Source organism: Salmo salar, chromosome ssa12, assembly GCF_905237065.1.
Source record: "Salmo salar chromosome ssa12, Ssal_v3.1, whole genome shotgun sequence".
Classification (NCBI taxonomy): domain Eukaryota; kingdom Metazoa; phylum Chordata; class Actinopteri; order Salmoniformes; family Salmonidae; genus Salmo; species Salmo salar.
In genome coordinates this window covers 72,150,606-72,222,694 of record NC_059453.1, presented here as the reverse complement: position 1 = coordinate 72,222,694, position 72,089 = coordinate 72,150,606, and the positions used below count along the sequence as shown (strand labels likewise).

General features: G+C 43.3%; 1 protein-coding gene across 1 annotated transcript; it reads right to left on the bottom strand.

The window, feature by feature from the left end:
* Window positions 1–34,437: 34,437 nt before the first annotated feature.
* Window positions 34,438–38,889, bottom strand: LOC123723819 (putative beta-lactamase-like 1). Its single transcript, XM_045691731.1, has 3 exons — window positions 38,477–38,889; window positions 37,679–37,784; window positions 34,438–35,853 (listed from the first exon to the last, which is right to left on the bottom strand). Exons 1-3 carry the CDS (start codon window positions 38,733–38,735, stop codon window positions 34,875–34,877), a joined length of 1,344 nt encoding a protein of 447 aa, XP_045547687.1. The 5' UTR covers window positions 38,736–38,889; the 3' UTR covers window positions 34,438–34,874.
* Window positions 38,890–72,089: the final 33,200 nt, after the last annotated feature.

The following is a 72,089-nucleotide window of genomic DNA, read 5'->3' as shown; positions in this document are numbered from 1 at the left end:
ACCTGTTGGGGCTAGGGGGCAGTATTTGCACGGCCGGATAAAAAAACGTATCCGATTTAAACTGGTTACTACTCTTGCCCAGAAACTAGAATATGCATATAATTAGTAGATTTGAATAGAAACCACTCTAAAGTTTCTAAAACTGTTTGAATGGTGTCTGTGAGTATAACAGAACTCATATGGCAGGCCAAAACCTGAGAAGATTCAATACAGGAAGTGCCCTGTCTGACAATTTGTTCTCCTTCTGTGGCATCTCTATCAAAAATACAGCATCTCTGCTGTAACATGACATTTTCTAAGGCTTTCATTGGTTCTCAGAAGGCGACAGAAAGTGGAATGACGTCTCTCCAGTCTCTGGGCGAAAAACAGCAGGAGATTTTGTGAGTGGTCAGGCTGAGAACAGTGACACTGGAGATGCGCGTTCATGTGAATTCTCCATTTTTTTTCTTTCAGCCTTTGAATGAATACAACGTCGCCCGGTTGGAATATTATCGCTATTTTTTACGAGAAAAATAGCATAAAAATTGATTTTAAACAGCGTTTGACATGCTTCGAAGTATGGGAATGGATATTTTGAAATTTGTTGTCACGAAATGCGCTGGCACGTCACCCTTCGGATACTGACCTGAACGCACAAACAAAACGGAGCTATTTCAATATAACTATGGATTATTTGGAACCAAAACAACATTTGTTGTTGAAGTAGAAGTCCTGGGAGTGCATTCTGACGAAGAACAGCAAAGGTAATCCAATTTTTCTTATAGTAAATCTGAGTTTGGTGAGGCCAAACTTGGTGGGTGTCAAATTAGCTAACCGTGATGGCCGGGCTATGTACTCAGAATATTGCAAAATGTGCTTTGCCGAAAAGCTATTTTAAAATCTGATACCGCGATTGCATAAAGGAGTTCTGTATCTATAATTCCTAAAATAATTGTTATGTATTTTGTGAACGTTTATCGTGAGTAATTTAGTAAATTCACCGGAAGTTTGCGGTGGGTATGCAAGTTCTGAACATCACATGCTAATGTAAAAAGCTGGTTTTTGATATAAATATGAACTTGATTGAACAAAACATGCATGTATTGTATAACATAATGTCCTAGGACTGTCATCTGATGAAGATCATCAAATGTTAATGCTGCATTTAGCTGTGGTTTTGGTTTTTGTGACATATATGCTTGCTTTGAAAATGGCTGTGTGATTATTTTTGGCAGGGTACTCTCCTGACATAATCTAATGTTTTGCTTTCGCTGTAAAGCCTTTTTGAAATCGGACAATGTGGTTAGATTAACGAGAGTCTTGTCTTTTAAAATGGTGTAAAATAGTCATATGTTTGAGAAATTGAAGTTATAGCATTTTTGAGGTATTTGTATTTCGCGCCACGCGATTCCACTGGCTGTTGACTAGATGGGATGCAAACGTCCCACCTTGCCCAGGGAGGTTAATTTCTACCTGTCCATTAAAAGACAAGCTGATCAGTAGGTACGAGTTTGCTGGTGGGCCGTACGGAGAATGTCCAATCTTCCAGTACTAGTATCCCTCTCAATGCCATCATGCTGTGTGGTGACCAGTCAAAATCTCTCCGGTTACTCATTGACTCTGGGGCAGACAAGAATCTTATGAATACTACCCTGGTGTCAGAGCTGGGAATCCCCACTCAACCCCTCTCCATTCCCATGGATGTCAGAGTGCTGGATGGACGCTCTATTGGCAGAGTCACCCACAATAAGGTTCCTATCAACCTGCAAGTGTCAGGTAACCACAGTGAGTATATGCAATTTCTGCTCATCGAATCTCTTTAGGAACACGTGGTTTTGATGACTCCAGAGACACAATCCCCTTATCGACTGAACTGTTGGTTCTATCAAGGGTTGGAACCTGTTCTGCCACGCTCATTGCCTGAAGTCGGCTCAGCCTGCCCCGTGATGACTTCCTGTGGGCTTGGAAAAAGCCTCAAACGTCCCGTCAGTTCGTGGTGGATCCCGTCAGTTTGTGGTGGAGGTTGATACCTCGGACATCGGAGTGGGGGCTGTCCTGCTATTCACTCAGTTCAACTTTACCATCTCCTACCGCCCAGGGTCCAAGAATGTGAAGCCTGATGTGCTCTCACGCCTCTATAGCCCCGCTGCTACACCGTCGAACCCCGAGACCATCCTCCCTGCCTCTTGTCTAGCGGCTACACTCATCTGGGGTATAGAGAACCAGGTCCATGAGGCCCCACCCCGGAGGGGGCCCGGCTACCCGGATGTTTGTTCCGGATTCTGCCCGTTCCCCGGTCCTGGAATGGGCTCATTCCCCCAGGCTTGCCTGCCATCTTGGCTCCTATCGGACCCTGGCCTTTGTACATCAATGCTTTTGGTGGCCCACCATGGTTCCTGACATCGCCGGCTGCACTGTGTGTGCTCAGAACCCCGCGGCAAGCTCCGGCTGGCCTCCTTCAACCACTCCCTGTTCGTCACCACCTCTGTTTCCATATATCCCTGAACTCCGTCACTGGTCTTCCTCCATCAGATGGAAACACCACTATCCTTACGGTGGTGGATAGGTTTTCCAAATCCGCCCATTTCATTCCCCTTCCCAAGTAACCATCAAGCAAAGGAAACGGCACAGCTCATGGTGCAGCATGTCTTCGGATCCATGGACTTCCAGTGGACATGGTCTCTGATCGCGGTCCTCAGTTCTTGTCATGGTTCTGTAAGGCGTTCTGCACCATCATTGGGTCGTTGGCCAGCCTGTCCTCCTGTTTTCACCCCCAGTCCAACGGCCAGTCGGAGCGAGCCAATCAGGACCTGGAGATGGCTCTTTGTTGCCTCATCTCTGCCAACCCCACCACTTGGAGCCAGAAACTTCTGTGGGTGGAATACACCTGCAACACCCTTCCCAGCTTGGCCACTGGTCTCTTGCCTTTCGAGTGTTCCATGGGATATTAGCCCCCGCTCTTCCCTGAGCAAGAGCAAGAAGTCAGCATACCCTCGGCCCTCAACTAAATCGTGTAATAAATAATAATGTGGAGATTGATCAGTTTGAGGTGACTAAACTACTTGGATTAACCCTGGATTGTAAACTGTCATGGTCAAAACATTTTGATACAACAGTAACTAAGATGGGGAGAAGTCTGTCCATAATAAAGCACTGCTCTGCCTTTTTAACAACACTATCGACAAGGCAGGTCCTACAGGCTCTAGTTTTGTCGCACCTGCACCACTGTTCAGTCGTATTCAGTCGGGCTCAAAACAGGGAAGCACAGCTTGCCCTTAAATGTACACGGAGAACAAACATGAATAATATGCATGTAAATCTCTCATGGCTCAAAGTGGAGGAGAGATTGACTTCATCGCTACTTGTTTTTGTAAGAAGTATTGACATGCGAAATGCACCGTGGTGTCTGTTTAAATGGAACACTAGTCACTTTAATAATGTTTACAGATTTGGATGTATTGTGTGTATTGTTGTGAAATTGTTAGATATTACTTGTTAGATATTACTACACTGTTGGAGCTAGAAACACAGGCATTTTGCTACACCTTCAATCTGCTAAACATGTGTATGTGACCAATACATTTTGATTTGATTTGAAACTATTAACACACAGCTCGAACACCCGTGCTTACCCCACAATACATGTCACCAAAGGTCTCTTCACAATCCCAAAGTCAAGAACAGACTGTGGGAGGCGCACAGTATTTCATAAAGCCATGACTACATGGAACTCTATTCCACATCAGGTAACCGATGCAAGCAGTAGAATCAGATGTAAAACAACAGATAAAAATACACCCTATGGAACAGCAGGGACTGTGAAGAGACACACACAGGCACAGACACTCATACATATGATAAGACACACACTCTACACACTCGTACACATAGATGTTGTATTGTAGATATGTGATAGTGGAGTAGTGGCCTGAGGTAACACACCAAATGTATTGGGTAAAGTGTTAAGAAATGTAATGTCATGTAATCTTTTAAATTGTATATATAATTGCCTTAATGTTTCTGGACCCCAAGAAGAGTATGTGCTGCCTTAGCAGCAGCTAATGGGGATCCTTAATAAATATAAATACAAAATCCGAGAGGAAAACTTGGTTCAGTCTGCTTTCCACCAGACACTGGGAAATGAATTCATCTTTCAGCAGGACAATAACCTAAAAAGGCTAAATCTACACTGGAGTTGCTTACCAAGAAGACAATAAATGTTCGTTTTGACTTGGCCAGACCTGAAAATGGTTGTCTAGCAATGATTAACAACCAATATGAATGAGCTTGAAGAATATTGTAAAGAATAATGGGCAAATGTTGGACATTCCAGGTGTAAGTTAGAGACTAACCCAGAAAGACTCACAGCTGTAATCACTGACAAAGGTGCTCCTACAAAGTATAGACTCAGGTGTGTGAATACTTAAGTAAATTAGATATTTATGTATTTCATTTTCAATACATTTGCAAACATTTCTAAAAACATGTTTTCGCTTTGTTGTTATGGGCATTGTGTGTAGATGGTTGGAATTTATATATTTTTTTTATACATTTTGAATTCAGTCTGTAACACAACAAAATGTCAAGGGGTATGAATACTTTCTGAAGGCACTGTAGGTTTATACAACCCCCAACTGTTTCAAAACAAATAGTAGCACGGGAAAAGAATGTGAAGATACTTTTTTCCCGAGGGAGATTAAGTTGATGAATTTCCTGCATGCGTTACGGGACAGCGGAATTACGACATTAACACATCATCGTATTTTATATCAATCAATCAGCAGCCCGGATCTAAACAACCCATTTTGTACATCTCATTATTCCACTGCCAGCTCTGTACTTCTTTTTTTGTAATATTTGTAATTTATTTATATTTTTTTATGTTTTAATTGAATATCCGAAACATACAAAATACTTGCAGTGAAGCCGCTCAACAACTACATCATACCAGCCATCCAACCGACTCCCATTCATAGTGACACACAGAAGCATCCAGGGTCATTGTCCTGCTCAAGGGTACGTTGACAGGCCAAAAAACGTGAACCCGAACCCTCCAAGATCCCCCCCACAGTTCCCCAATAGCTGTCCCTCAACCATTCAAGACCACTCCCACAGTCCCCCCTCCAAGAAGAAAAAAATATAATAATAATAATAATAATAATAATAGTATATTTTTATTGTTAGATATTACTGGACTGCTGATAGCTAGAAACATTTCGCTGCACCTGCGATAACATCTGCAAATCTGTGTATCGTGACCAATTCACTTTGATTTAATTTAATTTTGATTAAGATGTGAAGGGAAAGTTGACACAGATTCACTGTGTACATCTGCCAGTGGATTTAGTGACTGTGTCCATACCATACAGTCAATGCAAATTCTTATCTAGTCTCTAGGAAAATAAAATTAGTTGTGCCGGTGTCTGCCTTGTACCAAATAATCATACCACTCTTTATCTATCCTGGTGGAGTAACTCATTATCCAACTGTATTGTGTTCTCCAACTCGCTCCTGTTGGCAGAGCTCACTGGCACCGCACGTTCAGACATGGTGAAATAGTGCTAAGGTACAGAGGAAGTGTGTGTGTGTGTGTGTGTGTGTGTGTGTGCGTGTGTGCGTGTGTGTGTGTGTGTGTGTGTGTGTGTGTGTGTGTGTGTGTGTGTGTGTGTGTGTGTGTTTGCGTGTGTGTGTGTGTGTGCGTGCGTGCCTGTGTGTATGTGTGTAAGGTAGCCTTTGCGAATTTGTGAGCTCTTGTTACGCAGGAGAAGGATGATTTAAGACTTTATATACACACATAAATGGGTAAAGAGGAACCTTATCCCAACAAACAGTAAATGATGCAGAGTTTTCCATAAAGACACTTCCACAGACCACTACATACTAGTGACCGTGCAGTTGCTTAAGATATGGGTCTCATATGAACAAGCATTCTCTTGGAAAACAGGATACCTAGTCAGTTGTACAACTGAATGCCTTCAACTGAATCAGAGAGATGCGTGGGGCTACCTTAATCAACATCCATAGCACCCAGAGAACAATGGGTTAACTGCCTTGCTCAGGGGCAGGACGAGAGATTTTTTCCTTGTCAGCTCAGGGATTCCATCCAGCAACCTTTTGGTCACTGGCCTACCACTCTAACCACTAGGTTACCTAATTATATCATGTTTATGTGTTATTTTGTTGTCAGCAAACTCTATGGTTTAGAAATTGTGACTCATTTCAGGAAACAAGGTGTATGTCGCGCGTTACTACATTACAGGAGAGGCATTTGAACTTAAAAATGAATTTTTTATCAAAATGCATTTTTTGGCAGAAATGCCTTCTGGAACTTGAACTTTCATGTGCCTTGATAACAAACTTGTATGCCGTCTGTAAATACAAATAAAATTGTTAAATTACGAGCCTAGTTGGTTAAGCCATGGAAAAACCTTCACGCTTGCGATGATTGGCTGAGATAATGGATGGGCTGGACATGTCGAGAGATGAGTTTGTATTGGTCTGCCACGTAGCCTGCTTCTGTCTATAACATGAGCTGCTCATTATGTGTAGGGAATATTACTAACGTGGTTATTATGATAGATATCACAAAGAACTGCATAAGTGTTGCTAATGCTCTCCACTTTCTGGAGGACTGAGTTTTGAAATTAGTGAAATGCCCGGTGGAAATAGAGTATGATAGCTAAGGAGATCACACAGAAAAAGGCTGTTGTATAAAAGACCTGTTTCAGGATTACATCTTCAAACTAAGGGCAACCATGACATCCATGACAGAGAGAGAGAAAACCGTTCATCCATGTAAGAGAGTCTAGCTAGCTACATTTTCAAATATTATGATGTCAAATTTTGTCAGCTAGCTAACGTTAGCTGGCTGGCTGGCTTGCTAGCTAACATTACGTGTATGATCTGTGTAGTAATATTACACTGCTCAAAAAAATAAAGGGAACACTTAAACAACACAATGTAACTCCAAGTCAATCACACTTCTGTGAAATCAAACTGTCCACTTAGGAAGCAACACTGATTGACAATAAATTTCACATGCTGTTGTGCAAATGGAATAGACAACAGGTGGAAATTATAGGCAATTAGCAAGACACCCCCAATAAAGGAGTGGTTCTGTAGGTGGGGACCACAGACCACTTCTCAGTTCCTATGCTTCCTGGCTGATGTTTTGGTCACTTTTGAATGCTGGCGGTGCTTTCACTCTAGTGGTAGCATGAGACGGAGTCTACAACCCACACAAGTGGCTCAGGTAGTGCAGCTCATCCAGGATGGCACATCAATGCGAGCTGTGGCAAGAAGGTTTGCTGTGTCTGTCAGCGTAGTGTCCAGAGCATGGAGGCGCTACCAGGAGACAGGCCAGTACATCAGGAGACATGGAGGAGGCCGTAGGAGGGCCTCAACCCAGCAGCAGGACCGCTACCTCCGCCTTTGTGCAAGGAGGAGCAAGAGGAGCACTGCCAGAGCCCTGCAAAATGACCTCCAGCAGGCCACAAATGTGCATGTGTCTGCTCAAATGGTCAGAAACAGACTCCATGAGGGTGGTATGAGGGCCCGACGTCCACAGGTGGGGGTTGTGCTTACAGCCCAACACCGTGCAAGACGTTTGGCATTTGCCAGAGAACACCAAGATTGGCAAATTCGCCACTGGCGCCCTGTGCTCTTCACAGATGAAAGCAGGTTCACATTGAGCACGTGACAGACGTGACAGAGTCTGGAGACGCCGTGGAAAACGTTCTGCTGCCTGCAACATCCTCCAGCATGACCGGTTTGGCGGTGGGTCAGTCATGGTGTGGGGTGGCATTTCTTTGGGGTGCCGCACAGCCCTCCATGTGCTCGCCAGAGGTAGCCTGACTGCCATTAGGTACCGAGATGAGATCCTCAGACCCCTTGTGAGACCATATGCTGGTGCGGTTGTCCCTGGATTCCTCCTAATGCAAGACAATGCTAGACCTCATGTGGCTGGAGTGTGTCAGCAGTTCCTGCAAGAGGAAGGCATTGATGCTATGGACTGGCCCGCCCGTTCGCCAGACCTGAATCCAATTGAGCACATCTGGGTCATCATGTCTCGCTCCATCCACCAACGCCACGTTGCACCACAGACTGTCCAGGAGTTGGCGGATGCTTTAGTCCAGGTCTGGGAGGAGATCCTTCAGGAGACCATCCGCCACCTCATCAGGAGCATGCCCAGGCGTTGTAGGGAGGTCATACAGGCACGTGGAGGCCACACACACTACTGAGCCTCATTTTGACTTGTTTTAAGGACATAACATCAAAGTTGGATCAGCCTGTAGTGTGGTTTTCCACTTTAATTTTGAGTGTGACTACAAATCCAGACCTCCATGGGTTGATAAATTGGATTTCCATTGATTATTTTTGTGTGATTTTGTTGTCAGCACATTCAACTATGTAAAGAAAAAAAGTATTTAATAAGATTATTTCTTTCATTCAGATGTAGGATGTGTTGTTTAAGTGTTCCCTTTATTTTTTTGAGCAGTATATTCATATCTCAGAGCCATTTGCATTTCTAGTTATAGCCTAATGTTAGCTACATTTAACCTAGCTAGCTAGCTAGTTGGTTAGCTTAAGCTACCAGCAGATTTGTGTAGGGTAGCAATGTTATCAGTTTGGATTATGGTTCATTGTTTAGCTATCTAGCTACAGTTGTTCCTCCTTTAAAAGTTGTGTCATACTGCGGCACACCTTTCGTGCTGCCGCAGCATTCTGTGGCACGTCATTTAATTCTCAGCTATTTTTTCTGTTACTGCAAGTTATTGCTAGTTTGACCACCAGAGGGCATTTTTGAGAAGCATTTGATAGTCTTTCATGTTGCAGACTCGCGGGAGACCGGGGTTCAATCCCCCAATGGTGAGGAAGGAGTAGGCTGTCCTTGTAAATAAGAATTTGTTTTTAACTGATTCCATATGTGTTATTTCATAGTTTTGATGTCTTTACTATTATTCTACAATGTAGAAAATATTAAAAATATAGAAACATCCTGGAATGAGTAGGTGTGTCCAAACTTTTGACTGGTGCTTGCTTAATTAATTAGATTAATATTATTTTGTTTCTATACCATGAAAAATGCAAAACCCTCTGGATAAATTCAGACCGTTTCGCTCTCGGAGTGTACACTGGATGTTCAGGCCGAGGCAGTCAAGCACCCAAGCTAATGTTGGCTAGCTTGCTAGCTACTTCCAGACAAAAATGAGACCACTCTGACCATTTTACTCGCCCTAGCAGAGCTGGTTAGGCAGATTTTGTGTTAACCAGAGCGTTGGTGACTGTAACTGTGCTGCTGGAAACAATTTAATTACGCTTTTTTGCCAATGTTTACTGACACCAGCCATATTCAACAGGTGTTGAGCGCTCGTAAATTCATTATTCTGTGCTCTGGTACACTCAGACAAGAATACTCTGAAATCGGAGTAGATAGCCAGAGCGAATTTCCGAAGCACCCAAATGTCCATTGAGAACGCACTCTGACTATACCATTTAGCTAAGCTAAGAATGATGGGAATAATCAAGTCAATAAACGTTGGGTAGTTAGATAGCCTATAGTTAATATACTGTCAAGTTTGATGTATAACTACTAATGTAAGATAGATAGCTAACATACCGATACATACTACTGTAATGATATGCTATGTGGTTTGTAAGGACAGCGTAGGTAAGAAATTGTCAGCCAACATAACATGTAAGGTAACTTATTTGAAAAGTCATTATTTTATTACATTGAGTAGCAAGCTACCGCGAGGACGCGCTCTATCGACTCTGCGGCATGAGCATGCTTTTGGTCCAGGATTTTCTCCCAGGTCCAGGACTCCAGATACCTCTCCTGTTGCTCCCTTCCACGCTGCTTGATCCTTCGTTGGTGGGTGGTTCTGTCACACCTGTCGGAAGGATTGGACCAAAGCGCAGCGTGTTGAGTGCTCATCTTCTTTTTATTAAAGTAAAGTGAACACTTAAACAAAATTTAACAAAATGACACACGACAGTTCCGTAAGGTAACATTTACTATACGAAAACATCCACCCACAAACCCAAAGGAAAAAACAGGCTGCCTAAGTATGGCTTCCAATCAGAGACAACGAAAGACACCTGCCTCTGATTGGAAACCATACTCGGGCACACATAGAAAATGAACAAAGAAAATGAAAACTAGAACAAATCCCCATGAAACAAACCAACCCCAAAACACACCAAAACAACACCCCCTGCCACGCCCTGACCATACTACAACGACAATGACCCCTTTTACTGGTCAGGACGTGACATTTTGTCCCATTCCTCCTGACAGAGTTGGTGTAACTAGAGTCAGGTTTCTAGGCCTCCTTGCTCGCACACGCTTTTTCAGTTCTAACCACACATTTTCAATAGGATTGAGGTTAGGGCTTTGTGATGGCCACTCCAAAACCTTTACTTTGTTGTCCTTAAGCCATTTTGCCACAACTTTGGAAGTATGCTTGGGATCATTTTCCATTTGGAAGACCCATTTGCGACCAAGCTTTAACTTCTGACTGACGTCTTGAGATGTTGCTTCAATATATCCACATATTTTTCCTCCCTCATGATGCCATCTATTTTGTGAAGTGCACCAGTTCCTCCTGCAGCAAAGCACCCCCACAACATGATGCTGCCACCCCCGTGCTTCACGGTTGGGATAGTGTTATTCGGCTTACAAGCCTCCCCATTTTTCCCCCAAACATAACGATGGTCATTATGGCCAAACAGTTATATTTTTGTTTCATCAGACCAGAGGACATTTCTCCAAAAAGTACAATCTTTGTCCCCATGTGCAGTTGTAAATCATAGTCTGGCTTTTTTACTGGCGGTTTTGGAGCAGTGGCTTCTTCCTTGCTGAGCGGCCTTTCACGTTATGTTGATATAGGACTCGTTTTACTGTGGATATAGATACTTTTGTACCTGTATCCTCCAGCATCTTCACAAGGTCCTTTGCTGTTGTTCTGAGATTGATTTGCACTTTTCGCACCAAAGTACGTTAATCTCTAAGAGACAGAACGCGTCTCCTTCCTGAGTGGTATGACGGTTGCTGATCCCATGGTGTTTATACTTGCATACTATTGTTTGTACAGATGAACGTGGTACCTTCAGGCGTTTGGAAATTGCTCCCAAGGATGAACCAGACTTGTGGAGGTCTACAATTTGTTTTCTGAGGTCTTGGCTAATTTCTTTTGATTTTCCCATGATGTCAAGCAAAGAGGCACTGAGTTTGAAGGTAGGCCTTAAAATACATCCACAGGTACACCTCCAATTGACTCAAATGATGTTGATTAGCCTATCAGAAGCTTCTAAAGCCATGACATCATTTTCTGGAATTTTCCAAGATGTTTAAAGGCACAGTCAACTTAGTTTATGTAAACTTCTGACCCACTGGAATTGTGATACAGTGAATTATAAGTGAAATCTGTCTATAAACAATTGTTGGAAAAATTACTTGTGTCCTGCACAAAGTAGATGGCCTAACCGACTTGCCAAAACTATAGTTTGTTAACAAGAAATTTGTGGAGTGGTTTAAAAACGAGTTTTAATGACCTAAGTGTATGTAAACTTCCGACTTCAACTGTATATTATTTTGTATACATATTGCATATTTCCCATCACCTAATGAACAACCACAATACCAGTCTGGTGTTAAGCTTTCTGTCCTCAGGAGATTGTGGATAGAAACAAGGGTCTGGGGGATGAGGAACATGAAGCATAAACATGCCTGGCATAGCCTTACGAAGTACACATTTGACAGCTGCATAGAATGCACACATGCAAATCAGCAGAACACGCACGGAGGCCAATAATGGAACTACAATGGAAAACATCTTACATTTCCTAATTTATGTTTCAACCACCCAAAAGGGAACCAGGAGTCATCTCCTGTAGGGGTGTAGGTGTCAGCCAACTGAGTCAAATCCGTGAGAATCTCTGTCATATTGTCAGAGGAAAGAAGAGCAAAACCAGCAATAGTCAAATTCATATGGGCCTGCATGGAGTAGGCGCCGGACATTTTCCCTGGTTTCAGGGGGGTACCCTTACCAATGTTGTATTGCATGCCTGTAGTACATTTTTACACGTGTGTTTTGCACATTTCAATCAGATTTGGACAAAACGAGGTGTCAGATATTAGTCTTACCATCTCCCCCCTTGGCACGTGGCCCACCCCGTGGGCCAGGTGACACACAGAGGAGACAAGAGGCAGAAGCAAAACTGGTTTGCCAGAAAGGGATTGCCTCCACAGGCCATCAGGACCTCTGGAGCAGCCTCTAGACTCCCACACAGGGTGATTAAGTGCATCCTCAGCCTGGTGTTGGTCCAGATCAGTGATTTCAGACGTACAAGCAGAACAGCATGAGTATGGCAGCGGGAAGCAGCATTCTTAGCAGCAGCATCAGCAGCTGCATTACCTAAACTAACGCTGTCAGTGTTGCCTGTGTGGGCACGGACCCTAAGAATAGCAAACTTGGCAGGAAGCAGCATAGCTTCAAGCAGGGCTTCTATCTGTAAACAGTGTTTAATAGGGGTACCAGAAGTGTTAACAAACATCTGGAAATATGTACTGGTGACACTGGAGAAAGGGGTCAGGGCATCCCTATTGTTGATTATTCTGCGGTGGAAACCACGCCTGGTTTGTCACAGGAGGCTGTTGGGGCCATCCATATTGTCGACCATTCATTGGTTGAGTCTGAGAAAAGCCAGGTTGAGGCTGTCCTGTAAAGGCCGATCTCCCGCCTCGTCCTCCTTGGAAGTTCCCTCTGCCAGCGTTCCCTCGCCATTTACCTCTTCCCCTCTGCTGCCAAGGTTGCTGCTGTGGTTGTTGTGGGCACATGTTTCTCATATGACCTGCCACACTGCAGTACCAGCACACCAGAGGTTGTCTTAGTGTAGGTAGGTATGGTTGTGGGTTCCCATATGGTTGAGGAGGGAACTGAGTAGCAGGTGCTTGGGTAAACTGTGGAGTAGGAGGTGGAGGAGGCTGCTGCTGCAGAGCAGCTGGGGTTACAGCCACCATTAGATTGCTGGTCTTCCCTTTGTCCAGCTGGGCCTGCTGGGCCTTCTTGAGCTGTGTCTCAAGTCCAGTCTTTTTCTTCAGTATTCATATTTTTCCAGGCTCTGGAGTGGTGTCTAATGTGATCCTCTTTAATAAGGCCTTCAAATCTGTCCCATCCCACAACATTCATCAGTTTATCAGGACCCAGTCAGGCAGATTCCTGCAGAGTCTATCATAGAACAGCTTCTATCATAGAACAGCATTCTGCCTTCATTTTATCCATCCAGTCGAGGATATCATCATCTTCAGTGAAAATAAGTTCACCCAGCCTAGCAACGTCTCTGGTGGTGGGCTTTATCCATTTCTCTCTGCACCTTGTTTTCTTGAGCTGCCATGAGGTACTTTGCCATGGTAACTCTAGGGTATAGAGGTGCTGATTGTGTCTTGGCATCATTCCATATTTCTCCAAGTTATTGATACATTCTTCCCGGTGGTGGAGAGAGTTATCGCCTGGAGCTACTAGTTCGTTTAGGAGTAGTGGGTAAATTACTTTAACCCTATCTCCGCAGTAGGGAGGGGGTGGTGGAGCATATGGTGGAGCGTTGAATTCTAGAGGAAACTTCTCTGTTTTGACAGAGGCAGGGTCTATAATCTTTGTCAATTCCTTTTTCAAACAGGTAGCTTTCTGTTGAGTCCAGAATAGGTTACCCTCAGTTTTTAACATTGACAAAGCAGTCACAGAAAACAGGGGGGATTTTTTTTCTTTCTTTTTTTCTTGGTCTTATTTTCCTGTCCTCTTTTCACAGTGTCCTGCACATGTTGATATTTGGTTTTATTAAATGACCTGTCCGTAGGCCATCTATATTCAGTGGTGTCCGTAGTCCAATCATGCCTTTTCATGAAAACCCAGGTTAAGTCTTTTTCCATAGTGGGGTATTTCCCAATTAAAAACTGTAGAGGAGTGGCGGTTTTTATTGCTACCGGCCCCTCAGACAACTCTGAGCTCCCATCTGCCATATCTCAAAAACATTATTATAATTTTTTTTTTACTGATTAGGCTCTCTACGTATAATGTGAATACAGATAAATGAATGCAAAATAACCCTGTATATGTATAGTCTATCCCTTAACTCGCATAAGTTTATTTAAAGCAGGGTGATAAGTAAATGATAACTGAATACCATGTAATAAATAATCGTTCTCTATGGAGCAACGACAAAATAGTAAAGGGTTCAAGATGATTTAGAACTGGTATAAACTTTGGCGTAACCTCCACAACAATCCTGGTATCTCTATGATAATCTTCTCCTTCCAATGGAGAAACAATTACTTCAAAACTATTTATTTTTAAAATGGGTCAGTAACACACGGGCAGGTGTATTCCATAATTGTCACGTCCTGACCAGCAGATGGAGCTATTGTATTAGTTTTGGGGTCAGGACGTGGCAGTTTTTGTGTATGTGAATGATTGTGTTGTTGATTGGGACTTCCAATTGAAGACAGGTGTGTTGAGTTGCCTTTGATTGGAAGTCCTATATAGGTGTGTGTGTTTTTCTTTGGGGTTGTGGGTGGTTGTTTTTGCACTGCGTTTCATAGCCTGCAAAACTGTTGCTGTTGTCACCTTTATTGTTTTGTTAAGTGGATGCTTTACTCCTTTTTGGAAATTAAATATGAGTATTCACATACCTGCTGCGCCTTGGTCTTCTCTCCATGACAACTTCTGTTACAGAACCACCCACCAAAGGACCAAGCAGCAGAAGAGGAGGAAGCCACGGGAGAAAAAAATGGAGGAATGGACCTGGCAGGACGAAAGACAATTCTGGGAGGACAAGTTAAGGGAGCTAAGGGAACCGGAGAGGCAGCCCCAAGATTTTTTTTGGGGGGGGCACACGGGTAGCTTGGCCAGGCCAGGAAAGAGCCGTAAGCCAGCTACTCGTGACTACAGGGAGGTGTGTATGAGGTGGAGGGCGCCATGTTACGCTGAGATACGCACCATCTCGCCTATACGGACGCACAGCCCAGTCCGCCCAGTACCAGCGCCCCGCAGGTGCCAGGGCAAGGTGAGCATCGAGCCGGAAGGGGTGATGCCAACCCTGCACTCAAGACCGCCAGTGCGCCCTTTCGGTCCGGTGTTTCCCGCTAGACGCACTAGTATGGAGGTGCGTGTCTCCAGGCAGGCACATCCAGTACCAGCCCCACGCATCAGGAGTCTAGTGCGTCAGCCCAGCCTCGCCAGTCAACAGTCACCAGAGCTGCCCGCCAGTCAACAGTCACCAGAGCTGCCCGCCAGTCAACAGTCACCAGAGCTGCCCGCCAGTCAACAGTCACCAGAGCTGCCCGCCAGTCAACAGTCACCAGAGCTGCCCGCCAGTCAACAGTCACCAGAGCTGCCCGCCAGTCAAGTCACCAGAGCTGCCCGCCAGTCAAGTCACCAGAGCTGCCCGCCAGTCAACAGTCACCAGAGCTGCCCGCCAGTCAACAGTCACCAGAGCTGCCCGCCAGTCAACAGTCACCAGAGCTGCCCGCCAGTCAACAGTCACCAGAGCTGCCCGCCAGTCAACAGTCACCAGAGCTGCCCGCCAGTCGTAAGTCGCCAGAGCTGCCCGCCAGTCGTAAGTCACCAGAGCTGCCCGCCAGTCGTAAGTCGCCAGAGCTGCCCGCCAGTCGTAAGTCGCCAGAGCTGCCCGCCAGTCGTAAGTCGCCAGAGCTGCCCGCCAGTCGTAAGTTGCCAGAGCCGCCCGCCAGTCGTAAGTCGCCAGAGCCGCCCGCCAGTCAGGAGCCGCCAGAGCCGCCCGCCAGTCAGGAGCCGCCAGAGCCGCCCGCCAGTCAGGAGCCGCCAGAGCCGCCCGCCAGTCAGGAGCCGCCAGAGCCGCCCGCCAGTCAGGAGCCGCCAGAGCCGCCCGCCAGTCAGGAGCCGCCCGCCAGTCAGGAGCCGCCAGAGCCGCCCGCCAGTCAGGAGCCGCCAGAGCCGCCCATTAGTCAGGAGCCGCCAGAGCCGCCCGCTAGTCAGGAGCCGCCAGAGTGGCCAGACTGCCCGGAGCCGCCAGAGTGGCCAGACTGCCCGGAGACGCCAGAGTGGCCAGACTGCCCGGAGACGCCAGAGTGGCCAGACTGCCCGGAGACGCCAGAGTGGCCAGACTGCCCGGAGACGCCAGAGTGGCCAGACTGCCCGGAGCTGCCAGAGTGGCCAGACTGCCCGGAGCTGCCAGAGTGGCCAGACTGCCCGGAGCTGCCAGAGTGGCCAGACTGCCCGGAGCTGCCAGAGTGGCCAGACTGCCCGGAGCTGCCAGAGTGGCCAGACTGCCCGGAGCCGCCAGAGTGGCCAGACTGCCCGGAGCCGCCTCCAGGAAAGGTGGGTTGGGGAGGGAGGGTGTAGCACAGTGCCGTCGGTGACGGCAGCCATCCTCCCTTCCCTCCCTTATTGTTTAGGGGTTATTGTTTATGGGTTTTTTGTTGCTTTTTTCTGTTGGTAGGTGCATTCCGGGGTTTGCACCTTGAGGGGGGGGGGGGGGGGGGTACTGTCACGTCCTGACCAGCAGATGGAGCTATTGTATTCGTTTTGGGGTCAGGACGTGGCAGTTTTTGTGTATGTGAATGATTGTGTTGTTGATTGGGACTTCCAATTGAAGGCAGGTGTGTTGAGTTGCCTTTGATTGGAAGTCCTATATAGGTGTGTGTGTTTTTCTTTGGGGTTGTGGGTGGTTGTTTTTGCACTGCGTTTCATAGCCTGCAGAACTGTTGCTGTTGTCACCTTTATTGTTTTGTTAAGTGGATGCTTTACTCCTTTTTGGAAATTAAATATGAGTATTCACATACCTGCTGCGCCTTGGTCTTCTCTCCATGACAACTTCTGTTACAATAATACAGCAATGGTGTATGCTTTAAAGTTTATACCCCCACAGGAAACTCTTCGAGCATCTGATCCGAATGTCCACTCAGTTAATTCAAATACATGGGCATTATATTGTTTCTAACTAACTCCTGATTTAATGTCCCACCATCCAGTCACACCACACAGAAGACATGATGCATATGACAATTACAAAATACATTGAACAATTACAGAATACCTTACCAGAAAATTTTTCAAACCCTTAACTTTATCACAACAATCGACGTTTATACTTGGAATTTCACCCTAAACCTATCACCAAGTCTCACAATAATCATAACAATCGGTGTTTATACTTGGAATTTCGCCCTAAAACTATCACCAAGTCTCACAATAATCATAACAATCGGCGTTTATACTTGGAATTTTGCCCTAAAACTATCACCAAGTCTCACAATAATCATAACAATCGGCGTTTATACTTGGAATTTTGCCCTAAACCAAGTCTCACAATAATCATAACAATCGGCGTTTATACTTTGAATTTCGCAAAAAACAAGTCTCAGCAAGTCTCACAATAATAAACATTTAACCCTGGAATTTATAACCTATTTCCACCTAGCTGGTCTGTGCTTCCTCCCACGGGTTGTGTAACAATAATTTCACACTTTCAATTATTCCACTATTACAAAGAAATTTACTGTAGGTTCATATAAATTTAACAGCGAGGCACCACTTACTTGCCAGAATGACTCATTAACCACCACATGCTATAGTAAATGACAGACTTTAGATATAACAGACGTCTGCTTACCTTATAATTTTGTAGCGCTTGCACGTGGATCAATGGTCAGTCCAGCGAAGTGGTCACTCGCTCCTGGCAAGCTCGCCAAAATGTTGGTCAATTTCTTCAACAAATGATCAGGTCTATATAATAATCAAAAATACATTACTAATTGAAAGGAAACACAGTATCTTTGTTTTAGTATTAAAATACTCCTTTAGTAATACAATTGTAGGCAGAAGTTGGTGCAGAGTACAGTATAGCAGTACATGATAGTTCTCCCCAAGTTCTGCAAAATGTCTAAGACATCCTGTAACTCATATAACCTCTCCCAGTCCTCCTTGCATAACTAACTTGACAGTATCCCTGTCAACAACATTTTAATAAATCTAACCTCCCCCTGACAGCAGGAACCATCTTATCAGCAAGTAAAAACTCAGAAGTGGGTTTGACTGAAACTTGACCTTTCATCACAGGTATAGGTTCATAACAAGGTGAACGAGTGTAAGCATCTTCTGACAGGTGGCTGGTTTCATCAGGTCTGTGACAGCCTTGTGTTCTCAGAAAACCAGATAACCACGGTGGGATCCAAATTCAAATCAAATGTATTTATATAGCCCTTCTTACATCAGCTGATATCTCAAAGTGCTGTACAGAAACCCAGCCTAAAACCCCAAACAGCAAGCAATGCAGGTGTAGAAGCACGGTGGCTAGGAAAAACTCCCTACAAAGGCCAAAACCTAGGAAGAAACCTAGAGAGGAACCAGGCTATGAGGGGTGGCCAGTCCTCTTCTGGCTGTGCCGGGTGGAGATTATAACAGCACATGGCCAAGATGTTCAAATGTTCATAAATGACCAGCATGGTCAAATAATAATAATCATAGTAGTTGTCGAGGGTGCAACAAGTCAGTAACACAAGAGTAAGTGTCAGTTGGCTTTTTCATAGCCGATCTTTGAGAGTATCGCTACCGCTCCTGCTGTCTCTAGAGAGTTGAAAACAGCAGGTCTGGGACAGGTAGCACGTCCGGTGAATAGGTCAGGGTTCCAGCAGGTCTGGGACAGCAGGTCTGGGACAGGTAGAACGTCCGGTGAACAGGTCAGGGTTCCATAGCTGCAGGCAGAACAGTTGGAACTGGAGCATCAGCACGGCCAGGTGAACTGGGGACAGCAAGGAGTCATCAAGCCAGGTAGTCCTGAGGCATGATCCTAGGGCTCAGGTCCTCCGAGAGAGAGAAAGAAAGAAAGAGAAAGAGAATTAGAGAGAGCATATTTAAATTCACACAGGACACCGGAAAAGACAAGAGAAATACTCCAGATGTGACAGACTGACCCTAGCCCCCCGACACATAAACTACTGCAGCATAAATACTGGAGGCTGAGACAGGAGGGGTCAGGAGACACTGTAGCCCCATCCGATGAAACCCCCGGACAGGGCCAAACAGGTAGGATATAACCCCACCCACTTTGCCAAAGCACAGCCTCCACACCACTGGAGAGATATCTCCAACCACCAACATACCATCCCGGGACAAGGCCGAGTATAGCCCACAAAGATCTCCGCCACGGCACAGCCAACCCAGACAGGAAGACCATGTCAGTGACTCAACCCACTCAAGTGAGGGGGGGGGTCTATGAGATACCATTTATCCCACTGGGCACAGACGTAATTTCAACATCCAATGTTTATTTACATTTGGTTGAGTTGTCAACTAACATGAATTCAACATGAAATCAATAAAGAATGTCACCATGTCATTTGATTTACTTGAAAGTTGTGTGAAAGAAATATGAAATTCCCTTACGTTTGTTGAAATGGCGTGGGAGAAGCATTGATTCAATCAGTTTTTCCCCAGTGGGATGTTACGTGGGTCACGAAATTACTGCTGCCAAATTATTTCAGATCATATTGATTCACCTGACACATAGCTACAGCTGTACCTCACGTGCAGTGGTTCCCAAACTTTTTATAGTCCCATACACCCTTCAAACATTCAACCTCCAGCTACGTACCCCCTCTAGTACCAGGGTCAGCGCACTCTCAAATGTTGTTTTTTGCCATCATTGTAAGCCTGCCACACACAGATACATTTATTAAACATAAGAATGAGTGTGAGTTTTTGTCACAACCCAGCTCGTGGAGAGTTCTTATAGGACCAGGGCACAAATAATAATACAATAATTATCAATAATTTTGCTCTTTATTTAACCATCTTACATATAAAACCTTATTTGTTCATCAAAAATTGTGAATAACTCACCACAGGTTAATGAGAAGGGTGTGCTTGAAAAGATGCACACACCTCTGCAATGTTGGGTTGTATTGGAGAGAGTATCATACTTAAATCATTTTCCACACACAGTCTGTGCCTGTATTTAGTTTTTATGCTAGTAATGGCCGAAAATCCACACTCAGATAGGTACGTGTGTAACGCCCTGGCCATAGAGGGGTTTTTGTTCTTTATTTTGGTTAGGCCAGGGTGTTACATTGGGTGGGCGTTCTATGTTAATTTTTCTATGTTTTTGTATTTCTTTGTTTTGGGCCGTGTGTGGCTCCCAATCAAGCACAGCTGTAGTTCGTTGTTGCTGATTGGGAGTCACACATAAGGAGCCTGTTTTTCCTTTGGGTTTTTGTGGGGGATTGTTTCTGTTTAGAGTGTTTCCTAACAGGACTGTTTTGCTGTCGTGTTTTGTTCATTTTTGTAGTGTTCTCTTTGTTCGAATTAAATTTCAAGATGAACACTAACTCCGCTGCACCTTGGTCTACTCTCTCTTCAGACAGCCGTTACAGAATCTCCCACCAAAAACGGACCAAGCAGCGGAGGAAGGAAAAGCACCAGGAGAGGGGAAATATGGACTCATGGACTTTTGAGGAGATGGAGAGGTGCATTCAGGATTTCTGGAGATGGGAGGAATTGCTCGACGGAGGTGGACCGTGGGCTCAGGCGGGGGAGTATCGCTGCCGGCAGTGGGAGATCGAGGCGGCGATAGCTGAGAGGCGCTGGTACGAAGCGAGGGAGCGCAACAGGCACGAGAGGCAGCCCCCCCAAAAAATTGGGGGGGGGGAGTGTGGCGGAACCAGGAAGGAATTCTGGGCCAACTCCCCGTGCTTACGGCAGGCAGCGTGGTACTGGTAAGGCACCGTGTTATGCTGTGAAGCGCACGGTGTCTCCAGTGCGCGTGCATAGCCCGGTGCGCTATAGGCCAGCCCCCCCGTAAGTGCCATGCGAGTGCAGGCATCGAGCCAGGACGGATTGTGCCAGCTCAGCGCGTCTGGTCTCCAGTGCGCCTTTTCGGTCCAGGTTATCCTGCACCGGCTGAGCGCACTGTGTCTCCAGGGCGCTGGGAGGGTCCAGTTCGCCCAATGCCTGCGCTCCGCCTGTGCCGGGCCAAAGTGGGCATTCATCCTGGAGTGTGGGTAAATGGCCTAAGTACCAGAACTCCAGTGCTCCCCCACAGCCCGGTTTATCCTGTGCCTCCTCCTCGGTCCAGGCCTCCAGTGGGTCTCCCCATCCTGGTCCATCCTGTGCCTCCTCCTAGGACCAGGCCTCCCAGTGGGTCTCCCCATCCTGGTCCGTCCTGTGCCTCCTCCTAGGACCAGGCCTCCAGTGGGTCTCCCCATCCTGGTCCGTCCTGTGCCTCCTCCTAGGACCAGGCCTCCAGTGGGTCTCGCCAGTCCGGAGCCGCCAGAGCCGCCCGCCAGCCGGTCGCCGCCAGAGTCGCCCGCCAGCGGGGCGCCGCCAGGGTCGCCCACCAGTCCTCCATGCGCGGCCAGGGGCAACCACGAGGGTGGGGCGGAGGCCACGTCCCGCACCTGAGCCGCCGCCGTAAGAAGGCCCACCCGGACCCTCCCCTTCAGAGTCAGGTTTTGCGGCCGGAGTCCACATCTTTGGGGGGGTACTGTAACGCCCTGGCCATAGAGGGGTTTTTGTTCTTTATTTTGGTTAGGCCGGGGTGTTACATTGGGTGGGCGTTCTATGTTCATTTTTCTATGTTTTTGTATTTCTTTGTTTTGGGCCGTGTGTGGCTCCCAATAAGGCACAGCTGTAGTTTGTTGTTGCTGATTGGGAGTCACACATAAGGAGCCTGTTTTTCCTTTGGGTTTTTGTGGGGGATTGTTTCTGTTTAGAGTGTTTCCTAACAGGACTGTTTTGCTGTCGTGTTTTGTTCATTTTTGTAGTGTTCTCTTTGTTCAAATTAAATTTCAAGATGAACACTAACTCTGCTGCACCTTGGTCTACTCTCTCTTCAGACAGCCATTACAACGTGGTTGCAAAGGGCATCAGTGTCTTAACAGCGCGATTTGCCAAGGCAGGATACTCTGAGCGCAGCCCAATCCAGAAATCTGGCAGTGGCATCTGATTAAATTCAATTTTCACAGAACCACTTGTTGCAATTTTGATGAAGCTCTCTTGTTCAGATATCTGTAAGTGGACTGGAGGCAGGGCATGAAAGGGATAATGAATCCAGTTGTTGTGTCATCCGTTTCGGGAAAGTATCTGCGTAATTGCTCACTCAGGTGCTTTACTATATCACATTCGACATTGACGGTAAGCTTGATTTCCTTTGCACACAAAAAATCATACAATGATGGAAAGACCTGTGCGTTGTCCTTGTTAATGCAGACAGAGAAGAGCTCCAACTTCTTAATCATAGCCGCAATTTTGTCCCGCACATTGAATATAGTTGCGGAGAGTCCCTGTAATCCTAGATTCAGATCAATCAGGCGAGAAAAAACATCACCCAGATAGGCCAGTCGTGTGAGAAACTCGTCATCATGTAAGCGGTCAGTCAAAATTATGTCAGTAAAGACGTGGAAAAAAACGTGTCAATACTTTGCCCCTTGATAACCAGCGCACTTCTGTATTTTGTAAAAGCGTTACATGGTCGCTGCCCGTATCATTGCATGGTGCAGAAAATACATGAGAGTTCAGGGGCCTTGCTTTAACAAAGTTAACCATTTTCACTGTTGTGTCCAAAACGTCTTTCAAGCTGTCAGGCATTCCCTTGGCAGAAAGAGCCTCTCGGTGGATGCTGAAGTGTACCCAAGTGGCATTGGGATATTTGTATTTGTTGTTATTCTGTGGAACACTAGATGGTTGAATTCTATTCAACCAATTTTATTTGATCCCCTGCTGATCTTGTACGTTTGCCCACTTACAAAGAAATGATCAGTCTATAATTTTAATAGTAGGTTTATTTGAACAGTGAGAGACAGAATAACAACAAAAAATCCAGAAAAACGCATGTCAAAAATGTTATAAAATGATTTGCATTTTAATGAGGGAAATAAGTATTTGACCCCTCTGCAAACATGACTTAGTACTTGGTGGCAAAACCCTTGTTGGCAATCACAGAGGTCAGACGTTTCTTGAAGTTGGCCACCAAGTTTGCACACATCTCAGGAGGGATTTTGTCCCACTCCTCTTTGCAGATCTTCTCCAAGTCATTAAGGTTTCGAGGCTGACGTTTGGCAACTCAAACCTTCAGCTCCCTCCACAGATTTTCTATGGGATTAAGGTCTGGAGACTGGCTAAGCCACTCCATGACCTTAATGTGCTTCTTCTTGAGCCACTCCTTTGTTGCCTTGGCCGTGTGTTTTGGGTCATTGTCATGCTGGAATACCCATCCACGACCCATTTTCAATGCCCTGGCTGAGGGAAGGAGGTTCTCACCAAAGATTTGACGGTACATGGCCTCATCCATCGTCCCTTTGATGCGGTGAAGTTGTCCTGTCCCCTTAGCAGAAAAACACCCCCAAAGCATAATGTTTCCACCTCCATGTTTGCCGGTGGAGATGGTGTTCTTGGGGTCATAGGCAGCATTCCTCCTCCTCCAAACACGGCGAGTTGAGTTGATGTCAAAGAGCTCCATTTTGGTCTCATCTGACCACAACACTTTCACCAGTTGTTCTCTGAGTCATTCAGATGTTCATTGGCAAACTTCAGACGGGCATGTATATGTGCTTTCTTGAGCAGGGGGACCTTGCGGTCGCTGCAGGATTTCAGTCCTTCACGGCGTAGTGTGTTACCAATTGTTTTCTTGGTGACTATGGTCCCAGCTGCCTTGAGATCATTGACAAGATCCTCCCGTGTAGTTCTGGGCTGATTCCTCACCGTTCTCATGATCATTGCAACTCCCCGAGGTGACATCTTGCATGGAGCCCCAGGCCAAGGGATATTGGCAGTTATTTTGTGTTTCTTCCATTTGCGAATAATCACACCAAATGTTGTCACCTTCTCACCAAGCTGCTTGGCAATGGTCTTGTAGCCCATTCCAGCCTTGTGTAGGTCTACAATCTTGTCCCTGACATCCTTGGAGAGCTCTTTGGTCTTGGCCATGGTGGAGAGTTTGGAATCTGATTGATTGATTGTTCTGTGGACAGGTGTCTTTTTTACGGGTAACAAGCTACGGTTAGGAACCCTCCCTTTAAGAGTGTGCTCCTAATCTCAGCTCGTTACCTGTATAAAAGACACCTGGGAGCCAGAAATCTAACTGATTGAGAGGGGGTCAAATACTTATTTCCCTCATTAAAACGCAAATCAATTCATAACATTTTTGACATGTGTTTTTCTGGATATTTTTGTTGTTATTCTGTCTGTCACTGTTCAAATAAACCTACCATTAAATTATAAACTGATCCTATTCCAGTCTGTGCTAGCAGCACAGTCCTGTAGTTTAGCATCCGCATCATCTGACCACTTCTGTATTGAGCAAGTCACTGGTACTTCCTGCTTAAGTTTTTGCTTGTAAGCAGGAATCAGGAGGATAGAATTATGGTCAGATTTGCCAAATGGAGGGCGAGGGAGAGCTTTCTGTTCATCTTTGTGTGTGGAGTAAAGGTGGTCTAGAGTTTTTTTCCTCTGGTTGCACATGTGACATGCTGGTAGAAATTAGGTAAAACGGATTTAAGTTTGCATGTCTTACCAGACATAGCTTCTCTGTCCTGCCGATGCATGGAAAATCACACCAGCTCTATATTATCCGTCTTGTCGTTCAGCCACGACTCTGTAAAACATAAGATATTACAGTTTTTATCCAGTTCGAGGTGAGTAATCACTGTTCTGATATCCAGTTCGAGGTGAGTAATCACTGTTCTGATGTCCAGAAGTTATTTTCGGTCATAAGAGATGGTAGCAGTAACATTATGTACAAAATAAGTTACAACATAAGTTACAAACTATGTGAAAAAACAAACAAAATAGCACAGTTGGTTAGGAGCCCGTAAAACAGCAGCCATCCCCTCCGGCACCATTCTTTTGAACCAGCATGACTACCACAGCATTCTGTAGCGATACGCCATCCCATCTGGTTTGAGCGTTGTGGGACTATCATTTGTTTTTCAACAGGACAATGACTCAACACACCTCCAGGCTGTGTAAGGGCTATTTGAAAAACAAAGCCTTTTGGATTCCATGTAGAACTCTTTTCACAGAGGATTCTACCTGGCACCAAAAAGGGTTCTACCTGGAACCAAAACGGGTTCTCCCATAGAGACAGCCACAGAACCCTTTTGGAACCCTTTTTTTATAAGAGTGTACAGTCTTTTTTGCTCATCTTTATCAAGGGTGCCAAAAATCAGGGTCATGAATGTATATGCAGATACCACATGCAGTGTACATGGTGGCTTTGTACACCCTAAAAAACTCTCCCCATAGAGATACAGACAGCGTGATTGTGGCTGATTTTAGCTAGCTAGCTAGCTAGCTAGCCACCGGAGGACAACGACACAACGAGATGCAACAATAAAAATATATATATACGTCAATAACGTTTGGCTTCTGATGTGATGTGATTGGTCCGAATCCAAATCCAAACTGGCTTCCCTTAACACTTTTTTTTGGTGCGCCAGGGTCATTCACAGCTGAGCTCACTCAGTTTAGCTCAAGGCTGATTGGGTATTATTTTATGTATTTTTTATCAAGGGAGGCCAAATGCTCACTGGCTTCCCTTGCATTCAATACTACGGGCGGCAACAATGTCACACTCTTTTTGACCAGACAGCATCAGATAGATACGCTACATATACTGAGACAGAGCGCCGCTGTTTCATTCACTAAGATGCTTTCTCGGTGAGATACATTCAGCTTCTTGTGAATTGAAGGAAATCTATGACATTTTGGGGGGCCTGGCTTCCCTTGGTATCCATGAATACACACCACTGGTGCAAATGTTGTTAGCAGGCGTCATTAGCATATTCATAAATTACAATGTTTTCAATTGACCTGCCCGGTAGGAGGCACATAAAATGGTTCCATAAGTAAATGAATAAACACACTCTCTAGAGCATGCGCTACATGCGTCAGCCCTCTGCTTCAGGTACCTAAGGAGCAGTCCTCAGATGCGCAGTTTCTTGCAGCGGATAACTCCTCTCATCTCCTTTCACCACCTTCTGCTATTCTTTAAAAGCATGTCCAGACTTTTTGAAGAAGGAGCACATTTTCTTTTGTCCTTCGACGTGTTAAAATGATGAGCAAGCGCAATCTCAAGCAGCTGTGAACAGGAATCGAAGGTGTGTTCAAATTCTACTGAGCTACACAAATGTCTCAAATGACATTATACAATGGTAGTCTAAAACAAAGTTGGTTGCTTTTGCTGAGCATACAATTAAGAAGCGTTAATTCTAATTAAGTGCAAGAATTAAGCGATAAAGGATACATTGAGTTCTTCAGCCACACGTATATTTTTGTATGTCCACGTGCTTTAGTTCTAAACATTTAAATTTCATGAAATTGACTGAATGTTGTTTTATCCCATGTGTTGCTTTTATGCTCAGTTCAGATTTTCTGTTAGTTTGGAGTTGAAGTTTAATTTCTTGAACAGGCAGGCAGCCTATGTGGGGTACAGTATGTTGGGTTTGGATGTATTCTTTATGAATTGATTTGATGAGCTTAAATCAGGATCCTGCTGCTAATTGCAGTCTATAAAATAGGCTGAACTGTTGTTTAGGAGAGTGCTGGGTAGCAGTCATATGAAAATGCCTTTCCAGTTTATTCCACAGTCTGTTCAGTTTCATCAGTGGGCATAGATAATCTTTGGTGCCAATAACATAATTAACATATTGGAACACAGGTAAACTCCAAAGCTCATTTTCACACCCTCTAGCTCTGTATCCCTGCCTTCTGCTCCTATAGAGTAAGATGAGACACCCACTGCAGAGAAACTAACAGGCCTAATGAAACATATTCATGTCTCAGCTCTGAAATGTATGAAGTGATAGAGACATCTATTACTGCAGCAACAGCACATCATTTTGCTGCAATACAAAATTATTTCATTTTTACATTAGACTTGATTATGCCAAGCATTTTGAATGTGTTTATCACACAGTGCTAAGTGCTGCTGAAGACTTGGTTATTGAAGGAATAATTTTTTATTTGAATTAGCTAACATTATTCAAATAATTGTCTTTGCACAGAACAGATGACTGAAAAATGGGAATCATAATATGTGGTAAATAGTTGCACAAACATGACAACTGTGGATACACAAGATATATTACAGTATTCATGTTATACACATTGGTGAAACTACCACCATACTATCACTGTAAGAGGCAAAGTGTGCATTTGTGATGTACTGTAAATTCATAATTCCCAGTTACAACTAGTGGAATCTGATCAGCCCTTTAGTCAAGACTTAATCGTGCAAAACATATATCTCTTGTGAGACTTTACTGAGCTGTGTCAGTCACCATATGAGAGCTTTTACATCATCTTATGTAGAATCAGGATGCTGTAATATAAAATGATGTGTTATTGCTGTGGTACTCTTTCGGTGTTGTATTTCTCTCTGTATGGAATGTCTCTCAGAGCAATGATGTGCAGACATCTCCAGTGAACCTGTTCCTCTCTACTCCCACTTACCCCTACACAGCCCCTGCTGTGAAATGGAGAAGTACTGCCTGGACTCTCTTTCCAACATCTCAGAACAGCACGGCACGTTCTGTAACATCACGTTGCTAAACGTCACAGGAAATGACTCTGGGACCAAATCCATCGAGGACCTCCTACTGGAATTTCTAGGGCCGAAGCGTTCTCCCGTCTTCCTCCCTATCACCCTGGTTTACCTGCTCATCTTCTTTCTTGGCGTGTCTGGCAACCTGCTCACATGCGCAGTAATATCCAAACACAAGAAGATGCGTACCACCACCAACCTGTTCCTGTTCAACCTGGCTGTGTCGGACCTCCTGGTGCTCCTCTTTGGGATGCCCCTGGAGATCTACGACATGTGGCAGAACTACCCCTTCCCTTTCGGCGAGGGAGTCTGCTACTTCAAGATCTTCCTCCTTGAAACCGTCTGCTTCGCTTCCATCCTAAATGTGACAGTGCTGAGTGCGGAGAGGTACATCGCCGTGGTCCATCCACTAAAAATACGCTATGTCTCCACCAACAAGCATGCCAAGCATATCATCAGTGCCGTATGGGTGGTGTCCCTGGTCTGTGCCATCCCCAACACCTCCCTGCATGGCATCTACTACTTGAATCTCCCGGAGAAGGTGGCAGAGTCAGCCATATGCAGTTTGATAGGGGCCCCGTGGATCTATAACCTGGTGATCCTGATCACCACTGCGTGCTTCTACGTTGTGCCCATGACGGTGATGAGCGGTCTGTACCTGGTGATGGGCATCCAGCTGGGCAGGGAGCGACATCTTTCCCAGGGAACGATGAGGAAGAACTGCAGCACCAACACCAACTGGAGAATCCACGTAGAGCGAGGACGTAGGAGACAAGCCACCAAGATGCTTGGTAAGTTCTGCATCCCATTTTCATTTCCATGCCCATTTCTGTTGTCACAGTCACAAGCCTGTCTTCCATGGTCAACACAATTTTGACATTTAAACTGTAGTTTTTCTGCTAGTAAATATCCATAAAGGTTTTGAATGATAAGTTCATCCCTTGTACATTTTATATTACGCAGTCTGTTTTATTGATAATAATATTGTAATTTAGAAAATGCTCTCATGTTGATAATAAAGAGCATCTGATAGGTTCTAATACCAGTAATTATATTCCTACATTTTCCAGGTCGATGTACAGGTAACTACCAAACTAATGGAAACACTTGAGTAAATGAGGTATACAAAGTATATTGAAAGCAGGTGCTTCCACATGTGTGGGTCCTGAGTTAATTAAGCAGTTAACATCCCATCATGCTTAGGGTCAAGTATAAATATGCTGGGCAGGTCATTATGTTAGCCATTATTTGATGAGCATGATAATGATGTTAACCATATGCCATGGCCATATCAGTCACCAAATCTTACACCATTTAAACACTTATGGAAGAGTCTGGAGCGGCACCTGAGACAGCATTTTCCACATCCAACAACAAAATACCAAATGATGGAATTTCTTGTCGAAGAATGGTGTTACCTCCCTCCAATAGAGTTCCAGACACAGATCTTCTGGCTCGCGGTGGCCCAACGCCCATTTAAGACACTTTATGTTGGTGTTTCCTTTATTTTGGAAGTTACCTGTACGTCTTGGCAGTGTTTGTTTATTTGAGACTAGGCCAGATTATCTAATCTGCGACAATGCCATGGCATGGTCGAAAAACAAAACGTTCTGAAAGCCCAGGCATGATTCTATGTACCCATTTGACACTTCTTACACAGGACATTGCTATTTTGGGGAGTGTCTCTGCACTGAATGTTGATCTCTTAGCTATGGCAGAGCTTTGTTTTGAGTAGCAGTGTTCATCCAATACTTTAATTTTCTCTCCAGTAGTTATCTAAAGATAATTGATTTATATTCCTTGGAGAATTGAGGAGGCAATTCCTTTTTTCCTCGTTCTGCTTTCAAGCAAATTGGCTGTCAAGAGGCCCTTAACTCCCTCTACATGATCTCATGGTGAAATGGTGAATGTGGGCCAGTTTCTGTCAGTAGTTATATGAGTAGAATGTCTCAGTTTCATGAGGACCAGGTCTTGCAGGAACAGGATACCCTGTTGTTCTCCTCCTTCCTCCCTCTCTCCGCATCACTTAATTCATCCTCCCTCTCGGTCTCCCTCTCCTCTTTACTGTCCTACTCCTCTTGTGTCTGTCTGTTATGTAGCTGTGGTCGTGCTGGTATTTTCCATCTGCTGGGCGCCTTTCCATATCGACCGACTCTTGTGGAGCTGCATCATGCAGTGGTCTGTCTGGACAGATCTCAACCAAACTGTGTACCAGTGTGTGCACCTCCTTTCCGGCATCCTCTTCTACCTCAGCTCTGCAGTCAACCCCGTTATCTACAACATGCTCTCCACACGCTTTCGGGAATGCTTCTGGGATCTTATCTGCACACATACGAGAGGCACCTCCTCTAGAAAAGACTGCCCACCCTTCGCCAAAATCTTGCTGGTTCCCTCTGGCCCAGTTCCTAAATCCCAGGCCAGTCCCAGGGACCACAACTCCCTCACTCCCCTGTTATCTCCAATTGGGACTGGGAGCACAGAGATCACAACACTGACATGTGAACATTCTTGTGTGGTAGACTCTGACTTCACTGCTACTGCTTTTTAATCATATTTAATATTTAATGTGGTAGTACATATGATGCCCTCTGTCAGGCAGTGGATTTGACTAATGAGCAGATGATGCATTGTGCACAGCTGGATGATCATTATTTAATGAGGTGATCTGTGGACTCAATTGTGATCTGTTATTAAAGCAACATACATCCTCATAGCAGACAAATGTATCCGAAAACAACTGATTTAGGGGTATGCAAATGAGAGACTTGGTTGCACTTGATAATTCACTCTCTAATGATTGATTATCCCATATGATTGGTCTTCTCATATTGACCTGTGTGATATATGGACTATGTGAACTGCAGTTACAGTATTTATCGTCCTTGTGTTTCATAACCACCTATTCCAAACCGTAATTTATTGAGTGTATGTCAAAACTTCCCCATTTCTCCTTGTCAAAGACATTGAATGTACGCATGTAGCACTGCTGTCCTTTGACCTAGACATTTTATGTAAATATACTGTAAATCAATTCATAATTATTGCCTTTCTGTGAAAACAGCAAACATGAATGAATTGCTTGATGAGTATTTCATGAATTGTTTAAAATGTCAGCAACAGAATATGTATTACAATGAGAATGTATCATATGAGACTCTTGGAGACCCTAACAACAACAACAACAACAGGTAGTCTGTTCGATCATCAATGTGTAAGTGGCAGTAGTATAATGGGAACCATGATGAGGCTTCTACCAAAGTTGATCCTGATTTCACAGCAAGTTGATCCTGATTTCCCTGCTGCCCCACATCTGGGCCAAGACTGTGTTCTTGTAGAGTGTCAATAATGCAGAGAATCCATCATAAGAGATAATTACGGATCTTAGAACGTTTGATTAAAGATTCCTAGAAGCCTCCTGGTAGCCTCTATGGATGAATTGTTATTCTGTACAAAACAAATTAGCTTTGCCTGCCACATAACATTCACTGGAGGGTAATGAATGCCATTTTCTTTCTTGTGTATACGACAACATATTGAATAGCTCCATCCCTTGTGTGTGCTAACATTGTGTTCTCCAACTGGATATTGAACTCGACACTCTTAGAAAAAAAGGTGCTATCTATAACAAAAAAGGGTTCTTTGGCTGTCCTCATAGGAGAACCCTTTGAAGAACCCCTTTTGATTCCAGGCAGAACCCTTTTGGGTTCCATGTAGAACCCCTTACAGTGTTCTACACGGAACCCAAAAGAGTTCTACCCGGAACCAAAAAGGGTTCTACCTGGAACCAAAAAGGGTTCTGTTATGGGGACAGCCGCAGAACCCTTTTGATCTAAGAGTGTAGGAACCAACTCTTATTCCAAATGCAATCCTTGCCACCACACTGCACCTGAGGCCTGGAGAATTACCTTTCATCTTCATTTCGGGTTTCAATTTCAATAGTGTTTGGCTAGACCCATTTGATAAAGATCTGTTTTCTCTCCTATGTAGTATTACATTAGAAAATCTAGCTGCCAAACCAGAGGGCCACATTAGGTTATTAATTTGGAGTCAGTTTATGAGCTACTGATATTTGTCATGAATCTATTCATATGGAGGATTTAAATGAGTCAGAATTGGTATGATGAAGTACACAGTCATTCCTGGAACTATACCACTATATCTCAAAGCCCCCTTTTAAGCCCATACTTTTTGGTCTGTTCTCACATACAGTATACTCTACAGTATGGCTACAGACACTGTATAAGGTATCCATGCCAAAACCCAACATGATCTCTATTTAAAAATTGGAGTTTATTTTTGTTTGGTATGAACACATCTTATGGATTTTTCGTAGGTCAAAAATGATCAGGAGATAATTTGATAACAAACAAAAATAAATCCATCTTTGCTGCAGTAGAAACGTGCATTTGACATCTTTGAGATTCATAGGGCAAAAAAACATGAACATCCACATGCAAATGAGTGTTACAATTGAAGTGCCAGCATACTATATTTACATACTGTTGTTTTGTTACAAATGCAATGTAAGGATAGAACAAGCTGACAAATATAAGAGTACGGTAACAATGTGCATAGTACAGGAAAGACAGGAAATACTGTGCCACAATACAGTGTAGGGTGGCAGGGTAGCCTACTGGTTAGAGCGTCAGACTAGTAACCGAAAGGTTGCAGGATCGGATCCCCGAGCTGACAAGGCAAAAATCTGTTGTTCTGCCCCTGAACATAGCAGTTAACCCACTGTTCCTAGGCCATCATTGAAAATCAGAATTTGTTCATAACTGACTTGTCCAGTTAAATAAAGGTAAAAAAAACAGTAAATTATGTAGGATCTTAATTTGATCCCTCTTTTGTTGATAAGAAACTTGTTATGGTTTAAAAAGTAGAAGTTTGTAACTTACACTTTAAAATGTCAGACTTGATTTGCCCTAATGAAAAATGTATCAACCTCTCCCCAAAAACTCCATTAATTATAATCCACATAATAATTACATGAAATTATTTTCCTGCTGTAGCAAACTGGCTCAAATTAAAATACTACATCTGTACAGTATCATACACTATACAGTACTAGTCAAAAGTTTGGACACACCTACTCACTCAAGGATTTTTCTTTATTTTTTACTATTTTCTACATTGTAGAATAATAGTGAAGACATCAAAACTATGAAATAACACACATGGAATCATGTAGTAACCAAACAAGTGTTAAACAAATCAAAATATATTTTATATTTGAGATTCTTTAAAGTAGCCACTCTTCGCCTTGATGACATCTTTGCACACTCTTGACATTCTCTCAACTGGAATGCATTTCAATTAACAGGTGTGCCTTTTTAAAAGTTAATTTGTGGAATTTCTTTCCTTCTTAGTGCATTTGAGCCAATCAGTTGTGTTGTGACAAGGTAGGGGTGGTGTACGGAAGAAAAAGACCAAGTCCATATTATGGCAAGAACAGCTCAAATAAGCAAAGAGAAACGACAGTCCATCATTACTTTAAAACATGAAGGTCAGTCAATGTGGAAAATGTCAAGAACTGAAAGTTTCTTCAAATGCAGTCACAAAAACCATCAAGCGCTATGCTGAAACTCGCTCTCATGAGGACTGCCACAGGAAAAGATGACCTAGAGTTACCTCTGCTGCAGAGGATAAGTTCATTAGAGTTACCAGAATCAGAAATTGGCAATTAACTGCACCTCAGATTGCAGCCCAAATAAATGCTTCACAGAGTTCAAGTAACAGACACATCTCAACATCAACTGTTCAGAGTAGACTGCGTAAATCAGGCCTTCATGGTCGAATTGCTGCAAAGACAACACTACTAAAGGACACCAATAAGAAGAAGTGACTTGCTTGGACCAAGAAACATGAGCAATGGACATTAGACCGGTGGAAATCTGTCCTTTGGTCTGATGAGTCAAAATTTGAGATTTTTGGTTCCAACCGCCGTGTCTTTGCGAGACGCAAAGAAGGTGAACGGATGATCTCTGCATGTGTGGTTCCCACCGTGAAGCATGAAGGAGGAGGTGTGATGGTGCTTTGTTGGTGACACTGTCTATGACTTATTTAGAATTCAAGGCACACTTAACCAGCATGGCTACCACAGCATTCTGCAGCGATACGCCATCCCATCTGCTTTACGCTTAGTGGGACTATCATTTGTTTTTCAACAGGACAATGATCCAAAACACACCTCCAGGCTGTGTAAGGGCTATTTGATCAAGAAGGAGAGTGATGAGCGCTGCATCAGATGACCTGGCTTCCACAATCACCCAACCTCAACCTAATTGAGATGGTTTGGGATGAGTTGGACCGTAGAGTAAAGGAAAAGCAGCCAACAACTGCTCAGCATATGTGAGAACTCCTTCAAGACTGTTGGGAAAGCATTCCAGGTGACTATCTCATGAAGCTGGTTGAGAGAATGCCAAGAGTGTGCAAGGCTGTCATCAAGGCAAAAGGTGGCTACTTTGAAGAATCTAAAATCTAAAATATATTTTGATTTGTTTAACACTCTTTTGGTTACTACATGATTCCATATGTGTTATATCATAGTTTTGATGTCTTCACTATTATTCTACAATGTAGAAAATGGTAAAAATAAAGAAAAACCCTTGAGTGAGTACGTGTCTCCAAACTTCTGACTGGTACTGTATAACTTTGAGGAAGGTCCTTTCCTGTTTCAGCATGCCAATGCCGCCGTGCACAAAGCAAGGTCCGTACAGAAATGGTATTTCGAGATCGGTGTGGAAGAACTTGACTGGCCTGCACAGAGCCCTGACCTCAAACCTATCGAACGCCTTTGGGATGAATTGGAATGCCCAATGTGAGCCAGGCCTAATTGCCAAACATCAGTGCTCAACCTCACTAATGCTCTTGTGGCTGAATGAAAGCAAGTCCCTGCAGCAATGTTCCAACATCTATTGGAAAGCCTTCTCAGAAGAGTGGAGGCTGTTATAGTAGCAAAGAGGGAACCAACTCCATATTATAGCCCATGATTTTGGAATGAGATCTTCGACAAGCAGGTGTCCACATACTTTTGGTCATGTAGTGTATGTTTAAGGTCAGGTTATCAACTGTATAAAAAGGATGAATATTTACAATGCCATTATTTGACACAGAAATCAAAAACGTTGACGTCAATGGGTAAATGGAATAAAACATTCTGTCTGTGTGCCTTCTTTTGCAATTCATCATGATACAGTCTACTCACTGTCTGACAGCAATGTTTTCTTTCATTTCAGAGTATCCCTATTAAATATTGGCTACAGACCCAAAAAGGACCTTCATCCAGCATGTACATGTGCCTTTCCGTTGTATGAGTTCAGTTAGTTTGAGAAAGTCGGCCTACGGGCTATCCGGATCACATTGTATGTATTCAGTCCTGGTGCATCGAAGCCAGGGGACAGACCACGCTTGTCAAACACATAAAAGTTAAAGAGCTGCCCATCTTGGGCCTCAAGGGAGACTGAGGCGGTGCTGACCCGCAAAACACAGGGGTACTCCTTCTCAAACACCACCCTGAACACCCTGTCTACCAGGTAGTTCAGCTTGATTGTCCGATATCTCTCTGGGATCAGGTCCTCAATCTGGGGACCAAACTGCTGCATGATCAGAACACCGTCAACCCCAGCTTTGATCTCATAGAAGGTGATGTTTCCGTAAGTGAAGAAGCCTATGTAAGGGTCTGGATTAGGGGGAGGGATGAGGATCTTTTTGGCCTCCCGGAACACCCTCTCCATTGCGGGTATGATGTGACTGTAAACCTTGGCCACCACCTCCTGGTTTTGAGGTCTGGTGCCAGCCATCAGCACCACCAGGCCCAGCTTGAGCCTGGGCACCAGTGAGAAGGTGGCTGAGTAGCCATCCAGGTCTCCGTCTTTACGCAGCACCTCGTAGCCCAGCTGCTCATTCACCTCCCAAGGCGTGCCGGTGCGGTTGGCAAAGTAGTCCTTATCACAGCGGTACAGCGGGGTCAGCATGATCTTCAGGGTGTCGGGCTCCAGGAGCTTGCGGTGGTAGGCCCCCAGCAGCATCATGGCCAGCTTGGCAAGGTCAGCGGCAGTGGAGAACATCTGGCCTGAGGGGCGGTACCAGCCCAGGTCATACAGCGGTGCTGGCTGGCCACTGGAGTAGACGCCCACAGCCATCTGGCTTTGGATCCCTGGGGTGATGTCGAAGCCTGTGTCCTCCATCCCCAGCCGGTCCAGGATGTTATCATTGATCCAGCGCTGGTAGTCCAGGCCCACCACCTTCTCAGCCATAACGTGGGCCAGTAAGGAGAAGGCTAGGTTACTGTAGTGGCATCTGCAAAACACAGAGCAGCAGAGTGGGAAGTCACTGTGTTGCTGCATTGACCCTGCATTGACTTAAGCATCAATGCAGCCCACAGGGGTGACGTAATTAAACACCTGAGCCATCTATTTACATCCAAATGAGTGAAGCAAATACAGTTGAAGTCGGAAGTTTACATACACTTAGGTTGGAGTCATTAAAACTCATTTTTCAACCACTCCACAAATTTCTTTTTAACAAACTATAGTTTTGGCAAGTCGGTTAGGACAATTTTTCCAACAATTATTTACAGACAGATTATTTCACTTCTAATTCACTGTATCACAATTCCAGTGGGTCAGCAGTTAACTAAGTTGACTGTGCCTTTAAACAGCTTGGAAGATTCCATAAAATTATGTTATGGCTTTAGAAGCTTCTGATAAGCTAATTGACATAATTTGAGTCAATTGGAGGTGTACCTGTGGATGTTTTTGAAGGCCTACCTTCAAACTCAGTGCCTCTTTGCTTGGCATCATTGGAAAATGAAAATAAATCAGCCAAGACCTCAGAAAACAAATTGTAGACCTCCACAAGTCTGGTTCATCATTGGGAGCAATTTCAAACACCTGAAGGTACCACGTTCATCTGTACAAACAATAGTACGCAAGTATAAACACCATGGGACCACACAGCCGCCATACCGCTCAGGAAGGAGACGCGTTCTGTCTCTTAGAGATGAACGTACTTTGGTGCGAAAAGTGCAAATCAATCCCAGAAGAACAGCAAAGGACCTTGTGAGGATGCTGGAGGAAACGGATACAAAAGTGTCTATATCCACAGTAAAACGAGTCCTATATCGACATAACCTGAAAGGCCACTCAGCAAGGAAGAAGCCACTGCTCCAAAACCGCCATAAAAAAGCCAGACTATGGTTTGCAACTGCACATGGGGACAAAGATCGTACTTTTTGGAGAAATGTCCTTTGGTCTGATGAAACAAAAATAGAACTGTTTGGCCATAATGACTATCGTTATGTTTGGAGGAAAAAGGGGGAGGCTTGCAAGCCAAAGAAAACACCATCCCAACTGTGAAGCACGGGGGTGGCAGCATCATGTTATGGGGGTGCTTTGCTATAGGAGAGACTGGTGCACTTCACAAAATAGATGGAATCATGAGGATCCATTATGTGGATATATTGAAGCAACATCTCAAGACATCAGTCAGGAAGTTAAAGCTTGGTTGCAAATGGGTCTTCCAAATTGACAATGACCCCATGCATACTTCCTAAGTTGTGGCAAAATGGCTGAGATGGCTGAGTTGGACCGACAACAAAGTCAAGGTCTTATAATCCTATAGAAAATTTGTGGTTAGAACTGAAAAAGCATGTGCAAGCAAGGAGGCCTACAAACCTGACTCAGTTACACCAGCTCTGTCATGAGGAATGGGCCAAAATTCACTTAACTTATTGTGGGAAGCTTGTGGAAGGCTACCTGAAGCGTTTGACCCAATTTAAAACAATTTAAAGGCAATGCTACCAAATACTAATTGAGTTTATGTAAACTTGTGACCCACTGGAAATGTGATGAAATAAATAAAAGCTGAAATAAATCATTCTCTCTACTATTATTCTGACATTTCACATTCTGACAGGTAATTTTTACTAGGATTAAATGTCAGGATTTGTGAAAAACTGAGTTTAAATGTATTTGGCTAAGGTGTATGTAAACTTCCGACTTCAACTGTAGGTTCCATTATATTACAAAAGGCAAATATCGAGTGAGTTTTAAATGGCACAAGGACACACACAACATTTGAATGATTAAAATGCTGGGAATGATGGGAATGACTAAGGCCTTACTTGGTGCCAGGGTCTGCAACAAGGACATCATCTTGCAGCAGATTCACTGCAGCCTGTGTTTTCCCCTTCCACAGCAGGTTAGTGGCTCTTAGTCTTCTGGGTAGACCTGCATGTGAAAATAAAATGCATTAATTTAGCTACTATGACAAATGAAGCTCAAGCCAATTGCAATTCATTTGAACCGAAACAGGGTCCTCAACTGTTATTCTAACATGTCATCTGTTTGGAGTGTCTTTGATCGTTTAATTAAATGTACAGCTCAGAAATCAGTGTCAATGTCTGGTCTAAAACATTTAATACTGTCCTCTATGAATTATTGAGTTCAACTTTCATGCCTCAATGATCAAAGTGTGAACCTCATATTGACATAATCAAATCAAACCTGTTTGAAAGCAAGGTATTGTAGGTTTTTTTTCAATTCAGTGTCGCCCATCAATGAGTGTGACTCATTGTCCCTTAGCCCTTCACATGATCTATTTCTGATGATAAGCAGATGCAGTGATAATCTAAACCATTTCTGTTACATCAGAGGTGTTTACCACCTCAGAAGGCAATTCAGCAACCTGCTTAGAGGTGACAGAGTTTGCGGTATTGTGGCATTTGAATTTAATCAATAAATAGGACCATGAACATCACATTAAAATGTCTATTTTGCTCATAATAACATGATACTTTTAAACATTGTAGCTGAGTACATTAGGCACATAACTGGTTCCAGCTGATAGTCTTTTAATGGGTTGGCATGACATTAGTTCCAATCCCAGGAGGGAGGGGAGGGGTATGAGGTTTGTATCTTACCTGAGAGCTGGCTAGCCATCCTGCGCAGAGTGACAGAGGAGGAGCGGATCTGAACCTCTCCACTATCCAGGAAGATCAGGCCGTCTGTCACGTACTTGAGCTCAGAGTCCCGTGACTTGCCCAGAGGGTTTTTAATGGTGAAGTTATCCACATATTTCTCCAGAGGGTCATCCAGAGAGGTTATCTTCCCATCGTCCCACAGCCTGTACAGCATCAGCGTTGGGAAGATCTTGGAAAGGCTGGCAATCCTGTAGGGCATCAAACAGGAATTGACTACTACTGTATCACCCTGATTTCTGGCCAAAACTTTTTTTTAAATCATTTCAACAAACAGTAAGACAAGCACACACTAATGATTAGAGTACTATTCTTCCTTTCAGAGGATGTACTTACCCTAACATCCTTTCATTTTCACATGCACTCTCCAAACCTTTCTACACTGAGGCTTTTGACCTCACAACGTTTTCTCTGCCTCATAGCCCAGACATTTCTGCCTCACACCCCAGACATTGACATGCTATATATCTATTTAAGGCCCGTGCTGACAACACTCAAGACAGATGAAAACATAATGACGAATGACTCATACATAGTTAAAGACATTGATCAGTATTCAATCAAAATGTGCATGGCTGGCAATAGCACTGCACTCGACTTTTACAAGTAATTTACCCTTGAACCGATATACACACAGTTTACCGTGAATATGATCTCCACAAACATCAGTAAATTGCCTTTGAATTGTAGATTGTGCAATGGGCTTGTCAACAACACTGTTCTGATTGAATCCCGGCGGCACATTTTCAAGACAATTTCAGGCTCAAACTCATTGCTGAAATGGCAACATACCACAAATCAGAAAAATTACAGCAGTGTTCACATAACACTTCAAGTCCACTATAAGCGTTGCGTTGCTTTGCCAGTAGCAAAGCAATGCCAGAGAGCATTGTTTTGAGAGCGGAGGAGAAAAGGGGAAGAGCATCTTTATTCTGTTTTTACCTACTGTACTGTACCATATTCATCAATTGTGTGTGAGTACAATAGCTTTGGTCCAGTTTTTCGCAAGCACTCTTAAAATGTTGCTAGTGGGTGATCCTCTATTTACATGTTGCTTTTGTTTACATTGTGAATAAAGTCAATGTAGCTAGCTAGACTTTCTGCTAGCTAGTAGCTTCTTGACTTCATAAATCTTAGTAAAATAGCCAGTGGTGTCTAGTGGAGGCCACATGCAACCAAAATGAATTTTATTTCTCTATATTTCAATTCACAAGATAGAATGAATGCACTCCTCAGCCGTAAAAAATATAACCTCTGCGATACTTGGGCTTTAACGCTGCTTTGGAAGTGACGCAACGAGAGCGCAACATACGCAGTATACAGTAACAGCTTTCAATGATTTCAAATGAACAGCTGATGTGTGACGGCAACGCCAGATGCCCGATGGCTGTAATGTAGCAGGGCCGTAAGTGGGGCCTTCACTCTTATTAGTATTCCATAGCAACACCTCCAACCCTCCATAGATTTATAAAGATAGTGTATACCCCCTAAATCACAGGACTCCATCAGGAAGCAGACTTCTCAGCTTTGATTTGTGAATAGAGGATGCAAGCAATAAGAAATATGAATTATTATGTCAAACATTTGTCATATCTTTGTATTTGTATTTATTATGGATCAGCATTAGCTGCTCCCAAGGCAACAGCTACTCTTCCTGGGGTCCAGCAAAAATTAAGGCAGTAATATATATTATAATAAACATTTTAACATCAAAATACATTTTACAACAGATGTCACAATACATTAAGTGTGTGCCCTCCAGCCACTACAACACATACTCCAGTTGTACTTGTGTGTAGTGTGTATGTTATGTATATTTGTGCGTTTGTACCTGTGTGTGTGACCACAGTCCTCACTGTTCCATAAGGTGTCTTTTTGTCTGATTTTACTGCTTGTGTGAGTTACTTGATGTGGAATAGAGTTCCATGTAGCCATGGCTCTATGTAGTACTGTATGCCTCCCATAGTCTGTTCTGGACTTGGGGACTGTGAAGAGACCTCTTGTGGCATGTCTTGTGGGGTATGCATGGGTGTCCGAGCTGTGTGCTAGTAGTTTAAACAGACAACTTGGTGCGTTCAACATGTCAATATTTCTTACAAAAACAAGTAGTGATGAAGTCAATCTCTCCTTTACTTTGAACCATGATAGACTGAAATGCATATTATTAATGTTAGCTCTACGTGTACATTTAAGGTCCAGCCGTGCTGCCATGTTCTGGGACAGTTGTAATTTTCCCAAGCCCCTCTTCGTGGCACCTGACCACATGACTGGGTAATAGTCCAGGTGCGACAAAACTATGGCCTGTAGGACCTGGCTTGTTGATAGCGTTGTTAAGAAGGCAGAGCAACACTTTATTATGGACAGACCTCTCCCCATCTTAGTTACTGGTGTATCAATATGTTTTGACCATAACAGTTTACAATCCAGGGTTACCCCAAGCAGTTTAGTCTCCTCAACTTGCTCAATTTCCACATTATTAATTACACGATTTAGTTGAGGTTTAGGGTTTAGTGAATGATTTGTCCCAAATACTGTACAATTCTTTTAGTTTCTGAAATATTTAGGACTAACTTATTTCTTGGCACTCATTCTGAAACTGACTGCAGCTCTTTGTTAAGTGTTGTAGTGATTTCACTTGCTGTGGTATCTGACGTGTATAGTGTTGAGTAATCCGCATACATAGACACACAGACTTTACTCAGAGCCAGTGGCAGGTTGTCATGATCCCTCCAGAACTTTCATCACGCACACCTGGCCCTATTCCCAGTGATCAGTAATTGTATAAGTGTGTCCTTGGTTTACCATTGTCCTGTCGATTATTGTTACTATGTCTGTTGGTGCGTGTGAGTACCTGTGCTGTGTGTTTTGGGCTTTCGTGCCATTGTGTATTGCGCAGATGATTACGGGTCTCGTCCCGTGTGTTAATCATTGTGCGCTTGTGTTATTTATTCGAGGTACTCCTCGCTCTTTTGTTTGGGTTTCAACCCTGTGTTTTGTATAGTGTTTGTTCGGTCTTCGTCCCTGTGCCTTTACACTGGGACGAATTCAAAGGCAATTTACTTATGTTTGTAATTTGGTGTATAATAAAAAAAACGATTACGCATTCCTGCACCTGCCTCCCGACCCTTCATACCAACGTGACACAGGTCATTATTAAAGATTGAAAAACATAAGACAGCTGTCCTGGGGAATGCCTGATTCTACCTAGATTATGTTGGAGAGGCTACCATTGAAGAACACCCTCTGTGTTATGTTAGGCAGGTAACTCTCAATCCACAATATAGAAGGGGGTGTAAAGCCATAACATACGTTTATCCATGATCGATAATGTCAAAAGCTGCAATGAAGTCTAACAATGCAGCTCCCACAATCTTTTTATTATCAATTTCTCTCAGCCAATCATCAGTCATTTGTGCAAGTGCCGTGCAGGTTGAATGCCCTTCCCTGAAAGTCTGTTAATTTATTTACTGTAAAATAGCATTGCATCTGGTCAAACACATTTTTTCCCAAAAGTTTACTAAGGGTTGGTAACAGGTTGATTGGTCGGATATTTGAGCCAGTAAGGGTGCTTTACTATTCTTGGGTATCAGAATGACTTTTGCTTCCCTCAAGGCCTGAGGACACACACTTTTTTGTAAGCTTAGATTGAAGAGATGGCAAATAAGAGTGGCAAAATCATCCACTATCATTCTCAGACTCTGCCGCCTCATGATACAGTCATGACCAAAATTATTGGCAGCCTTGATAAGATTAGCAAAAAAGACTGTATAAATTAAGTAATATAATACTGTTAAATAAAATATGTATATAAATGGAGGAAATTATATTATTTTATACAAATACAATTGCTCAGAGAACTAGTTTAGTTGCTCAGAGAACTAGTTTTTCTCAACAAGATAGGGGTCAACATTATTGGTACCCCTGGTTTCAATACTCCGGCACCCTTCCCTTGTGAGAATAACGGCACTGGGCCTTTTTCTAAAATGTTTTATGAGACTGGAGAACACTTTGGGAGGGATTTTAGACCATTCCTCCATACAGAAACTTTGAAAATCTTTGATATCCTTCATCTGTGGCCATTGCAAAATGTAACCATTCCTTTGTGGAATTTGATGTGTGCTTGGGGGTATTGTCTTACTGCCAAGTTTTACAACTGAGCAAGAGGACAAGTACATTTGAGTGTCTAGTTTGAGAAACAGACACCTCACAAGTCCTCAACTAGCAGCTTCATTAAATAGTACCCACAAAACACCAGTCTCAACATCAACAGTGAAGAGGCGACTCCGGGATGCTGGCCTTCTAGGCAGAGTTGCAAAGAAAAAGCCATATCTCAGACTGGCCAATAAAAAGAAAATATTAAGATGGGCAAAAGAACACAGACACTTGACAGAGGAACTCTGGCTAGAAGGCCAGCATCCCAGAGTTGCATCTTTACTGTTGACCTTGAGACTGGTGTTTTGCGGGTACTATTTAATGAAGCTGTTGAGGATTTGTGAGGCATCTGTTTCTCAAACGAAATCAAATCAAATGTATTTATATAGCCCTTCTTACATCAGCTGATATCTCAAAGTGCTGTACAGAAACCCAGCCTAAAACCCCAAACAGCAAGCAGTGCAGGTGTAGAAGCACGGTGGCTAGGAAAAACTCCCTAGAAAGGGCGAGCAACTAGACTCTCTAATGTACTTGTCCTCTTGCTCAGTTGTGCACCGAGGCCTCCCACTCCTCTTTCTATTCTGGTTAGAGCCAGTTTGTGCTGTTCTGTGAAGGGAATAGTACACAGCGTTGTACGAGATCTTCAGTTTCTTGGCAATTTCTCGCATGGATTACCTTCATTTCTCAGAACAAGAATAGATTTTGAGCCTGTAATCGAACCCACAAATGCTGATGCTCCAGATACTCAACTAGTCTAAAGAAGGCCAGTTGTATTGCTTCTTTAATCAGAACAACCATTTTCAGCTGTGCTAACATAATTGCAAAAGGGTTTTCTAATAATCAATTAGCCTTTTAAAATGATCAACTTGGATTATCTAACACAATGTAGATAATCCATAAATAATCTGCCGTTTCCAGCTACAATAGTCATTTACAACATTATCAATGTCTACACTGTATTTCTGATCAATTTGATATTTTAATGGATATAAAAATAAAAAAAATATTTAAAAAACAAGGGGATTTCTAAGTGACCCCAAACTTTTGAACGGTATTGTATGAGTGTAACCAGGGTGAGATATTGTACCTTTTCTTTGATACACAGCAATGTTATTTTCCCTCTTCCTCCCAATGTTATTTTCCCTCTTCCTCCCAATGGTATTTTCCCTCCTCCTCCCAATGTTATTTTCCCTCCTCCTCCCAATGTTATTTTCCCTCTTCCTCCCAATGTTATTTTCCCTCTTCCTCCCAATGGTATTTTCCCTCCTCCTCCCAATGTTATTTTCCCTCCTCCTCCCAATGTTATTTTCCCTCCTCCTCCCAATGTTATTTTCCCTCCTCCTCCCAATGTTATTTTCCCTCTTCCTCCCAATGTTATTTTCCCTCTTCCTCCCAATGGTATTTTCCCTCCTCCTCCCAATGTTATTTTCCCTCCTCCTCCCAATGTTATTTTCCCTCCTCCTCCCAATGTTATTTTCCCTCCTCCTCCCAATGGTATTTTCCCTCCTCCTCCCAATGTTATTTTCCCTCCTCCTCCCAATGTTATTTTCCCTCCTCCTCCCAATGTTATTTTCCCTCCTCCTCCCAATGTTATTTTCCCTCCTCCTCCCAATGTTATTTTCCCTCCTCCTCCCAATGTTATTTTCCCTCCTCCTCCCAATGTTATTTTCCCTCCTCCTCCCAATGTTATTTTCCCTCTTCCTCTTAATGTTACTTCCCCTGAATGTCACTTCCACTCGGATTGTAGGTGTTTCAACAATAAACGCTATGACAGTATCTCTATCGGCAAGAGAATAGAATGATTGGTGCAGTTACATAAAAATCCCTGCACATGCCTGTACAATACCACACAAACGACTGAAAAGACTGCATTATTTGTCTACCACATATGGTTCGAGTTAGCAAAATACACATAACTGGAAGTTGAGCATCAGCGAATGTGGACTTCTGTTGGTCAGTAATGACAGCTGTACTCTGAAGCGAGAATACCCACAACTACAGGGCCCATGGTGCTAAAAGGCTCCATAGTGGTGTAGTGGCTAACTGTGTCAGAGGCTGATTGACATGTTACATTTATGCCTTTTTTAAGAGCAGTAAGGCAGCTTCGACGGATAGGACATTCACATACTCTGAGCACGTACTGTAGTACGTCATACATATGGACAACAGAACTACACGCATGCCCCTGAATTAAGAAATGTATAAGAAAGGGCTACGGGTGCTTATCATTAATGACCATCATGCCAACACCACAAGCTTCAACTTTGTAGGAGTCTTAAACATGTGGTGATTTGGGTCATAAACAGACCTGGCTTTGTCATCCCCCTTTAGGGCCCAAAAAGCCCTGAGATCTATGCTGCTCGCCTGTATATGGTGTACTCATTGGGAGGAGCTGAGAGTGGGTCACTTCTGTTCCTCTTGCCAAAGTTACCAGTCCACAGAACGGTGTTGTTGAAAATCACAATGGCCGACAAAGAGGGAAGACTAGTAGGATTGATGATTTGGCGCAGCAGTGTGTCCACCTGAGTGAGAACATAATATCAGTATTTACTGTATATCGAATAATATTCATAGTTCTACAGTAGTTTCAGTAAACAAGAAGTTAAAAAGTTAAAAGTTGGGTATAAAAGATTTGAAGGCACTCTGGACAAAAATACTGCCTACTGATTTGTTGTGATGGAAGTGATTTCAATGTCAAGGTTTGGCAGATGCTGAACATACTCTGTTTTGACATGGTCAATCTTCTGTTCTGTATAAAAGATATAAGGAGTTCTAATGTGTTTTTATCATTCTGAGGACATTGTTAATGTCCAACGGAAATGTAATCTCATCCATAACAGACTGCTGCTGTACAGCAGACTGCTATACAGATTCTCAATTTGAGACAGTTTGCTACAGAAGGAAAACAATCCTGCAGCAGTAGGAAATGTGAATTATTATGTGGATTATAATTCATGGACATTTTTGTAGGGATTGAAACATTTTTGGGGGGGAAAATCAAGTCTGAAATTTCTAAGTGGAAATTAAAACCCTTTTTAAACATCAAATACACTACAAGTTTAAAATGTCCTGCATTGCAGGAAAGTTCTCCTGCAACTGGGTGATCAAATTAAGATCCTACATCTGTATGGAGATGTGCTGGGACTGATAGGACTGATAGGACTGTTTGTCAAATGCCCTTCACTGTCTGAATAATATCGATCCAGGAAATGGTCACGTCCACATCTGTTGCCAGAGGCTTCATGCAAAAGGACACTTTCTTTATCAATTATATTGCTCTGCATGGTAATACAGCCCCTCATGTCTAGGCAATTGTTGTCAAGCATCACTAACACATGTTCCCTGTTCTTAGTTGGACAAGAGCATAATGTGGATAGTCTGTGAATGGCCCAAGGGAGCTCTTACCTTTTCCAGTGCCTCTTTCAGAGTAGGGATAGGGTGCTCGAGGGGGAGAGGCTCAGGGAAGCGTGGGCACATCCGTTCTGATTTGGCATTGCCTCCCATGCTCTCATCTGGCAGAGAGACAGAAGAAGGGGAAATTAAGTGTCACGAAGGTGATTAATTCTGAACACACTATGAATTTTGAATGAGCAGTTAAAGAAGACTTTCATTTAACTAACTACACAGGATTTGATCTAGTCTTTATAGTTCATAGAGTTACTATGGTAAACAGGCCCCCTAGGCCTAGAGTATGTTCTGATCCAGTACCAGATCATAAAGGCATGGTGTGCTACTGAAATAATACATGTGTAAGAAACAGCCCTTCAGTTAAAGAATGCAACTAAAGCCTAGGAGTAAAGCTGACCGCTAAATTTGAACCATTGATTACATTTTATATGTCCCCAAAATATTACTTTCTCAAATGGTTGCAACAGAAACTTTTAGCAAAGAAGAAATAAAGGATAAAGTACAGATGTGTCATCTTAATGGGACCCCTATTGTTACAGGAGGAAAATGCAGTACAGTAGCATCTCTGACTGATCACACCTTCAGCACTCCAGTAGGTTGGTTCCCGATGAGCACAGTCTGTCTTTAACATTCTAATCTATTCACCACCCACAGAAAACAGCAAATTGGATTTAAGATCACACCTCCGACACTGGACACAGACGTTAGTTCAACGTCTAGTTTTGATTTACATTTGGTTGAGTTGTCAACTATTGTGAATTCATTGTGAAATCAGCAAAACATTTCACCATGTCATTGAATTTAGGTTCAAAGTTTGGTGAAAAAAATACTAAATGCCCTCACAATGATGACTTTTGCAAGTATAATGGGTTTTTCACGTTGACTCAACGTCATCACATTGGTTTTTGGGGTTGAAATTACGTGGAAACAAAGTTGATTCAACCAGTTTTTGCCTAGTGGTTAGCCTCATATGGGTCCCAGGCAAATAAATCAATTCTGAAGCAAGAACTGCCATGTGTGTTGGAACTTTTTTCCCTGAAACAATGGACTTCCTTCTTGATTTCTACAGGTTTCTTTGTGTGCAAAATCTCCTATTGTATGAATCAACGTTAATGCAGGGGAAGCAGGAGCTACTGGTATAATTATAATCTCTGATTAATCTTAACCCATTTACCTCAGATACAGTGTAACAAAGCCACAAGAGATTGACAGGCTGAAGTGTTTAGAGTGAATCAACGCTGTTCACTGTATAATATGTTGAATTTCTTCATGTCCTGCCATTGTTTTTAGTTTGGTTCTATGTTTTCTTGAACAAGGTTGAATGCAGGGAGTGAGCCTTACTTGGCAGTAACTTTGGGATCTGGTACTGCCAGAGGAAGCATCCTGTCATGACCAGAGAGAGCAACAGGAAGAACACCATGCCCAGCTGAGTCCACTTCACCTTCATCTTCTTGGTCTTGGTGAGCCCCTCTATAGCAGCAGCCGGCGAAAGCTAAAACCCACACACACACGCGCACGAGCACGGTTAGGGATGGGCCTTTAGAATGCTAAGAGATGCTGAGAAACAAAGAGTTTGATAATATAGCAAATGTACTTTCATAACATTAGTGAGCTAACTTGCTAATTTACATACACAATTTAGATAGCAATCACAACCAAGACTACTTACCACTTGATGCTTTAAAAGGCAAGCAAAATATAATAAAACTATCTTTCTCTCACTGAATCAGCATCTGAACAATGCACTCAGCATCGTGGAGACAACTCCCAAATTCCAATAGTGGTTGATGTTCTTCCCTGAAGGTTTTACTGTACAGGGGTATGGCACAGACATGGCTTCCCATTCCTATATCTCCTCACTGACCATTCCATAATCCTGGCCATCAGCACTCCTCTGACAATAACATTTCCTCTCCGACAACCACGGGCCTCTGACATCATAATCCACAGATTTACTCCACTAAAGCCCATCTCAGCGGGAGGGGAAATCTTAATCTCTAATCCCCCACAAATCAGTTCACTTCAGTCCCGTTTGCACCACTTTTGGGACCTACCAAGTAGTCCCTTCTGAAAAACATGGCGTCTACTCAACCCTTACAGGAGGAGGGCATGTTGGCCTTATGAGGCACCTTTAGCGGAAACATGAGTTGACAAGGAAAATCACATGGGCACACAAAGTTAGAGCGCTCCAGTGGACTAATATGTTAACAGAGGACACTGCCTGAGACAGCCTAGGAAGGAATACAATTATCTCGCTCTTTCCCATAGCTAACAGTCACGCAACACACACACCGTACACATGGGCTGCATCCTTTAAAGTACAACTTTGCATAAAGTGTGTGTTCCATGGCTATGATTCATTAATTGATTAATTGATCTCTTCATGTGGCTCAGGCCTAAGATTATTGTATCAGGTGTCAGTGGGCCAATTGTGGGCCTGAGCCTGCTGGGGGGAGACAGGTGGAAAATGAATGGACTTTGTGTTTGCATTAGACTTAGCTCAATAATCAATAAAATAATGAATGTGCTTGTAATCAATTAGGAATTCATGTTTACCTGGTTGTATCTATTTAAGTGTATTTTCATTCGTTTAACCTTTCCTTTAATGTTTAAACGGACTGGATGTTTTAATTAAATATATCATTGTTTTGATTTGATTTGATCAAACAGGGAATGAGCTTTCCTAAGAGAGTAAGCAGAAATCAAAGATTTCAAGCATTTCTCAAGGTTTAGTAAAAGGTAGAACTTATATAATACCCGACATCAAAAATGTGTCTTCCTCAGCGATTACCACTTCTTTCATAGAGGGGACTTAAGTTTCATCACATTTGAAGTGAATCATTCTATATTTCTACATTCAGCTAGATTATGCCTGTTCTATTAGCTGTGGAAGGCTGTGAACTATTGGAGGCCCAGTAATGTATTCTGATATACATAGGACTAATGCTACAGAGAGAAAGAACATGTTAAAGTAAGCTGGAGTTGATCCTGGTTGCATAACCAGCTGATGGCTGTGGAACAAGCAGCTGTCCCATTTGGACAGAGTTGTGGTGAGTAAGCGACGCAGAATCAGATAAGCTCCAGCGCATACACACACATGACTTGCAGTCTCCCATTAAGGAAGTCAAATCAAATTGTATTTGTCACGTGCTTCATAAACAACAGTGAGACGTACAGGTCCCTTTCCAACAACGCACAGTTAAAGATAAAGATGTAAAAAAAATATAATAATACAGAGTGAATAATGAATAACAATAACGAGTAAAAAAAACATGTCTATTTACAGGGAGTACCAGTACCGAGTCGATGTGCAGTGGTATGAGGCAATTGAAGTAGCTATGTACATATACTGTAGGTAGGGGTTAAGTGACTTGGCAACAGAATAGATAAAAGACAGCAGCAGTAGAGTACAGTATGTGGTGAGTGTGAAAGTGTGCGTGTGCGCGTGTGCGTGTGGCATCAGTATGCATGTGTGCGTGTTTTGTGTGTGTGTGGGCGTATGTAGCATGTGTGTAGTGATGTCAGTGTAAGTATGTGTGAGTGTGTGTAATGTTGTGTATAAGCCATTACCTGCTGAGGCTGAACTCCATCCATAGACATCTCTCTCAGGACTTTACTGCCTGTCTTCCCCATTACTCATGTGCAAGAAACATGAAAGGATGTCTACAGGATCTTTTATGAAGGAGAGATATAAAGTAAAGACATCACTATATCACCTGTATGATGGATGTACAGTACATTAACGTAGGTGTATGGCAAGACATTTAGAGGATAACTTTTATAAATCATTCAAGACATCCAATAAAAAAAACATTGGAAAACAGAGCAGATTAAATATGCAAAAAATAGATAAACACATCAAAAAATATAGTAAGGCAGGCCTTATCAAAGTGAACATTGAAAGGGAAAGGGAAAGGGGGATACCTACTCAGTTGTACAACTGAATGCATTCAACTGAAATGTGTCTTCCGCATTTTACCCAACCCCTCTGAAGACATCTCATCTAGACTTCCTCTTTGTTTCTGAAAGTGTGAAGAGTGCATATGTGCAGTCTGCCATGAGAATATTAGAATTATACTGTAGCTGACAAAGTCACTCCAGACATTGCTCCAAGCTGCCAAGCTTACAGAAAGAACTGAACTTATGTCTCGGCATAGAACAGCTCCCAGGTGCTAACATACTGTTGATAAACACCCCTGTTGTTAGTGATGCAATTCACAGGTTTCATGATGGTGCCATAGGTCAACCCTTCTTTCATTAATTTCCTCTTATGGCCTTGGATTGTCTTCTTAATGAAGCCATTGAAAACATTTATCTGAGGTAAAACTGGTAAATTACATGCTTGAGTGCTAACCAGATGCACCATAATTTTCAAGCTAATATTTTTAAGTGGATGTCGGGACTCACCAAACCAAGGCATATAATTCAACAACATTATGACTCTGAGGTATGAGTCATATTACATAATACATCTTCATGTATTGGGTGATTGGGTATTATTGTCATGTGTGTGAGACAAAACTATGTTTTCCAGCACTGGATATGGACAGTTTGTTTGAGTTTCTAAATTAGTTGCAAAACAAGCTTGCAACATTTTGTACTTTAATATTTGTTGAATCCTGTAAACGATAGGCAGCAAAATGACACTTCAGGTGAACCTGTTCATGAAGCATATACAAAAAAGGGTACAACGGCAAGGTAACTTCTTGCTTGTCTCATATATCAACACACACATACAGTATCAACAGGCTGGGATGGGATGATTCACATTGGAATAGATTAGGTTACATGCGCAAAGAAAGGGCTTTTGGTACATCTTGTGCTTGCCAATAAAACATATAGCCTACTGCACTGAACAGTTGAAACCTTTTGCATATTGACTTGTCTCCAATTCAGCATGAAATCCTGTTGATGGCCGATATTGGTTTAACTACTTATACTGTCCAGGCATTGCTTGAAATGTATTCCTCTCCAGTGTGTTTTAGTCTGTAGTTTTAAGGTGTTCAATAATTTATCTCACAGATGACCTACTTGAGCCTCTAAGCTCATATCCAAAGGAATCATTTAGTCTTGGTGAGCCCCTCTATAATAATTTAGTTATACATAATGTTTACGCAATTACCGTGCAAGCAGGATTGGCAGCAGCCAAGTTACAGTATATGATGTCATATTGATGTAACATCGACAACATAACGGGTTCAACAATTTGAACAAAAGTTCAGATTTAAAAGTAACACTTCAGATACTGTTATTTGTTTAACTGACGTCATTCACAGATCATGCTTTGCATTCCAATTGAATATAAGTAAGTAGAGCGCTGCTCACTGAAAGGCTTAGGTCTATTCCTACAAGGAAATATGATGAACAGGGCATGTGCACAGCATCTCACATAATCCTATTCATGCTGTTGAGAAGAATAGCCCATTAAGGAGCACATGCAGAAGCCATGTGATGGGATGATTACAAAGGAATGCATTTTCTTTCTAGCTACAAAATGTTTTGATAGAGGTCCATGCCATTAAACATTGTTAATAAAGTAATGTACCCACTATTAAATTAATTCTATGAAACTATGAATTCATGCTTTAGTGATGTCTTATTAACCATCAATAACTGAGTCGCTGACAAGACATGCTTCTGTAAGTTTACTGATTTGTGATGGCAAAAGTAGGTGTTCTACTTTCTAGAAACATGTTTTTTTTTATTATTGTATAATTATTAATCAACTCACATAGTTTCAATCTTTGTTTAGTTGGATTTACATTTTCTCCTGGCAAAATGTCTTTGACAATCTATAATAAATGCCTTGAAATGTTCACTCCTCATTTGGCAAACATGAGTACACCAGCATGCTAAATGTACAATGTTTTATTCAGACTGGCTATCTGATTAACTTTAATTTGCATTTTAATCTAAATCTATTCATGTCTGTGTGCACTTTCACATTATCCAACCTAAATGTTCAAGACAGTATACTGATTATCAAAACATATAGCAAAAATATACTATGTGAATAATAACCACATGCTCCTTTGAATTATAAGAGCATCGGCTAAATTACTAAAATGTAAATGTAAATAAACCTCCAACTGCTGCACTGACTGAAATGTTCTCTGTATAGTGTACATTTTTTTAAACACTGAAGACAGTGTTTTTGTTTTTTAGATAAAAACACATTTTCAAAGTCTACATCATGTACTGTTTATCATCATGTACACATGTATCAAACATAATATGATATGTATTGAATAAATATCCATCTACTACATCCAATAAATGAACACAATTTATATAAAAAATATAATATATTTTTCTAGATTATGAAATATAACCATACAGACCTTTTTTCCTGACAAACATTACGGCAACAAACCTTTCTTGTTGTAAGACACCAACAACCTTAGATAAAGTAGTTATTCATGTCCATAAAACATCCAAACCCATCAATTCTGCATGAACTTACCACAAATCTGGATTCTGGGTAGGTCTTTACCCTCTTTTACCAGAACGGAAATGTACAGTATTCCTGTGCTGTTGTCTCTGTGTGTGTTTGGAAGATCACTGCAGCATCCTGACAAATGTTGGTATCATGGCCATAGCTAAATCCTGCTTGTATCAAACTCAGGACCCAGGATCTTGGATTAACTGCCACAGCCATCAGTGACATCTGCCAGGCTGGGAAAATGGGTGCCCCTGCAGTAGGATAATTTGTGGTAGAGTTAGTGTGTGATTGATTGTGTGCTGTATGTGTTGTGGGTTTGTTGGTGTGTTGGTATGTGTCTGTCTATGTCAATAAGAAAATATGTTTCTAAGTGTGAGTTTTGCGATGGATTAAAAGTCCACCCAATAAAGGGCCACTCTGGGCAACTAAAAGGGATGGATATTATTTCACAGTACCTGGAGAGTTCATGCCAGTCATTAGAGAAGATTGTATGGTCATTGAATCCAGTGAGTTACAGGTGTTACTGTGTCACTGTAATGTAATCTGTTGATAGGAAAAAAGGATATTATAATTTCCCCCATTGATTAGACCTGTAAATTAAGCAAGACTGAATATGCAAAAAGCAGTATACTCCTTGACTCAAATGTATGTGGACTGGATTAGTGTTATTCACAACAAACAAGCACACAGTAGGTAATCATGCCATTCAGAAACTAGAACAGACCGATTATGTTTCTTTTTTGGTTATATGCAAGGTCTGACTTATTTATCCCTGTTGCTATGATTTTCAGTTGGATAAGAAAAATAGAGGCATCTGTTTGCAGGTCAAATGCATGTTAATCAGTGGTGATGATGTCAGATAACAGACAACACATCAGAACAAACATGGAACTGCATGTTCTGAAATCAGAAACTCTTCCCATGACAACCTCTGACTTATTGAACATCTCTTTTAAATTATGTTTACACTGAAATCAAATGAAAACCCTTTTGCCATTGAGGACAGGTTCCAGTCTTTCCTGTAACATGCCACACGTGGCTTGATGTCTGGTGGAAAAGGAGTGGGATCATTTCATGAGCAGTGGCGGTTCTAGACCATTTCAACTGGGGGGCCAAGCTGGGGCCAGTTGTACTGTTAGAGGGGCCAGTTACGTTAGATGTTATTGTTGTCATATTGTTTTCTTCACTGCATTGCAGGCATTAGCAGGCAAAAGACCATGTTCATAATCATCATCTTTGCCACTGTCTAATAACGGATGTAAAAAAAAGAACGATAGCAAAAATTAGTTGCGTAAAAATGATTTCATACTCCACATTTATGGGGGCCACAAGGGGGTCCAAAATTGTTGTCACAGGAGCACTGGCCCCCCCTGGTCCGCTCGTTGAACATCTCATTCCATAATCATGGGCATTAATATGGAGTTGGTCCCCCTTTGCTGTTATAACAGCTTCCATTCTTCTGGGAAGGCTTTCCACTAGATGCTGGAACATTGCTGCAGCTTCCATTCAGCCACAAGAGCATTAGTGAGGTCAAGCACTGATGTTGGGTGACTAGGCTTGGCTCGCAGTCGGCGTTCCAATTCATCCCAAAAGTGTTCGATGGGGTTGAGGTCAGGGCTCTGTGCAGGCCAGTCAAGTTCTTCCACACTGATCTCAACAAATCCTTTCTGTGTGGACTTCGCTTTTTGCACGGGGGCATTGTCATGCTGAAATAGGAAAAGGTCTTCCCCAAACTGTTGCCACAAAGTTGGAAGCACAGAATCGTCTAGAATGTCATTGTATGCTGCAGCATTAAGATTTCCCTTTACTGGAACTAAGGGGCCTAGCCCGAACCATGAAAAACAGCCCCAAACCATTATTCCTCCTCTACCAAACTTTACAGTTGGCGCAATGCATTGGGGCAGGTGGCGTTCTCCTGGCATCCGCCAAATCCAGATTCGTCTGTCGGACTGTCAGATGGTGAAGCGTAATTCATCACTTCAGAGAACGTGTTTCCACTGCTCCAGAGTTCAATGGCGGCGAGCTTTACAAAACTCCAGCCGACGCTTGGCATTGCTCATGGTGATTTTAGGCTTGTGCGGCTGTGCGGCTGTGCGGCCATGGAAACCCATTTCATGAAGCTTCCGACGAACAGTTCCTGTGCTGACGTTGCTTCAGAGGCAGTTTGGAACTCAGTAGTGAGTGTTGCAACTGAGGACAGACGATTTTTATGAGCTACACGCTTCAGCAATCGGCGGTCCCGTTCTGTGAGCTTGTGTGGTCTACCACCTCATGGCTGAGCCTTTGTTGCTCCTAGACATTTCCACTTCACAATAACAGCACTTACAGTTGACCGGGGCAGCTCTAGCAGTGCAGAAATTTGACAAACTGTCTTGTTGGAAAGGTGGCATCCTATGACAGTGCCATGTTAAATAGCTGAATCCACTCATTTGAAGGGGTGTGTCACAGGTGTCAAAATGAGTAGACCAAGGTGCAGCATGGAATATGTTCATCTTGTGGTTTAATGAAAAATGAACACTTTACAAATTAAACAAAAATGACAGCCGACAGTTCCGTCAGGTACTTACAACTAAACGGAAAACAACTACCCACAAAAAACTACGGAAAAACAGGCTGACTAAGTACGGCTTCCAATCAGAGACAACGATAGTGTCACGTCCTGACCAGTAAGGGGTCATTTTGTTATGATAGTTTGGTCAGGGCGTGGCAGGGGGTGTTTGTTTTGTGTGTTTTGGGGTTTTTGGTTTGATCTATGTTATTCTATTTCTATGTGTAAATATCTAGTTTTTCTGTTTCTATGTTGGAATTGTTTGGGGTTGGTCTCTAATTGGAGGCAGCTGAATCTCATTGCCTCTGATTAGAGACCATATTTATGTAAGGGTTTTCTCATTGTGTTTTGTGGGTGGTTAATTTCTGTTTTGTATTACTTACCTGACAGATCTGTTTGGCTGCCGTTATTGGTTTCTTTGTTTCAGTGTTCAGATCAAAATAAATACATGATGAGCACTAACCACGCTGCGCCTTGGTCTACTCCTTCAGACGGCCATTACAGAACCACCCACCACAAGAAGACCAAGCAGTGTGGAAAAGAGGACTGGACTTGGGAGGACATCCTGGATGGCAAGGGATCCTACACGTGGGAAGATATCCTGGCCGGAAGGGATCGCCTCCCATGGGAACAGGTGGAGGCAGCCAGGAGAGTGGAGGCAGCAGGAAGGAAGGCCCACCGGCAATGTTATGAGGGAACACGGCTGGCAAGGAAGCCTGAGAGGCAGCCCCAGAATGTTTTTTTTTGGGGGGGGGGCACTGGGGAGTTGGGGTAAGTCAGGCAATAGACCTGAGCCAACTCCTCGTGCTTATTATGGGGAGCGTTTGGTGTGGAGAGTACTGTACTATGTGGAAGTGCGCACGGTCTCGCCCATCCGCACGCACAGTCCGGTGCGGTCGATACCAGCCCCCCGCAAGTGCCGTGCTAGAGTGGGCATCCAGCCAGGGAGAAGTGCGCCGGCGCAGCACATCTGGCCACCAGTGCGTCTCCTAGGCCCAGGCTACCCTGCGCCTGCTCTATGCACGGCAGCCATCATTCCTCAGCACAGCCCAGTTCGCCCTGTGCCAGCACTCTGCCCGTGCCGGGCTACAGTAACAACTCAGCCAGGACGGGTTGTGCAGGCCGTGCGCTCCAGACCGCCAATGTGTCTCCTAGGCCCAGGCTACCCTGCGCCTGCTCTACGCACGGCAGCCATCATTCCTCAGCACAGCCCAGTTCGCCCTGTGCCAGCACTCCACCCGTGCCGGGCTACAGTAACAACTCAGCCAGGACGGGTTGTGCAGGCCGTGCGCTTCAGACATCCAATGCGTCTTCAAGACCCGGTCTATCCTGTGCCTGCGCCCAGAGCCAGGCCTCCTGCATGTCTCCCCAGCCTGGTGAGTCCTGTGCCTGCTCCCAGAGCCAGGCCTCCTGCAAGTCTCCCCAGTCTGATGAGTCCTGTGCCTGCGCCCAGAGCCAGGCCTCCTGCATGTCTCTCCAGCCTGGTGAATCCTGTGCCTGCTCCCAGAGCCAGGCCTCCTGCATGTCTCCCCAGTCTGGTGAATCCTGTGCCTGCTCCCAGAGCCAGGCCTTCTGCATGTCTCCCCAGCCTGGTGCGTCCTGTGCCTGCACCCAGAGCCAGGTCTCCTGCATGTCTCTCCAGCCTGGTGAATCCTGTGCCTGCTCCCAGAGCCAGATAGACACCTGCAGATAGACACCTGCCTCTGATTGGAAACCATACCCAGCCAAAACATAGAACACAAAACATAGAATGCCCACCCACCTATCACACCCTGGCCAAGCTAAATAGAGAAAACACAGCTCTCCTAGGTCAGAGTGTGACAAGGTGTCCACATACTTTTGTATTTATAGTATATATTGCATTAGAGTTATAATGCAAGGGTTAAGACCAAAGCCTTTAATATATATATTAATCATTTGTAGCCTAGTTCATACAAATTAAGTAGTACAGTACACTCTTAGAAAAAAGAGTTCCAAAAGGCTTCTGCGGCTGTCCCCATAGGAGAACCCTTTTTGGTGGCAGGTAGAACTATTTTGGGTTCCATGTAGAACCCTTTGTTATCTAAGAGTGTAGTGAAACCGTGTATTTATATGTGAGTTACATCAAAAGGCAGTCAATCAAAGCTGCGCTCATAATGAATTGTGCTTTTCCCTCACAAACTATATTTCAAAGAGTAAGAGATCAGTAAAATGACTAATCTCATAATGACATCATTGCAAACAATTTTCTATGGGTCCACTGTTTCAGGATTATCTAGACATTGCACATTGGCAGCATCAACTGATTACAGTGCACATACAGTATGTGACTACCTTGAAAATACTGAAAAATGATTCAATGATATTTGAGAATGATGATAATAGCATTTCACCAGCAGCAGGAACATTACTGATTATACATAGAGTAATTTGATGCCAAACGATAAACATTTGTCTAGAGACCATAAAGCAGCTGCCACGGCAACCTCTTTGTTGTGGCTTTCAGTTGCAACAAGTCTGGAGACTCGACTAGTTTTTGTGAACAGTTCTTGCCAGGGTACAGGTAACTGCCAAAATAAAGGAAACACCAACATAAAGTGTCTTAAAAGACATGCTCTGTAACTTTGGTGACAAGTAAGTATTTTTTAAACCTACCGCTTGGGCTGGATGTGTCAATGTGTAGTTCATACATGCCTAATCTATGAGCAGAATGACTGTTTTACCCCAATCAGCCAAGAAATCCCTAGTTTGAAAGCGACTGTTTTCTGGAAACAGTGCGGCACCATTTCCCCCAAATTTTCCCCCACTTGGGCCTACAATTCTTCCACGAGAAATTCCATAATTTTGTGGTTTTTATTGTGGTTGAAAATGCTGTCAATTGGGTTGAAGTTTTCAATTGGGTTGAAATCTGGAGATGGCCATCCCAGTGGGCAAAAACTGTTTGAATTAAAGTTGTTTCCGCGTTATTTCGACCAAAAAAGTCAAATTTGATGATGTCGAAACAAAGTGGAAAAATGATTGGATTTGAAAAAAGTAATTAACGTTAGGGAATTTCATATTTTTTTGGACACATTTTTTACCTAAATCCAATGACATGGTGACATTTTGAACTGACATCTGTGCCCAGTGGGATGCATATTGTTTAGATTGTTTTCATGCTCATCAAGCATTCAGTGACCACTCGTACCCTGTGTATGGGAGCATTGTCATCCTATGGGGGCATAGCCATGGTAGCCAAATTGGCCTGCCCAGCATTTTTATGGATGACTCTAAGCATGATGGGATGTTAATTGTTTAATTAACTCAGGAACCAAACCTGTGTCGAAGCATACAATATACTTTGTATACCTCATTTACTGAAGTGTTTCCATTATTTTGGCAGTAACCTGTAGGTGGGGTTAGTTACCAGGGTGAGTAGTTCAATATGGCATGTAGCCTAGTGGTTAGCGTGTTGGGCCAGTAATCGAAAGGTTCCTAGACCAAATCCCTGAGCTGACAAAGTAAAAATCGGTCATTCTCAAACTGAGCAAGGTAGTTAACCCACTGTTCCTAAGCTGTCATTGTAAATAAGAACTTGTTCTTAGCTGGCTTGCCTAGTTAAACAAAGGTAACATTTCTGCAGGCAGACATTACGTGCAAAAGCCGCACCCACATTATTTTGATTGCAAAACACTGGACTCTGTATTTCACAAACGGTGGAAAAATCCTTCACTTGCCAGCACCTTAAATCTTGCAGTTCGTTTATAAAATTAAGTTGGCAATCTCAAGGTGTAGGCCTACCACCATCCAATTTCCAATTGAAAAGGGAATAGATTGCTTGGAACAGATTTTCCTGGAAACGTGTTGCAGAGGGCCTCCTCACAGCCTATGCCCAGTTTTCTATTGGGACATGAATCACTTCGGTCGTGCTACTATGCCGATTTGTTTACAAAATATTTGGATGTTATTCAGGGAAATATCGTCTAGAGACATATTGTTTGAATGAATGTCAATGAGATGGTCTTTTATAGCCTCGCGTGTCAGTTTTCACTGCTACCAAACTAGACATGATTGGGTCACTGAAGGGTGTTGTTGAAAAGAAATGCAAAAGGAGATGCGATTAAATTGGGATATACTGCCCCCAAATGGATGAAAGATTGCCTACTGCAGCAAGACAGTTGAGCAAGGATCAGATTTTTATGTAATTCGACTTCAAGTTATGCAATAAGTGATCCAGGCAACTAGAAATTCAAATGAAACAGTTTGTATGTCATTGGAGCTGAATGAAGGAAAATTCCCGGACAATGTTTTATCTGAGATTTGTAACTCCCAATATAGAGCACAATCGATATGACATACAATAAGATCCACAGAAAATTCAAATGGTGTATCTCTATTTACCTGGTCTCTTTGTGAAAACGATAACGTGTCTCATGGGCACGTTTCAGCCGGAGGCAAAGTTAAAAGGTACAAAATAACTGGTGCTACAAAAATAAGTGGGCCCATTGCCCCATATGGAGGATAGGCCACAAACGACATCCTTCCAGCGAACTCGACTTTTGGCAGACTTGTCCATCTTGTTCCCGGACTACAAAATTCAAAGGGCAGTGCAGTCAACAACTTGATTTTCCTGTGTGTTATATATATTTCCACACTATGAGGTTGGACTAATACTGTGAAATTATGATAATGCACTTTTAGTGTAAGAGCTTGTTTGGCTGGGTGTTTTTTTTTATCAGATACATTTTTTTCTCTGCTTCTAACTTAGTAGACAAATAACAAAGAGAGTTTGCCCTCCTCTCTGCCAAAATTGCATTTTGCTAAGATGCTATTTTTGCTTATCTTTGAGCATTTTAATAGAAAACAATCACAGTAAGGTACTTAATTGTTACCCAGAAATAATTTGAGAATGAGATTAAAAAAAACAGCTGCGTTGTAACTTTAATATTTACAAAACATGTACTAAAAGACTGTCAACACTGAAAAGGTTCAAATTAAAAAGGACTTGGCCTATGCAGGCATTCCTGATAATATAACTCACTTGACATAAGGTGGGGTCTACCAGGCTCTAACCAGACTCCCCACAAGCATCATGGCTGCCTCTCTCCTGCATGAAGTGAACACATGCAATACACCCTGTAGACTTAAGATGCTATTATTTCATCAGAGATCATATATAATAATTCTGATTGTTTCACACTATGACAGATCATCAGTCTATGAGTTCTATGGGCTTGGAGAGGCACTTATCACTATCTTACTTATTGGTTTGCGGCCTCTCTTCTTCCTTCTGCCTGTCTGTCTGTTAATGGCTGTCACTCTCCTGCCATAATCATGATGATAGCACCAAACAAAGTCTTGACACATGGGACAAACCTTCATGACCCATAATCACTGTGATGAAGTTAAGGACATCTAAGCTGAAAGCACTCAAATTTGCCGGCTAGTTAGCCAGGGGTGGTGTGCAGGCAGTTGCAGGAATCTTACTTACTAATTTTTTTCAAAGGAGAGCAAATAACTGTATGTCCTCTTTTTTCTCTTCTTGACTGGTGACACATCCATTGCTAACTTGCTGACCCTACGATGAACACTAAGACAGTGATTGTGCAAGTAATTTTGTAGCTAGCAAGTATTCCTGACTTTAAAACATTCACTATAAGTTTTCACACAGCCAGAATTACCCAGCATTAGCTAGCTAGATAAAACCTGACACAGCTAAAAATGACTGAACTGTAAATGTAAAACTAACTAGCTACTAGCCAGGAGAAAGCTTATAGTTACCCAGGTTCATTCTAACATATCAAAGTTTATTCACATTCATACACTTTTTACTTTAACTGACTTTGTTGTTGCCAGCAACAATTACTTTACCTGGTGAGGCAAGTAATGATGGTGCTGCACAGTGCTTTTACTCTCTCACACGCACTGCCACACTGATATTAACAACTGAGAGTGAGAACTTATCAGTCAGCTGAGAGGGGGAAAGTCAAAATAGACTGCTCAAAAAAATAAAGGGAACACTTAAACAACACAATGTAACTCCAAGTCAATCACACTTCTGTGAAATCAAACTGTCCACTTAGGAAGCAACACTGATTGACAATAAATTTCACATGCTGTTGTGCAAATGGAATAGACAACAGGTGGAAATGATAGGCAATAAGCAAGACACCCCCAATAAAGGAGTGGTTCTGCAGGTGGAGACCACAGACCACTTCTCAGTTCCTATGCTTCCTGGCTGATGTTTTGGTCACTTTTGAATGCTGGCGGTGCTTTCACTCTAGTGGTAGCATGAGACGGAGTCTACAACCCACACAAGTGGCTCAGGTAGTGCAGCTCATCCAGGATGGCACATCAATGCGAGCTGTGGCAAGAAGGTTTGCTGTGTCTGTCAGCGTAGTGTCCAGAGTATGGAGGCGCTACCAGGAGACAGGCCAGTACATCAGGAGACGTGGAGGAGGCTGTAGGAGGGCAACAACCCAGCAGCAGGACCGCTACCTCTGCCTTTGTGCAAGGAGGAGCAGGAGGAGCACTGCCAGAGCCCTGCAAAATGACCTCCAGCAGGCCACAAATGTGCATGTGTCTGCTCAAACGGTCAGAAACAGACTCCATGAGGGTGGTATGACAGCCCAACACCGTGCAGGACGTTTGGCATTTGCCAGAGAACACCAAGATTGGCAAATTCACCACTGGCACCCTGTGCTCTTCACAGATGAAAGCAGGTTCACACTGAGCACATGTGACAGACGTGACAGAGTCTGGAGACGCCGTGGAGAACGTTCTACTGCCTGCAACATCCTCCAGCATGACCGGTTTGGCGGTGGGTCAGTCATGGTGTGGGGTGGCATTTCTTTGGGGGGCCGCACAGCCCTCCATGTGCTCGCCAGAGGTAGCCTGACTGCCATTAGGTACCGAGATGAGATCCTCAGACCCCTTGTGAGACCATATGCTGGTGCAGTTGGCCCTGGGTTCCTCCTAATGCAAGACAATGCTAGACCTCATGTGGCTGGAGTGTGTCAGCAGTTCCTGCAAGAGGAAGGCATTGATGCTATGGACTGGCCCACCCGTTCCCCAGACCTGAATCCAATTGAGCACATCTGGGACATCATGTCTCACTCCATCCACCAACGCCACGTTGCACCACAGACTGTCCAGGGGTTGGCGGATGCTTTAGTCCAGGTCTGGGAGGAATCCCTCAGGAGACAATCCGCCACCTCATCAGAAGCAAGCCCAGGCGTTGTAGGGAGGTCATACAGGCACGTGGAGGCCACACACACTACTGAGCCTCATTTTGACTTGTTTTAAGGACATTACATCAACGTTGGATCAGCCTGTAGTAGGGTTTTCCACTTTAATTTTGAGTGTGACTCTCCAAATCGAGACCTCCATGGGTTGATAAATTGGATTTCCATTGATTATTTTTGTGTGATTTTGTTGTCAGCACATTCAACTATGCAAAGAAAAAAGTATTTAATAAGATTATTTCTTTCATTCAGATCTAGGATGTGTTGTTTAAGTGTTCCCTTTATTTTTTTGAGCAGTGTATAAGTCTTACAGAATTACACTACCATTCAAAAGTTTGAGGTCACTTTGACATATCCTTGTTTTTTAAAGAAAAGCCAAAAAATGTGTCCATTATAATAACATAAAATTGATCAGAAATACAGTGTAGACATTGTTAATGTTGTAAATGACTATAGTAGCTGGAAACGGCTGATTCTTTTATGGAATATCTACAGAGGTGTACAGAGGCCACTCAGGAACATTCACTGTGTTCTTGAATAAGCAACTCCGGTGTAAATTTGGCCTTGTGTTTTTTTGGGGGGGTTTTTTACCTTTATTTTACCAGGTAGGCTAGTTGAGAACAAGTTCTCATTTGCAACTGCGACCTGGCCAAGATAAAGCATAGCAATTCGACACATACAACAACACAGAGTTACACATGGAATAAACAAAACATACAGTCAATAATACAGTAGAACAAAAGAAAACAAAAAGTCTATATACAGTGAGTGCAAATGAAGTAAGTTAAGGCAATAAATAGGCCACGGTGGCAAAGTAATTACAAAATAGCAATTAAACACTGGAATGGTAGATGTGCAGAAGATCAATGTGCAAGTAGAGATACTGGGGTGCAAAGGAGCAAGAAAAATAAATAAATACAGTATGGGGATGAGGTAGGTAGATAGATGGGCTGTTTACATATGTACAGGTGCAGTGATCTGTGAGCTGCTCTGACAGCTGATGCTTAAAGCTAGTGAGGGAGATATGAGTCTCCAGCTTCAGAGATTTTTGCAGTTCGTTCCAGTCATTGGCAGCAGAGAACTGGAAGGAAAGATGACCAAAGGAAGAATTGGCTTTGGGGGTGACCAGTGAGATATACCTGCTGGAGCGAGTGCTACGAGTGGGTGCTGCTATGGTGACCAGTGAGCTGAGATAAGGTAGGCCTTTACCTAGCAGAGACTCGTAGATAACCTGTAGCCAGTGGGTTTGGCGACAAGTATGAAGCGAGGGCCAACCAACGAGAGCGTACAGGTCGCAATGGTGGGTAGTGTATGGGGCTTTGGTGACAAAACGGATGGCACTGTGATAGACTGCATCCAGTTTGTTGAGTAGAGTGTTGGAGGCTATTTTATAGATGACATCACAGACGTCGAGGATCGGTAGGACAGTCAGTTTTACGAGGGTATGTTTGGCAGCATGAGTGAAGGATGCTTTGTTGCGATATAGGAAGCCGATTCTAGATTTCATTTTGGAGATGCTTAATGTGAGTCTGGAACTAACCAGACACCCGGGTATTTGTAGTTGTCCACGTATTCTAAGTCAGAGCCGTCCAGAGTAGTGATGCTGGACGGGCGAGCAGGTGCGGGCAGTGATCGATTGAATAGCATGCATTTAGTTTTACTTGTGTTTAAGAGCAGTTGGAAGCCACGGAAAGAGAGCTGTATGGCATTGAAGCTCGTCTGGAGGTTAGTTAACACAGTGTCCAAAGAGGGGCCAGAAGTATACAGAATGGTGTTGTCTGCGTAGAGGTGGATCAGAGAATCACCAGCAGCAAGAGCAACATCATTGATGTATACAGAGAAGAGAGTCGGCCCGAGAATTGATCCCTGTGGCACACCCATAGAGACTGCCAGAGGTCCGAACAACAGGCCCTCCGATTTGACACACTGAACTCTATCAGAGAAGTAGTTAGTAAACCAGGCGAGGCAATCATTTGAAAAACCAAGGCTGTCGAGTCTGCCAATAAGAATGTGGTGATGGACAGAGTCGAAAGCCTTGGCCAGGTCGATGAATACGGCTGCACAGTAATGTCTCTTATCGATGGCGGTTATGATGTCATTTAGGACCTTGAGCATGGCTGAGGTGCACCGATGACCAGCTCTGAAACCAGATTGCATAGCGGAGAAGTTACGGTGGGATTCGAAATGGTCGGTAATCTGTTTGTTAACTTGTCTTTCGAAGACCTTAGAAAGACAGGGTAGGATAGATATAGGTCTGTAGCAGTTTGGGTCTAGAGGGGGATGACAGCGGTAGCTTTCCAATCTTTGGAAATCTCAGACGATACGAAAGAGAGGTTGAACAGGCTGAACAGAATAGGGGTTGCAACAATTTCGGCAGATAATTTTAGAAAGAGAGGGTCCAGACTGTCTAGCCCGGCTGATTTGTATGGGTCCAGATTTTGCAGCTCTTTCAGAACATCAGCTATCTGGATTTGGGTGAAGGAGAAATGGTGGGGGCATTTTAGTTTATTTGTAACGGCTGTCTTTGGAAGAAGAGGACCAAGGCGCAGCGTGGTGAGTGCTCATCATTTAATATATATTCTGAGAACACAATATACAAAGAGAAAACAAGAGCCAAACAGTTCTGTCAGGTCTGCAAAACACTAAACAGAAATTAACCACCCACAAAACCCAAAGGAAAACAGGCTACCTAAGTATGGCGCCCAATCAGCGACAACGATGTACAGCTGTCCCTGATTGAGAGCCATACCAGACCAAAACAAAGAAATACAAACACACAGAAAAAAGGATATAGAATGCCCAAAACCCCAAAACACACAGAAAAACACCCCCTGCCACGTCCTGACCAAACTACAATAACAAATAACCCCTTTTACTGGTCAGGACGTGACATTATTGTCCTGTTGAAAGATGAATTAATCCGACTGAACCAGGTTTTCCTCTAGGATTTTGCCTGTGCTTAGCTCCATTCTGTTGCTTTTTTATCCTGAAAAACTCCCCAGTCCTTAACAATTATAAGCATACCCATAACATGATGCAGCCACCACTATGCTTGACTATATGAAGAGTGGTACACAGTAATGTGTTGTATTGGATTTGCCCCAAACATAACACTTTGTATTCAGGACAAAAAGTTAATTGCTTTGACTTTTTTTTGTATTACTTTACTGCCTTGTTGCAAACAGTATGCATGTTTTGGAATATTTTTAATTCTGTAGAGTCTTTCTTCTTTACACTCTGTCTGTCACGTCCTGACCAGCAGAGGGCGTATTGCTTAGTCTAGGTCAGGATGTGGCAGGGGGTTTGTGTTTGTTAAATGTTGGGTTGATGATTGGGACTTCCAATTGAAGGCAGGTGTGTATAGTTGCCTTTGATTGGAAGTCCTATATAGGTGTGTGTGTTTGTCTTTGAGGTTGTGGGGAATTGTTCTGTGTTGAGCCTATGCTTTGCCAGACTGTTGGTTGTTCGTTCATTCTCGTGAGTTCGTTTTGTTGTTTTGATGTTCATTTAGTCTGTAAATAAATACACATGATGAGCATACACATACCTGCTGCGTTTTGGTCCTCTTCTCTCCAGTACGACATTTTTAAGGATGAGTACGACTTATTTTATGACAGAATTCCCCACCAACAAAGGACCAAGCAGCGGAAGAAGGCTGGCGAGGACTGGGAGACACAACGGGTAAGGGAGACCGAGAGGCACCCCCAAGAATTTTTTAGGGGGGGGCACAAGGGCTGTTTGACGGGGCAAGAGCTGCCCGCCAGTCAACAGTCGTCAGAGCTGCCCGCCAGTCAACAGTCGTCATCAGAGCTGCCCGCCAGTCAACAGTCGTCAACAGAGCTGCCCGCCAGTCAACAGTCGTCATCAGAGCTGCCCGCCAGTCAACAGTCGTCATCAGAGCTGCCCGCCAGTCAACAGTCGTCGTCAGAGCTGCCCGCCAGTCAACAGTCGTCGTCAGAGCTGCCCGCCAGTCAACAGTCGTCGTCAGAGCTGCCCGCCAGTCAACAGTCGTCGTCAGAGCTGCCCGCCAGTCAACAGTCGTCGTCAGAGCTGCCCGCCAGTCAACAGTCATCGTCAGAGCTGCCCGCCAGTCAACAGTCGTCAGAGCTGCCCGCCAGTCAACAGTCGTCAGAGAGGTCAAACTGCGCTGAACTGCCGGAGTGGCCAGACTGCGCTGAACTGCCGGAGTGGCCAGACTGCGCTGAACTGCCGGAGTGGCCAGACTGCGCTGAACTGCCGGAGTGGCCAGACTGCGCTGAACTGCCGGAGTGGCCAGACTGCCCAGACTGTCCCGAGCTGCCAGACTGCCCAGACTGTCCCGAGCTGCCAGACTGCCCAGACTGTCCCGTGCTGCCAGAGTGGCCCGACTGCCTGGAACGGCCTGCACCTGAGCCACCTCCAGGATAGGTGGGTTGGGGAGGGAGGGTGTAGCACAGTGCCGTCGTTGACGGCAGCCACCCTCCCTTCCCTCCCTTATGGTTTAGGGGTTATTGTTTGTTGGGTTTTTGTTGGGGTATTGGGGATTTTCTTGTTTTTCTTTTTTAGGTGCATCCTGGAGTCTGCACCTTGAGGGGGGGGGTACTGTCACGTCCTGACCAGCAGAGGGCGTATTGCTTAGTCTAGGTCAGGATGTGGCAGGGGGTTTGTGTTTCTTAAATGTTGGGTTGATGATTGGGACTTCCAATTGAAGGCAGGTGTGTATAGTTGCCTTTGATTGGAAGTCCTATATAGGTGTGTGTGTTTGTCTTTGGGGTTGTGGGGAATTGTTCTGTGTTGAGCCTATGCTTTGCCAGACTGTTGGTTGTTCGTTCATTCTCGTGAGTTCGTTTTGTTGTTTTGATGTTCATTTAGTCTGTAAATAAATACACACGATGAGCATACACATACCTGCTGCGTTTTGGTCCTCTTCTCTCCAGTACGACATTTTTAACGATGAGTACGACTTATTTTATGACACTGTCAAATAAGTTAGTATTGTGGAGTAACTGCAATGTTGTTGATCAAGCCTCAGTTTTCTCCTATCACAGCCATTATACTCTGTAACTGTTTTAAAGTCACCATTAGCCTCATGGTGAAATCCTTGAGCGGTTTCCTTCCTCCCCGGCAACTATGTTAGGAAGGACGCCTGTATATTTGTAGTGACTGGGTGTATTGATACACCACCCAAAGTGTAATTAATAACTTCACCATACTCAAAGGCATATTCAATGTCTGCTTTATTTGTATTATTTTTACCCATCTATAAATACTGTAGGTGCCCTTCTTTGCGAGGCATTGGAAAACCTCCCTGTTCTTTGTGGTTGAATCTGTATTTGAAATTCACTGCTCAACTGAGGGACTTTACAGATAATTGTATGTGTGGGGTACAGAGATGAGGTAGTCATTCAAAAATCATGCTAAAAACTATTATTGCACACAGAGTCCATGCAATTTATTATGTGATTTGTTAAGCACATTTTTACTCCTGAACTTATTTAGGCTTGCCATAAAACAGTGATTGAATGCTTACTGACTCAAGACATTCCAGCTTTTCAATTACTTTTTTTAAATTTAGAAAAGCATAATTCCACTTTGACATTATCGGGTATTGTATGTAGACTAATGATAAAACATCTCAATTGAATACATTTTAAATTCAGGCTGTAACACAATAAAATGTAGAAAAAGTCAAGGGGTGTGAATACTTTCTGAAGGCGCTGTATGTGTTCCTTATTTTTCTGTGCTTGAGGTGACAACCCTACTTGTGATATTGTACCCTCAATATTTGTACAGTATGTTATAGAGTAGTTTACAGAAGCATGTTTGTAAATGCATATCTTCCTTGATATGGCTAAAGTGTAATAGAAAGAACCAGAGCCTTCAATTTAGAGAGCTCTGGATAGACAGTCATATCTGCACTCACTTGTTGAGAGCATGTCTATAATTCAGCTGTTTCAATGGAGCCACGTTGGAAAGAAATCTAATAAACGGCCACTAGGTGGCCTTCATGCTCCTCACGAACAAGCTATGCTCCATGACTTCTGGACTAAATGTTTTTTATTTTTATTATTAACTAGGCAAGTCAGTTAAGAACAAATTCTTATTTACAATGACGGCCTACCCTGGCCAAACCCTAACCCGGACGATGCTGTGCGCCACCCTATGGGACTCCCAATCACGGCCGGTTGTGATACAGCCTGGAATCCAACCAGGGTCTGTAGTGACACCTCTAGCACTGAGATACAGTGCCTTAGACCGCTGCGCTACTCGGGAGCATCTCAATCACTATGTCTAGTTCCCAATAATCTCTCCTTTCTTCCTAAAGAAAGATCACTTGTTCACTTCTCCCCCAAAATGTAAAAGCATTGGATTGGTGTAGGCATGGGCTAGAGGGAGCTTTCATAAACCAGTGATTTCAATCATTTCAAATCCATGAAGGGAAGTCAAAAAGTGCACACAACGGGAGAAAGAAGAGATTATTGGGACACAACATATATGGTTCACCTTCTGACATGCAAGCAGTAGGTGTAGTCTGAAATACACATCTTCTTCTCTTTGTCACTGTGTACAACCAGTAGTGAAGTTAAGCTCCAATATTATAAACCCATGGGCAGAATGATGCCTGAGCTACACATCAATATTTGAACATCGGAATAGAATATGGGCAAGCTCAACCCTCACGGAATGAACCCTGTGTGGAACCCTGTGTAGTCCCTGTGCCAGTCAAGAAAAATGCATGGCCTGCCCCCATGTTGAAAGGAGGACCGAAGTTGAACAAAAACAGAGCTGGTACTTTGTGTTTGCCCCTCGGCAAATTTGCTTGCAAAGTCTTCCCAGTAGTGCCAACCGTTGCCACCCACATAAACCCCACAGGATTTTCCATCCCAGATAGAAAATGTGCAATCAAGACAGATCCTCCGGGGAAGTCAGGATGTAGTATCTCATTTTGCAAAGATCCACAAAGGGCAACATACCCTTGTGCTGCACGCCAATATCTTAACAAGCCAGGATTATTAGAGAGGGGAGCTAGAAATTAACTGGGGCCAGAACCCTCACATGGTATATATACAGTAGTACTGCGATAATTCAAAGGATATGCATGTCAATCCAGGAAATGTTTATAGCGATGTAGACATTAATTCGAGTTAGAATTCTGACACGAGGAAGGTTCCTTTTAATGAATAACATTTGTGTGACCTCACAATTCATGCAGGACACAGTTTATAGGCAAGTTTATAGCCCTTAAGTCCTACGCTTTTCAGTTTGAATGTCCCACAATATATTGATGATACAATTTTCCTATGAACATTTCACACACATAATCTAGTACATTAATCTTAGCTGTTTTAATATCAGTTGGTACTGAGCCTATACAATTTATTCTCTAATGAGGCTTTTTGAGGCTCAGTCAGTCCAGTGACGATCTACTGTACTAAATGATGAAGGCCGGAACATTCTGCTCTGGCGTTATCACCCATGTCAGCCCCCTCCCTCCTCCCCCACCGCTAACATGTTGTTTTGCATGCCGGATTGTTGCCTGCTGTGTCTGTGTGGCCACAGTTAATGAACCAGCACAAAAAGTATATGGAGTAAACAGACAGGGGATATTTTTGTTCTCCTATGAGGCCCGTTGTTAATTTCCTATGCCTCCTTATCATTTGTTTCGCCTGACCTCTGACCTATTTCCATCCCAGAGTATAGAGAGGGGCATCTGGACACAGCTTCCTCTGTAGGAGCTGATATTACATTGTGGTCTATGTAGGTCAGCTAAGGCCTGTCAACCTCTCCCACAAAGCACAGTGTATTGAGTGTGTACGTGTGTCCCAGTCCACCGTCCTTATTGTGGGGTCGACGTACTATTTGTGGAACATGCAAAAAAAAGGAAATTCCATCTGTTACCAGTTCTCCTTTATGCTTCAAGCTTGTTTGCCCACCTATCTGTTTGATACTTCAGGTTTCCAAATCAGGTTTCCTGTTAAGTAGCTATATTGTTATTAAAAGCAGCTTGTGGAAAAAGTGTTGTATTATGTTGTAATTTAGCTAGTGAGATTGGCAATACCCATAGGGGAAAGTATAAACAAGGTTTTTATGTTTTTCAATATTATGACGATAAATCACAATATGAAACTCCAATAACTATTCAACACGTTTCTTCTATTGGTGTCAGTCTATTGTTAATTACACTCCTTATAACTGTTGTTGGCCCATTAATTGTGCCTACTGACTGGGCCAGTGGTCTGACTCAGCTAACAGTTTGGGACTCCAGAGGAGAGGGCCTGTGTGTTGCTAGGACTGCCTATCTGACACAGATTTAACAGGCAGCAGTGTGATGCCTCCGGGGGATGGGAAGATTGGTGCTCTCTGCTCTGCCCTGACTAATATCTGCCAGTTCAGAGGGCCAACTCTCCCTGACCTCTGTCTCACACCCCTGATCCAGTCTGGCTTATGGCCAGCATCAGAGCCAGGGAGGCACAAACACCCCACCACCCTACAAAGATAGATACACCCCACTCTGGTTAGAGCAGATTAAAGCCACTTTTAGACTCCCCCTTTTCCTACACACAAAAAGAAAAACAACTAAATGCAGGTGTAAAGTTAATCCCAAAATAAGTCATGCACCACAATACTGAGTCCCACTATCTGGGAAAACAGAGTCCATTTTGGGTGGAAAATCTGCAAAACGGAATTATAGAAGATTACAATTGACACTGTTAAAAGGCTGTTTTCAAGGCTCAGTGTTCAAATTAAGTAAAATAGCTTGAGTATTTCCTTTCTCCTATTTTTCTTCATGTAAATGTACCCAAGCCTTTAAGCTAACAAATTATATTTATCTCTTGTGGGCACGTCAATGAAAAGTAAATTATTAGAACATTTAAATGGGTCATTGAAAAGCTGGCTTTTCCCAAATATGGGGATTTGCTATTATGCTGTGTCTCAAGCTTCTCTCCAGAGGCCTAACTAGTGATGAAAAAACTATTAACCAAAATGAATCTGTTATTCAATATGAACTCGTTTTAATCCAATTCCATGAAGAAGCTTTTTTAAAAGAAGCTTAATATGGACAATAGATCATTCCAATTATGAGCACAAGAGGACAATGTACATGCACTTCTCTTTTTTCTCTCTTTTTATAATTTCCCCCAATATTACATAAAACATTTTTTACAACATTCTACTGTATTAAAGTTTGTTTTTTTACATTCTGGCATTTAATCTAGCTTTTGTCTTGTTTTTAGCATCGTGTTCTACTAACTACTATGTTTACGTCACCAAACCAGGTACTGCCATTTACAGAAAACACTGGATCATTACGTCATTCAGCGAGCCATCAAGATGGCATCCAGCTATTAACAATCTTTTAGTTCATGCATCTCAGTTCTTAAGAGGTCCTCTATAGTAAAATGAATGTCATCAGAAAATATCCATAGAATGCTCTCTCACACTCTCTCTCCTCACCTCCGCCGTTCTCAATAATGCTCTCCTGCCTCCACAAACACGTGTCACATCGTCTATGGCTCTTCCCACCATATTCAGTCATCAAGGCCCCTGATGGCACTGGAGATGACAGCCATCGATTTTACTGTCAGCAGCTTCACTGCATCATCCTGTTGAGAAAGAAAGACATCATTCCCAGAGAGTCACTGGTTCAGTGGCGGTCCATGGGGGAAAAGGAAATCTAACCCAGGGAAATGTTTGCTGTAGCTGGGTAACCTAGGGCCTGTTCCATGAAAGTGATCCACATAATAGAATAGAAATTCACTTTCACATCATAACTAATCAATACACGTGTGACAGCTTTTGGTTCATGGCAACCCAGACTCCAGC

Bases quoted from the DNA above. Each gene is read 5' to 3' on its own strand.
- LOC123723819 (XM_045691731.1), bottom strand. From the start codon at position 38,735: ATGCCCTACAGGATTGCCAGCCTTTCCAAGATCTTCCCAACGCTGATG. The intron at 37,785-38,476 runs GTAAGATACAAA...TTTCACATGCAG, and splicing joins GATGGCTAGCCAGCTCTCAG to GTCTACCCAGAAGACTAAGA. The intron at 35,854-37,678 runs GTAAGGCCTTAG...TGTGTTTTGCAG, and splicing joins GTTGCAGACCCTGGCACCAA to ATGCCACTACAGTAACCTAG.